Source organism: Hippopotamus amphibius, chromosome 17, assembly GCF_030028045.1.
Source record: "Hippopotamus amphibius kiboko isolate mHipAmp2 chromosome 17, mHipAmp2.hap2, whole genome shotgun sequence".
NCBI classification, from domain to species: domain Eukaryota; kingdom Metazoa; phylum Chordata; class Mammalia; order Artiodactyla; family Hippopotamidae; genus Hippopotamus; species Hippopotamus amphibius.
This window is the reverse complement of record NC_080202.1, coordinates 59,596,083-59,667,794: the sequence shown is the minus strand read 5'-3', so window position 1 is coordinate 59,667,794 and position 71,712 is coordinate 59,596,083. Positions and strand designations below refer to the sequence as shown.

General features: G+C 49.2%; 1 protein-coding gene and 1 long non-coding RNA gene across 2 annotated transcripts; one reads left to right on the top strand and one right to left on the bottom strand.

Annotated features, from left to right (window-relative positions):
* The first annotated feature begins 37,184 nt into the window (after window positions 1-37,184).
* LOC130840470 (ADP-ribosylation factor-like protein 5A) lies at window positions 37,185-38,154 on the top strand. Its single transcript, XM_057716038.1, has one exon. The coding sequence runs from the start codon at window positions 37,448-37,450 to the stop codon at window positions 37,985-37,987; it is 540 nt and encodes a 179-aa protein (XP_057572021.1). The 5' UTR covers window positions 37,185-37,447; the 3' UTR covers window positions 37,988-38,154.
* A 6,727-nt stretch (window positions 38,155-44,881) lies between these two features.
* LOC130840471 (uncharacterized) lies at window positions 44,882-47,415 on the bottom strand. Its single transcript, XR_009050014.1, has 3 exons — window positions 47,286-47,415; window positions 46,142-46,257; window positions 44,882-45,077 (listed from the first exon to the last, which is right to left on the bottom strand). It is a non-coding gene; the product is annotated as an uncharacterized LOC130840471 (long non-coding RNA).
* Between the last annotated feature and the right edge of the window lie 24,297 nt (window positions 47,416-71,712).

Here is a 71,712-nt window from a genome sequence, read left to right as displayed (position 1 = left end):
GCCTCCCTTTTCTCCCAGTTTGTCACCTCCCTCCTGGTGTCATTTTTCTTCCCAATGAAGCCCATTTGGCCATGGCCACTCTCAGCCAACAACTAAAGCAATGCTGCTGTCATTCCACGTCCAACCCCACTGCGAGACCAAGCCAAGCAAAGGCCTGCTTTGGTGCCACTTCCTGATGGCCGGGCACTGCTGGAGAATTTCTCATAGACCCCACACACAGGCAGGACTACAAATGCCAAGAGCCTATCTCAGCTGAATCCTTCTCAGTGCTCAGCGATCCTCCTAGAATCTTCAGATCAATTCCATCCTTCGTTTTCCTAGTAGCAATGTCAACATTTCAGCCCTCTGCCATCTTTCCCAACAGAGATGATCTTGCTGCTTATTTCATTAAAAATAAAAAAAAAAGAGGCAATCAGGTTTAAACTTCCTCCCTTGGTACCCAGCCCTACCTGCATCCCTACCTGCATCCCTACCTCCTTCCCTGTATCTCTAGTACAAGTTAGACCTGGCCTTCCATCCCAGAGGGATCCATAAACTCACGCTCATTTCTTCCACAGCCTCCCTCAAACAGTTGGCCCCAACATTTCCCGCATTCTTTATTTCTCTCTCTCTCTATTGATTCTGTCCTCTTAGCCTATTAACCTACTTAAGTGTTTTCCATCTTAAGAAAGAGTCTATAAACGTTCCATCCTCTCTAAATATTTGATCTGTTTATTTATCAATCATCGATCTACATTTCTACATTCACACTACCAAGTCTCACTTAAGTGTAGCTTACCTGTAGAGCATCTACTTTCTCACCCCTCAGTGTTCTTTACTCGTTAGATTTCTTCCCCTCCCTCTCTGTACTAAACCAGATCCCTCCAAGATCACATGTGGCCTCCTGATTCCCAAGCACAGGAGTGTTTTTCCTTGGCCTTATTTTCCCTTTCTGCGATGTTTATCATATGACCTTCTTTAAATGTTCTTCCGTTTTCATTTCAGACACTCTCCACTCTCCCGATTCTCTCCCTTCTCCTCTGATTCTCAGTTTTAACTCTTACACGAACTCTTCCTCTACCCACCTCTCGAATATAGGTGTTTCCCAAGACGCAGTTCTTTTATCACTTGACATCCCTTCCCGTGGGTAACTTAACCATACCAAGGCTACCACCACCCACACGCATGACTACTAAAGACAGTCGCAACCCAGACTCCTGTGCTGGGTTCCACATTCGTAAAGCCAGCTGCCTGCTGGCCATCTATACCCATTCCTTCCACGAACATCTTAGACTCAGCATGTCACCTCTAACCAGCTAACCCCTTCCAATTGCTCTCTTTCCTGACCTTCCTATTTCTGAGAATAGAGCCACAAACCACTCTTTGTCCAAGGGAAGAAACCTATAACTCTGCTGAATGCTCCCCTTTCTCTCACTGTCGCAGGTAAATAAAAATTGAGCCTAGTTGATCCCACCTCCCCCAAATCTCTCAAATCAACTCCCCACTTTCCATCACCGTTTGCATAGCACTGCTCTCAGCTTCCCTTGCCTGGAATTTTGTATAGTGTCCTTATCTAGTCTTCCTGCCCCCAGCCTAATTCTGCTACAATATATCCCCAACATGATACCTAAGTCATCCTTGTAACATGCGAAAATGATCCTCTCATCACCGTGTGGTTCAAATCTTCACTGGCTCCTTACTGCTGGTAGGATAAAATGTACCCTTCTTTTCATAGAACGTAAGACCTTTTGTGATCTTGGCCCCTTCATCTCCATGTAGCCTAAGGTTTCATCATGCCTCCCCTAGTACATGCTACTTCAGATAGTCATAATGACTCACCATCCCAGAGTAGCCTGCCAGATCCAAATAGGAGAGATTTTTTTTTTAATCGAGACGTTATCTTGCAAATTGCATCATATAACTAACATGGGATGTCTGTGAGAAGACCCTTTGCTATGTGTGAGTTCATATATTTGGAGTACAGGATGGCTGATATCAAATCATCCTCCAAATCTCTGGAGCGTTCACTGTGGGCTAAGCCTCTTTGGACCCTACCCCACGTTCCCACCCCGCAGGAATGAAGGCCTTGCCTTGACGCCTCTGGCCACTGGCCTGGCTCCTGGAGCGGCTGGGTCTGCACCGCAGAGAGCAGCCGGCCCCACTACGCGTCGCACTGCTGTTCTCCCAGGCCCTCTCCACCATGACTTTAAACTTCCTGAAACTGAGTCTCCCTGCTGGTCTTGGCCGGAAGGAGCAGCTTCTCAGCAGTGTGGGAGGTGGCCAGTTCCATCCCCCCGCTGCCCATGGCTTCTTGGGAACATGACTTAGCAACAAGCTGGCCCTGAGCTGGGGAACCAGAGGGTAATGGGGGAGCCGGCCAGGAAGGGGAGCTCCCCGATTCCGGTCTGGCTTTCTGGCTGTTGGGATATTCTGCTCTCTTTAGGCCTCCAGACAAGCAAATCTTTGGAGAACAAAGCCAGGTTGAAGAGGGTAGCAAGAGAGAAAGGATGTCAAGGAAAAAAAAAAAAATTCTACGATGCTACCACTTACTATAGAGCAAGGATTCCCAAAATGTTTTAGGCCATTTATTAGAATTTGGGATGGGTTTGCAATCAGGGAACACTGAGCTGGATGGCCTCGTAGAAGGACCTCCCACTGTTATACCTCCCAACTCCTCCCTCCCCTCCTGCCCCCACCCCACCCCCCCATACACACCAAAGAATCCCAGAGTTCACAGATTTATGAATCAAGTTTCTTCCATTCCCTTCCCAAGCCATCGTCAAACCACTGGCTGAAAATGGCCAAAGACAAGTGCTACCTTCTTGGTGCATTGTCTTGCAAATCACCAAACCTGAAACTAGATTTTTCCCAGTTTCCCAGACTCCACCGTTTATGCTTTGGGGCCATGTCAGCTAGCACGGGCCCACTGATCCAGGACTCCAAAAGTTCAGGCCAGGACGGAGACAGTGTATCTGGCTATTTCCTGCCATCTCCAGAGAGTATCACCAGGTGTGGCTAGATTTTGTTAGGACCTCTGGAGACTTTGTTTAACAAAACATAATCCTAAAAGTTCATGTATGGATTATTGATAACATATCAGGCACTGTATCAGGCACTTCACGTGACTCATGTTATTTAACCCTTTTGCCTCCCTTTAGAAGGGAGACAAACTAAGGGGGGAAAGGAAACTTGCCCACCTTCCCTCTGACCCCCTCAACCGTCCCCAAATACAACAAAGAAGGAAGCCCAGACCTCTCAGAGCCTTTTCCCGCAGCTGTCTTGGGCACTCTTGGCTTCATCCTAAATGAGGCACCGTCTCAGTCATTACGGACCTCTGAACCTTTCCTAAGTGTCCCGCCTCTGGCTCTCTGGACATTGCCTCCCAGCATTTGACCTCTGACCCTTCTCAGTAGGCTCCTTCTGATTTGCCTTCACCCTGGGTCCTTTCCACCCTGCCCGGGGCCCCTTGACACCCACCCCTCACTCAGGCAGAAGGATCGCTTTGGCCACTGCAACAAAGGGTTTCTGGGAAGAATCTCAACATCTCAGGACCATCACCACCACCTCCCTGCAGTCAGCACCACAAACATGTGAATGGTGCCACGTGGGGAAGGAAAGACAGAGAGGACGCTTCAAGATGGACAGAGACACGGCACAGGGTCCGAGCAAAGCCAGCGTGTCGCCTGGTTACGTTGCATCCATCCTGACTCTAGTCCTTCTTCAAAACCAGTCCTTCAAAGAGCAGGACATTGCCCCGGCAAGAAAGGTAACCTCCTCCAGAGTTCCTGGGAGCATTAGCTCATCAGAGCCTCCTTGCTCCCCGCTGGGAGGTGAACCCGCTCAGGATGAGCTAAGGGGGAGGAGCCCCTGAATCAGAAACTCGCGGCCATCTCACCAGTTGGAACACATCTCCCCCTTGCCGCTCAGATGGTACATCTTAGGGAAAACAGTCTCAACTGGTTTGGCCGCAGCTTCCCTCTGAGCTTGTTTTCAGCTCCTGGTTCTTTCTCCATCCTTCCTACATCCCCTTCCCCATCCTCCTGGCTTCCTCCCTCTCCCATTCCTGTGCGCCAGCTCTTGTCCTGTCGAGCAGACCAAGGGTTAAACATTCCCAGGGCTGGAGAGGCCAGGCAGAGATGCCGTGCTAACAGGGAACGTGTGGGCTGGACTCTAGAATGAGCTGTCCCCATTCCAAGAACTCCTTTGGCTGAGGCGTGATCCTGGATTTCACTAGAAGTGTCTCTGGATGAAAATTCCATAAATCTAGAAATGACAGAACGCGATGGAAATCTAATTAAATGAGCTAATACGTGTAGAGTGCTTGGGACAGTGACCAGCACACACTGAGCTGTGTAAACACTTGGAAATGAGTCAGAGTTTGGGGACATACACATTGCAACATCGCAGCAGTCTATATAATCCAGAATCCTGGAAAACGGGTACTTGGTCCCGGATGTGTGCAAGCCAAGTCACTGCTCTCTCTGCCACCAGCCCTGAGGTTTTCTCTCTCCTCCATTTCAAGTCCTAAGAGTCTGTGCGTTGTGTCCATGGCTAAAGATCTCTATCTTTTGTTCTTGCATCCCGCCTTCCTTTCAAATCCAGTAAAAACCCTGATTTCCCTAAACCTTGTGTTGGTGTGGCTTATACGGTGTCTTTCCTATTGCCTCGGCAGCAAACACACTGGCTTCACAATAATAACAATTTAGTGCTTTAGAATCGACCTATAATTACAGGAATGCACAGCAAAGCTGATGTCAAGTAAGTTTTCCTCTCCCAAACACATTGGCAAGGGTTCTGGTTGGGTTTTCAGCAAAGACCCTCTCCAGAAGTCTCATGAGAGAAGGGTGAACACTGTGGAGGGAGGCAAGACCCCGGTGGTCTTCGCTTCAGCACTGGCTCTGAGCCTGGCCGTCAGTGCTGCATGCGGTCCGTGAAAAACGCAGACTTCTTCCCTCCAAAGCAAACAATCCTCAGCGTCCTTCAGAATCATGACTCCAAGAGGATAGAGGGAAAAGAAGCAAGAATGCCTTCCTTCCTCTTTTGAATGCTTCAAGCAGGGAGGACCACAGCTAAGAGAGCAGGAAACTTCTTTCACCCAAATGTGCGCAGGACCCACGCTAGAAGCAGACCTCCCAGCTCTGCTAATTGCGCAACGATTATGCCCAGTCCTGGTGTGCTGAGTTACAGCTCAGATTCTGCCCAAACCCTCTCGTTCTCCAGGAGAAGGAAGTGACAGACACCGCTCTCCGGGGACGTGATGAAAGGTGTGGGTCACGAGACGTGGGAGGGAAGCTGGCCGCACGGCCAGAGGCCCAGTGCACCAGCAGCTGGATGGAGATGAAGGGAAAGCAGGTGGATCCCTACGTGGGGTGAGGGGGGGGACCTATCTCCAGCTGCCTTCTTTCTAACCTACTCATATATTTCAGGAATATGCCCGATACAGACGGGTCACGTCTGAGGAGCAAAGAGCCACCTGCAGATCTGTACTGAGCGCTGACTCTGTACCTCATGCTGTTCTCCACACTGGGCTGACCAACGGCCGGGGCAGGTTGGATGCGGATGAGGAGGCCAGCGTGACAGCCTGGCTTTGATGTGGCCGCGCCATGTGATGTCAGAGTTAGAGGACATCCGAGAAACCACTGATGTGCAGATAAGTGAGCCAAGACTCAGAGAGGGCAAGGGGTTTTGTCTCAGACACACAGCTCCCTAGCTGGCGGGGAAGACGTTGGCCCCCCCGGACATTGTATGAGAACTGGGTAGAAGAGCTGGTGCATGAATCCTACAGAGACCAACTCCAGAGTGTCCCCAACCCCCTCATAGCAGGTCTCCACCACTTTGTTACCCATAGGTCATACGATGGACACTTAGGTGACCGCCACGACCATCTCACCCACCTACCTTGTGGGCTCGTACTAGGTTAGATTCAGCACCTGTGATTAACAAGCCCCCCCAATCCTAAGAAAGTCAAAAGAAATCCAAGTGTGATGGAAAGTTTCTCAATCAAATACCATGAGGTGTATGAATCTTTCGCTACCTCTTATTGAAAGGGACAGGGACCCACCACTGACGTAAACACCATACCATCTACCTCCGGGCCTTTAGAAGACAAACAACAGCATAAACAATCTGTGATCTATGCAGACAGTGGAATATTATCCAGCACTAAAAAGAAATGAGCTACCAAGCCATGAAAAGACATGCAGGAAACTTAAATACATGTTACTAAGTGAAAGAAGCCAGTCTGAAAAGGCTACGTGCTGTAGGATTCCAGCTACATGACATTCTGGGAAAGGCATAACTATGGAGACAGTAAAAGGATCAGTGGTTGCCTGGATTTCAGGTGAAGGGAGGTAAGAACAGGTAGAGCACAGAAGATTTTTAGGGCAGCGAAACCACTCTGTATGGGACGGTAATGGTGGACACATGTCGTTATATATTTGTCCAAAGTCACAGCACGTACACCACCAAGAGTGAACCCTGTTGTAAAGTATGACTTTAGGTGGTGGTCAGGTGTCAGTGTAGGTTCATCAGTTTTAACAAATGTCCCACTCTGGGGCGGGATGTTGGCAGTAGGGCAGGTCGTGCCTGTCGGGGGGCAAGGCGTCTACGGGAAATCTCTGGACCTTCCTCTCAGTTTAGCTGTGAACCTAAAATTACTTTAAAAAAAATAATAAAGTCTTAAAAAAAAAAAAAAACCTGTGGTCACCAGGAATCCAATGCAAATCAACCAACATTTAATTGAGCTGCTGCTAATTTTACCAAAATAAATTTTTTCTCCCCACCATTTGCCATTTACCATTTTCACGAGTTTCTGCTTCCTGTTTTATTTTGTGGAACTACCAAGGAAAGTAGCAAGAGGCCTCTGGTCCTAGGAGAGTATTTCAAATTGTGGTGCACACATCTCCACACTCACCAGGCACTCTCATTCAAAAGGCGGATTCTTGAACCCGACCGCTGGCGCTTTACTTCAGAACCTCCGAGGGCTGGGCCAGGGATTCTGCATTTTCACGACTTCCCCATGTGATCACTACAGATACTAACCTCTAGTAAAAACTGCCTCCTCTGTAGCAGAAAAAACCGCTGGGAAGAAGACTGCCAGTGCGACTGCTATGGCCTCAGTTATAATCTAAGATTGATGGGAAAAGACACATAAAGGACCACAGATAACAGGTTAACAGCAGGAGGCATGGAGCTGACACTTCTCCTTTTACGACCATCGTCAGACCCTACAGTACGGGTTCACGGTGGCTTTTCCCTCCTGGACCGTGAACTCCAGTGTCAGACTCATTCACGGCTGTCTCCTCAGCCCCTGGCCCAGGGTAGATACTCAATGAATTAGTGCCGAACAGATGAATTAGGCTTGCCCAGGAGAAGCCCCAAGTAAAGATGCAATCTGAGACTTTCCCAAGGGATTCAGTCATGCCCTCCATTTAAATGTGCAGGTTCCCTGGAGGTTGTACTGCAGGGGAAAATGAAGCTTGGACACGACACATTAGCTGCTAAGGAGAATGTGACCCCAGGGAACTTTTTCACCTTCTGGAAACCAGGAACATTCTGTATCCAGAAGTCACAGCTCTAGGGAGCCCTGCCGGCTCGGGGTGGTGGTTCGAGCATCACTCAGTTTCCAGGATACCAAAACTAAGCAGCTAAACACACGCCAAGGTCTCAGAGGGCAAGAATGTGGAGAAAAACGTGTCTGATGGTGGCTGAGCCCAGCTAGGCTGTGAGACTGGCCTCCCCCCATCCTCCCATCCCCACCACCATCACCTCCCTCCCCCTGGCGAGCGTGGCAGAAATAAAGTGATGCCTGGGACCTGCAGAGATCTACTGCCCCCCAACATCTGCTCCCCCCCATCAAATTGCAGAGTGCCTTGGATGCCATCCTCTAAGATACATTTCTTTGACTTTTATCCCACTCTTTGAAATCGAAAATGCACCTGGAATTATTGTAATCTGGTTCCTGCTAGGATGTATGCTACTTACGGCTTTAGTTTGTTATGGCTGTTGTAACAAAGTACTGCAAACTCAGTGGCTTCAACAGCAGGAGTGTATTGTCTCATAGTTCCGAAGGCTGGAAGTCCAAAATCAAGGTGTCAGCAGGGTGGGTTCCTTCTGAGGCTGAGACGGAAGGGTCTCTTCCAGGCCTCTGTCTTTGATGTGCAACATCCATCTTCTCCCTGTACCTCTTCACACCATCTTCCTCTGTGTGAGTCTCTGAGTCCAATTTCACCTTTTTACTAGGACACGCGTCGTCTTGGATTAGCACCCACCCTAATGACCTCAATAAAGACCCCAGCTCCAAACCAGCTCACGTTCTGAGGTTCTGGAGATTAGGTAGGGCTCTAACATATGAATTTGGGGGAACACCATTCAACCCCTATCCACCAATCTCCTCCCTCTGGGACAGAAGCAGGACAGAAGGATGCTTGAGGAGAAAGGGATCCCCGAGGTTGGAAGAGGCAGTGGACACAGGTCAGCAGCCCTGGGTGAGGCGAGGGGAGGGAGACACTGTCGATTCTGCCCAGCGTTGGTCTCAGCCCTTGCGGGTCCTTTAACCGTCATCATTTTGCTGTGGCATTTGGAGATGCCACGTTTTCCCGCTGAAGGTGACTCTCAGGGAAGATGGGCACACTGGTCCCCGGCCCCTGCAGAAAATGACTGTGCAGAATCTGGGGGTCAGTTCACTCACTCCGTCTCTCAAAGCCCTCAGTTGCCCCAGTAACTTGCTGCCAGTCTGAACTTGCTCCAAGCCTACCACGCAGTGCTGCCTTTGCTCTTGGGTTGCCTTGAAGATATTTTCCAGTGGTGACAAGGGCATGTATCCCGTCACCTTTAATACATTTTAAGTGCTCTGGGCATTAGGCCAACCTGGGATCTAATACCTGTTGCGTCACCTACCACCACCTGCATGGCCTTGAGCAGCTTATGTAACCTCTCTGTGCCTCAGTTTCCTCCTCTTCTGTGGAGACAGTGGTAACTCTCCATGTTATTGTAATGATTAGCCAAAACAGCAGAAGTCAAATGTGTGTGCATCATAAATGCTGGGCGCTACCTACCTCTGTGCACATGCATGCCTCCTGTACATGTGTTCTACGTGTACAACAGATAACAAATGCTCCCTCACACCCACTATTATGCCACATACACAGAGATACTGAAACGTGGGCCCTGACTGAGCTGCATATTAGTGGCTGTGATCTGGGTCATTCCTTGTGCTCTCTCCGTAGAAGCCAGGTACCCTCCCCACCTCTGTACCCCGTACTCTCCCTTCAAGCCCCAGACATCTTAATGTGGATATACCAGTTCCATGCACCACTTTAAGTAAAAATCCTCTAGTAAATGTTGGGAGGACACAGTCGACTGGCGGGGGGGGGGGGGGGGGAGGCAGGGGGGAGGCGGGGGCGGGGATCATGCCTCAAACTCGAGGACCCCAGGTCATTACAGCCCGATCTCCAGGGAATACTGATTGCCAGGCCGCAGATAATCCCTAGACCCATGTACTCAGCAAGCGCAACCCGGTCCTCTGCCCCTGACCCGTGGTTACTTTGGAAACCCAGCACCCAGGCTAAAGAGTTAACATAACCTCACTGCAGAGGGATGTCTCCATAATCTGCACACGTGTCCCGCGGATCAGGACCGTGGGAGGCGCTGCTCAGGCGCTTGGCCCACAGCCCGCCAAGCTCCCGAAGCCCTCTCGTTCAAGTCAGTTTCAAATTTAATTAAAAACAACCGAGTAGAAGCTCAGGCCTCGGCAGGGCCCTCACCCCAGAGCTTGGAGAGGGCCAAGGAGATAAGCTTCTCATCCTCGGACAGAAAGTTGGAAGAGGCTCCCATCACCCCCATCTGTGAAAACAAGCCAACAGTACCCGCCAGGCCACAGGGGCACAAAGAGTCTGGGCTTTGGGGGAGCCAGAGCCGTGCCTGTGGATGGCAGGGCAAGGGAAGCGATGCAAAGTGCTCTCCAAAACAGTCTCCAGGAGAGCCACGTTCCCTCTGTCCCCAGAGGCAGCAGAAGGGCCCTGCCTGCCCCTCCGCCTCCTTCCCAGCCTCCCTGGCCCAAAGGCCTGGCAGCAACTCCCCCCCTGAAACTGGTGTGGATTAATAACCAATGTCTCAGAAGGCTTTCAGGACACACCAAGAGAACAGAAAGGGAAGAGCGGCGGAAGGCAAAAGGGATGAGATGGTCTGCGACGTCTCTGGAGTTGGAGCCCCTGGCGGGGTAGAAGCGTGGAGAAAATTCAGGGTCCTGGTTGGCAAGCCGGGTGATTGCTGGGTATTTCTAAAAGTGTGGGTCACCGGCTGCCATCAGGATAGCCCCCGGTTCTGGGATGCTTCAGATCCACAGGTTCCTGGGCCTTCCCCTGGATTTAGGAAGGCACCGCACAAGGGAGCCAGGAAATTAGCATTTTAAAACATCCCACAAGTGATTTTTGAGCCCACATTTTAGGAGGCTAGGGTAATCTAGAACAGGGATGGTAAACTACACCCCCACGGGCCAAATCTGGCCCTCTGCCTGTTTTTATAATAAAGTTTTATGGGAACACAGCCATGCGCACAGGCTTATATATTGTCTGTGGCTGCTTTTGTAGTACAACGGTGGAGCTGAGTCATTGTGAAAGATCCTATGACCCTCAAAACGTGGCCCTTGGCAGAAAACAGACCCCCTGGTCCTCCCCCTGGTCTAGAAGAGAGACACTCCACCTTGGTGGTACATTAGAACGACCCGGGAGTTTTTAAAATTACTGATATGGGGCTTCCCTGGTGGCACAGTGGTTAAGAATCTGCCTGCCAATGCAGGGGACACGGGTTCAAGCCCTGGTCCAGGAAGATCCCACGTGCCACAGAGCAACTAAGCCCGTGCACCACAGCTACTGAAGCCCGCGTGCCTAGAGCCCGCGCTCCACAGCAAGAGAAGCCACTGCAGTGAGAAACCTGCACACCACAATGAAGACCCAATGCAGCCAAAAATAAAATAAATAATAAATCTTTTACCAAAATAAATAATTAATGATATAGACGTACCCCAAATCAACTAAGTCAGAATGGGGGTAGGGATAGCCTCAGGCACGGCTAGAACTTTACTCTCCTAAGATCTAGACAAAGTTTGGAGAAATCCGGTGCAAGTACAGAGCTGGCATTGGTTCAGAGTTTTCTGCCGCGCCCTTCTTTGATGGTCATCAAGTTCAATACGTATTTATGGGGGTCCTTCTAGTATGAAGAAGACACACGTGCTAAGAGATGATTCAGCCATACCTTCCTGCTGGGGGGGGCCGTGATTTTGCAACAAGTGAAACTCAGCACATTGTCCCCCTTGGATGCCGAAGTCTTGCTCAGGGTGGGGGGACCTTCTTCAGCTTGCTGTGGTGGCGTCCCGACGCTGGCCAGCCCAAGAGCTTGTTGCATCAGAATCACTTGGGGCAACCAAGTGGAAGCCCAGGCGTCGGGCCCCATCCCAGAACTGTGAAGCCAACTCTCCCCGGGGCCTGGGAATCAGTCTTGTTCATGAGCTTTCAGGGGGTCCTCAGGGCATCCAGACTTGGGGACCACGGGTAGAGGACTCTTTGAGACTCAGCTGGAGAAAGTTTGTTTCAATCAGATTGAAGATTTTCTCCTAAAGCCAGACAGGCCCAAAGGAATCCTTTTTCCCTGCTGATGATATAGATTTGGAAGAGAGCTGATCCTGCTCCGTTTCTTGGCTCCCAGTAGAGAGAAATCAGACCAGAACACCATGATCACTCTTAAAGTCAGTGTGTGTGTGTGTGTGTGTGTGTGTGTGTGTGTGTGTGTGTGTGTGGACATGCATGTGCCTGAGTGTGAGAGCATATTTGTGGGTGAGTGTAGGTGTATGTACATGTGGTGTATGCACGTGTGGACAAGTTAGTGTACGTGTGTGCATATATGTGAGTGTGAGCGCATGCGATATGTGAGAGAATATATGTGGGCCAGTGAATGTGTGTGCCTGTGTGAGTGTGAACATAGTGTGGGTGGGTGTGTGGACACACGTGAGCATGTGGATGTGAGCTTGCATGCGAGTCACCATTCTAAGAGGATGATTCTGGCCCATGATGAAGATAGCAGGGTCTGCGGGAGGCAGACGGGGCCCAGGCAGGGCAGGGCCAGGTGAGGCCAGCGAGGTACCAAAGATGCTCAGCTTCAGGTCAGGGGCCCCAGCTGAGTGCCGGTCCTGCTGCCAGCGCTCACATCCCTCTGCTTTTCACCTGCCCTGTGAGCTTAGGCCGCTGCTGTTGTTTTTTTAAGCCTCAGTTTCTGCATCCAAAAATGTGGGCACATAACCATGCCTACATGATAGAGTTTGGAGAGGAAACAAAAAAGGAAAAGTGAGGACTTCCTAGGTGGAGCAGTGGGTAAGAATCTGCCTGCCAATGCAGGGGATGCGGGTTTGAGCCCTGCCCCAGGAAGATACCACATGCCGCAGAGCAACTAAGCCCGTGTGCCACAACTATTGAGCCTGTGCTCTAGAGCCCATGAGCCACAACTACTGAGCCCATGTGCCACAACTACTGAAGCCCATGTGCCTTAGAGCCCATGCTCTGCAACCAGAAAGGCCACTGCAATGAGAAGCCCACGTACCACAATGAAGAGTAGCCCCTGCTCTCTCAACTAGAGAAAGCCCGTGTGCAGCAACGAAGACCCAACATAGCCAATAAAATAAATAAATAAATAAATACATTTATTTAAAAAAAAAAGGAAAAGTGAGATCTGCCTTTAGATGCTCAGTTCAGTGCCTATAAATTAGCAAAGGCCCACTTATTCCTCTTCTCGTGAAATATGTAACAAGAACTTGATCTGGACAGGTTCTGTGGTAGGTACTGGAAATAAAGCGTTGGAAAAAAATTTTTTAATCCCTCTCTTCATGGAATATATGTTCTACATAACAGAGATGAGGAGGGGAACCCTCCCCCAAAAAAAACCAACCAAATAAACATAATAGTTTCAGGTGACAATCCAAGCTATAAAAGAACAGCAAGCAGGGCCAGACATCACCCTAATATGGGGACACGAAGTTTGGGTATAATTCAACAAAGGATGCAGTCAACAGCAATGCCTCCACAAAGGAATGGTTTGGCTACTTCATTCCAAGGTTCTCTCACGTACTGGGACTCAGATATAGTTATTTGTGGTTAAAAATTGAGCATTCTATCAAGGAAGTTATGCAATGCAAAACAAAAATAAAATAAAAACAGAAAAAACAAACAAACAAAATCCCACACTTTTGCCAGAGGTCTGTTTTTGCTGGCTTCTCTGCTGAGAGTGAATATTTATCCACACGCTCAAGAAGAAGGCGGGGCTTGCAGAACCCGGCAGAAACAGGGCCCGGTTTCCAGAGGCAGCCAGCTGTCAGCTACAGGGACGGCTGGGACCCCGAGCCCGCCCTTCCAGAACCCACACCCTCATTTTTTGAATGTAACTCTAGATGCATGAAAGACAGAGAAACGGAGACTGTGGCAGCTACAGCCAACCACGCTCCCAGGGGGAGTTTTGTAACGGAGGAAGAAGATTTTGAAATAACTCTCTCTTCTAGCCAGTGAGAAATAAATCTCAGTTTCTGGTCAGAGGCTGAGACTAACTGGCTCTTGGAGTCACTCAGGAGAGACATCCACCATCTCTCCCCTGCGCATCCAATCTCCACCCTGTACCACCAGGGAAATGACCACCTCCACGCTCCATCCGCCCGGTGTTCAAACGGCCTTCGGGGAATCAAGAAGCGAAATGCTTTATGCTGACTGAGGTTTCTCAGCCATCACCGGGGGTTCATACGAACGAGAGCCTTTGTGCAAGTTTTGTTCCTATATTTCAATTCCGCTCACCCCCTTACACACGTACACACACACACACACACACACACACACACACACTAGCAGTCAGAATCCAACTAGTTGGTAAGAGTCCTTTAAAACCTATGGACCTATGCAAAGTCAGACTGTTATGATTCCCCTTCAAATCAACCAGAATCTCTGCCCCGAGGTCCCCAGAGCAACCCAGCACGTGGAGAACATTCAGGGGGCTGTTTGCATCTATTGTCAGAATTGTGAAGGAAGGACAGTGAAAAGGGGGCAGGGGTGATACGGGATTTTGCCACACAGACAGCACCTTTAAAGACATTTTGGATTCTTCTGTTGATGGCCACCACATCCCTCATCAGAGGTCATGGGCCAAGAGGGGACAGACCAGGGAGAGAAATTATTCCCACTTGGATCTTAGCAATGAAGCAGAAGGGATCACCCAATATATATTTCCCAGTACCCGCTCTGTCCTCGGATGATACTAGATACCCGAAACGCAAAAATAAAGAAGCCATGTTCTCTTCTTTCTAGGAATGCAGAGTCCATAAAGATAACAGAAAAACAGGTGCATTTTTATTTTATTTTTTTAATTCTTTACATGTTCTCTCTCTTTTATAACATAAGTAGGTGATATTTTTTTAATGAGGGAGTCATTTGTTTATTTATTTATTTATTTATTGGCTGCATTGGGTCTTTGTTGCTGCACGAAGGCTTTCCCTAGTTGCACCGAGCAGGGCCTACTTTTCGTTGTGGTGCAAGGGCTTCTCATTGAGGTGGCTTCTCTTGTTGCAGAGCACAGGCTCTAGGCACACAGGCTTCAGTAGCTGTGGCTCTCGGGCTCTCAGGCTCTCGAACGCAGGCTCAATAGTTGTGGTGCACAGGCTTAGTTGCTCTACAGCATATGGGATCTTCCCAGACCAGGGCTCAAACCTGTGTCCCCTGCATTGGTAGGAGGATTCTTAACCACTGCGCCACCAGGGAAGTCCCAGGTGTATTTTTAAATGACAACGACACCCAGCCTCCTTGTTTGGACCATTAAGGCCTTCTGTGATCTCACCTCCACCGATTTTTCTGAACACAGGTCATACTGCTTTTGCCTTATTTACTCTACTCCAGCTACACTGGCCTTCTTGATCTTTCTTGATCATGCCAAGAATGTTCCTGCTTGAAGGACTCGGTATTTTCCATTCCCTCCATCTGGAAGTTTCTTCCTGCAGACATGCCACTGGCTTGCTCCCACACTTCTTTCAGTCTGCTCTCCTGTGGCCCTCCAGGGAGGTTCCCCAGGCTTCTCCACCTGAAACAGCCCTGTGGTTTCTCCACCTACCCTCTAACCCTGCTTTACTTTTCCTCCAAGGCACGTATCATGTCTGACATGAATGGTACAAATCTATTTATTATCCGTCTCCCTCACTAGAACTGAACTCACTTGGGTTTCTTCTGTTCCCTGCTAAATGCTCAATGCCTAGCATACAATAAACACATGATAGGTATTTATTGTATAAATGAATAAATGCTATAATAACATCAGGTTGTAGCATCATCTACCCAAACCACTCCCAGGCTAGGATAGAGCTATTCAACTTGAAACATCTCCCTTTCCTGGAAAGTTTCCTAGGAGCAGTTTCAAGGATCAAACCTTATTTCCCTGAAGACATTTATTGTAAGAATCGGAGATGCACGTCTCTGGAAAAAGAAGTTTACAGCAATGTACAATGAACTCTTAGACAACTGTTCCAAATCATGTGAAAATTCCAAATCATGTAAAGATACACTATGGTGATTTTCTAAAACACTGTCTGCAGAGTTTCGGAAAACTCATATGTGAATGCCCTAGCAATAAGGCAAAGCAAAGTGGAGGCGGTGCGGTGGATGTGGGCGCAGGAACCAGAGCTTCATCTACCAGACCTGGGTGTTTATTTGTTTATGTTTAATCTGCATATTAGCTGCTGAGCACAGGGGCCAGAGAAGGGGGAAGTTTATTGAGATGCTGCCACCTGCCACCAGGTTATGCCCCCATCCTCCCCTGCTTATTTGCATGAGATAACAGCAGAGACCAGGACCTATCCTAGAGACCAGGCGTCCAAAAGCAGGAAGTGATAAGGGTTAGCGATAACACAGGGGAGCAGAAAGAGACTAATCACTCCTCGGGGCACAGCTGAGACTTAACCAAATGTGAGTGTCCACGTTGCTACAGAAGAACACCCAATGCAAAACTATTTGCATGCTTCTGCCACCCGTGGCTTCTGCTCCCGCAGCAGGGGCACGTATTTCAGAGGCAAAATGACTTGCAGAATCAGCATCAGACCACCAGCAAGAGCTCCCGGAGTGAGGTTCAAAGGTGGCAGAGACTAATTCTGCAGGGCTCTGGTTTCTGTGCTCAAGGTTTCTCTCCTACAAGGGTCTCCTTTCCACGACCACAGCCAGCACTGTTGTTTTGCTCGGGGCCTTGTGCTTGGCTACGGGGCATGGGGGCACAGGTTGGAGGCTGTGCAGTGCTGGCCTTACCGCTGGGCCTTCAGAGTGTGTCTCCGTCCAGAGGAACTGGGTGGGCTGAGAAGGACAGTGATTTCTGGCAGAAGGTTCTCAATCACCCTCTAGAGGGGCCAACCCTGCGGACACCCTGATTTCGGGTTTCCGGCCTCCAGAGCTGTGAGAGAGTACACCTGCCTTGTTTAAGCCACCCCGTTGGTGGTTTGCAATGGCAGCCCCTGGTACCATCAGCAATAACAGCTTCCACTCCACAGCCGGTGTCTGGCAATTGTTAAGTCTCCTCGGGCCCTCCCTGATGCCCTGCAGAGGGTGTTCATGGGGACGTCGCCTGGTTCTGAAGGATGCTGGGTTCAGCTGGCATTCTGCATTAAGGGCAGTGAACACGCCCTCCCCCGCCCCACCCTGGATTTTCACTGCTCACTCTGTCTTAGGCAACATACAAAGACTCAACATAGACTCCCACATTCCATCCTCATGGTAACAGGTGCTCATCCCCCCCCCCCCCATTTTATAGGTGAGGAAACAAGGGCATCTGTTCCTACATGATATTCGTGATAGATGGCTGAGGAATCTGGGCCACAGAAGAGTCCCCTTGAGAAGAGCTCTGCTCTTAGGTAGGGGAGGCCATGGAGCTGTGAGCTCTCCTAATCCAAGGACACACGTCCCAGAGAAGAAGAGGCACCCGGCCTTGGGCACGTGGATTCCAGGGCTTTCTCCATGAGAGGGCGATTGCAGGAGTGCCCACACATAGGACACTCAGCATCCCTGCAATGACCCCCCCCCCCCCACTCAGTGCAAGCAGCACCCCCACCCCCCTGCTCCCCAGACACCGGGACTTCCAAAATCACCACACCCACACGTTCCAAATACCCCGGAGGGGCCAGAGTCCTAACCAGTTGAGAACCACTGAATCTCGCTGCGTCCCATGAACTTCACCTCTAGAATGAGAAAGAGACTCCTTCTTCCCAAGTGGTGGGTGGGGAGAGATTTGAGATACACAGAGAGCACATTTTTCCCAACTGCAGCATCACTGACATTTGGGGTAAGATGATTCTTTATCATTGTGGGGGGGGGGGTCTGTCCTGTACAGTAACCCCTGGCCTCTCCCCACTAGATGCCCTCTCCCAAGCTGTGACAATCAACAGTGTGTTCCCTGGGGGGCAAAACTACCCACTGCTGAGAAGCACCGATACAGAATCTCCCAACACTAGGAGGTTTGTAGCAGGGACTGAAGGAGTTATTAGTATAATTATGAGTCCATTCTCATCTGTGTGGCTGAACTGGATTGGTTGTCCTTATTGAGTAGAACAAGAAGCCGGTCGTACTCATAATAATAGTTATAATCCCTTCATGGAAATATGTATATATATACTTTTAAATTAAAGTATCGTTGATTTAAAATGCTGTGTTAGTTTCAGGCGTACAGCAAAGTGATTCAGTTGTACACATATATGTATCTATTCTTTTCCAGATTCTTTTCCATAATAGGTTATTACAAGATACTAAGTATAGTTCTCTGTGCTATACAGGAGGTCCTTGTTGTTTATCTATTTTATACATAGTAGTGTGTATCCGCTAATCCCAAACTCCTAATTTATACCCCCTACTTTCCCCTTTGATAACCCTAACCATGAGGTGTTTTCTATGCCTGTGAGTCTATTTCTGTTTTGTACATCAGTTCATTTGTATCTTTTTTTTTCTAGATTCCACATATAAGTGATATCATATGGCATTTGTCTTTCTCTGTTTGGCTTACTTCACTTAGTATGATCCTCTCTAGGTCTATCCACGCTGCTGCAAATGGCAATATTTCCTGCTCTTTATGGGTGAGTACTACACGGACTCATATTTCAAATGGCAACTCCCCTGGGACGTCCCTGGTGGTCCAGTGGATAAAGACTTCACCTTCCACTGCGAGGGGTATGGGTTCCATCCCTGGTCTGGGAGCTAAGATCCCACATGCCTCATGGCCAAAAGAAAAACCCCAAACATAAAACAAAAGCAATATATTAACAAATTCAATAAAGATTTTTTAAATGGTCCACCTAAAAAAATCTTTAAAAAATAAAATAAAGTGGCCACTCCTCCACCACCCCCAGGATCCCCCTCCCCCTCACCTGCCGGGAACACCACAGCTAAACAGACTGAGGAGGTGATGGTCTCGGGGAGTTTACACTAGCTGACATATTTACTTGGACACAAAATATATGATATCCATTTCATTACTTATTTCACTCACAGACAGTTCAATATCACATCTGTTCTCGGTATTTTATTATGACTTCATATCAGTGTCCTTGATCTTGACTTTAATTTCAAGGGCAAGAATCTTCCCTGGTCTTTTTTAATGACTTTTCATTCTAAAAAAGTTGTGACATTGGTGGTTGGTGCCACGAGTTTCCATATACCCCACACCAGTTCCCCCTATTGGTAACTTTTTATACATTCCCGGGCTACGTTTGCCACAATTTATGAACCAACGTTGAGACATTGTTATTAAACAAAATTCCTACCTTTCTCAGCTTTCCTTAGCTCCTCCTAATGTTTCTTTTCTGTTGCAGGATCCCAGTCAGGACACCACATTACATTTGGTCCCCAAGCCTCCTTACCTACTTCTTAGCTGTGATGGTTTTCAGACTTCCCCTGTTTTTCACGACCTTGAGAGTTTTGAAGCGTGCTGGTCAGGTATGTTGGAGAATATTCCTCCATTTTCACTTGCCTTGTGTTTTTCTTATGAATGCACTGGGGTTATGAGTTTGGGGAAAGAAGACCACAGAGGTAAAGTGCCACTCCCATCGCGTCACACCAACGGTCCACGTCCTCCCTGTGCCTCATCATGGTTGATGCTGTACTTGACCACCTGGCTGAGGCCGTGCCCTTGCGTATTTCCACTCTTCCTTCCTTCTTTCCCCTCCTTTCCTTACTCTTCCTTTGCTCTTTGGAAAGAAGTCACTAAGTCCCATCTCCTTAAGGGCAGAATATCTACATAAATTATCTGGAATGCTTCCGCACAGAGAATTGTCATTCTCCCCCCATTTCATTATTTACGCATTCATTTATTTACATCAGTATAGATTCATGAATACTTATTTTACATGTATAATCCAATTCCACATTATTTACATTTTGCTCAAATTGTTTCAGCTTTGGTCTTGGAGAGCTCTTTCCTTGGGTTCCTGTGTTCCCTTCTCCTACCCCCATGGCTTGTGTGTGTCTTTATTTTGGTTTTGTTTTTATTAGTTTGAATTAGTTCCTTACTTTCTGGCACTACGGATGCTCCAGGATCATCCTGGATATTTCCTGCCTCAGTCCTAACGTCAGCCATTTCTCCAAGGAGCCCTCATTCTTTTTTCTGGAGGAAAACAGATACCTGAGCGTTAGATGGGCTCATTGCTACTGGGGCATTATTCCTTCTAAGCCTTCTCAACTGACGGGGGAAGAAAAATCTATATGTGTGACTAGTCCATGTTCACATATACACTTACGTACACACGTATATGTTTATCAATGTTTCTATATGTAATCATCTGTGTCCAGATTAAGCTAAACATGAGTTCATGCTATTTCCAACTGGAATCCACTACCCCATGGATGACTCTAGCCTCCTCCCATTGCATATCTATAAATTTCATCCCAACAGTGAGAACCCAGGCTCCCCTCTCCCCCATCCATTTACTTAACTCTTTGATTTCAGGGTACACGTATTGCAGTACCAGGACTGTTACCCCTACCCCCATGGGAACTAGAGCACAATTATGTAGACATCCTGCTGCCTTTAGTCTCAGAGACTCGTTTCCAAAGTTACTTAGGACCACACCTCTTCCTCGCAATCCCTTCAGGGAGGTTGTTTCATATATTTGTAATCCAGTTAGATTCTTTTGTCATATCCTGCATTCCATCCTGGGATCTCCCAACTTCCTAAATAACTTTTTAAAAATTGTGTACCTGGGGGGCTTCCTAGGTGGCGCAGTAGTTAAGAATCTGCCTGCTAATGCAGGGGACATGGGTTCGATCCCTGATCCAGTAAGATCCCACATGCCACGGAGCAACTAAGCCTGTGAGCCACAACTATTGAGCGCATGTGCCACAGCTACTGAAGCCCACACGCCTAGAGCCCGTGCTCCGCAACAAGAGAAGCCACGGCAATGGGGAGCCCACGCACCACAAAGAAGAGTAGCCCCCACTCACCACAACTAGAGAAAGCCGGCGTGCAGCAATGAAGACCCAACACAGCCAATAAATAAATAAATAAACTTATTTATTTAAAAAATTGAAAAATAAAATAAATAAAATAAAAATTGCGTACCTGAAGCTTTGCCTTTATGCTGTAAAGTCCTACGGTTTTGGCATCACTACAGTATCAAACACAATTGTTTCATTGCCCTAAAAAAAATCCTCTGGGCTTCATGTATTTATCTCTCCTTCCCTTCTGAAAAGAACCTCTAATTCTTTTGCGCTGTCTATATTTTTGCCTTTTCCAGAATATCATAAAAATGGAATCACACAGTGTTAGTTTTCCAGGATAGTTCTTCTTGCTCAGCAATCTGCCTTTAAGATTCACCCACATCTTTGTGTGTTTTGATAGTTCATTCCTTTTTTGTCACTGAATAGTATTCCATTGTGTGTGGCACCAAGTTTTCTTGATCCACTCACCAATGAAGGTCATCACTGTAGCTTCCTGTTTAGGGGTGCCATGAATAAAGCTGCTGCACACATTCGTGCACAGGGCATAAGCTTCCAAATCAGTTAGGTAAATATCCAGGTGCACGATTGCTGGATTGTAGGGTAAGAATATTTAGCTTTGTAAGACTTTCTCTGTTTGCCATTTTTGTTTGGTTTAGTTTGGTTTTTTGTTTGTTTTTTGTTTGGTTTTGTTGTGTTTTTAGCAATGCTCAGTACTAAGATGTCTACAAGCAAACACTGATAAATAACTTTTGATGTATTAAGGGTCAGTCTTTAATTGTGAATGAAGAAAGGGACGTCCCGGGCACAGCTTCGTTCCTTGCCATAAAGAGCAGTTGGGACACCTCAACATTGAACCTGACCTTGGGGTCATAGGCCATGCTTTCTTCTGCACCTAAATTTCTTTCAACTCAGCCATGCCTTGTGGTTTCTGAGATAACACACGGCAGAGGAATAATAATCACTATTAACTGCTAAGCTCTCCCTTCACGTTTAATTGTGTGGCTTAACTGAAAACCACATTTTCTCCATTTGGTAATTTACTTGCATTCTCACTCTTAGGCAACCATTTTCCCAAATCCAAATAATCTTGCTGCCACATCCCAGAACAAGGGAAAAGCCCATTTTTCCAGAAAAAAAAAATACTATTAAAGAGCCTGAGCTCTAGGCTCTCAGAGCTCTCCAGCAGGATCTGCCTACCCACCTCCCCCTTACCCCCGACAGGAGGACAAAGGATCCTGTCCCACTTCTTTTCCAGTACGTGACGAAACCAAAGAGGACTTTGAGTGTGTCTGTATTCTCCTGCTAACCTTTGCAGACTAAGACCAGAGCTGTGGGTTTGGGACTGGCACATGCATTCAAGTTACCTAGAGGGCGTGTTAAAGCTCAGACTGCTAGGACCCAGCCCCAAAGCCCCTTATACCATAGGTCTGGGGTGGGACCCACGAATGTGCATCTCTGACAAGTTCCCAGGCGATGGGATGCCGTTGGTCCTGGACCACTCTTGGAAGACCAACTCCCTAGAGGACGATCTCTCATGCATCCAAACCTGTGGCCATGTCTAGGATTGGCCTTCACCCCTCCTATGGGAGATGAATTTGAATGAAAGAGCTTGGAAAGGTTGAGCTAAGGGTTAGGGACGGAGAGCCAGGGAGTCTTGACACGTTGACTCTGGGTGCACCTGTCTCCTGCCATCCTGGAGGCATAGGCTTTTAGAGATGAAATGGTCTGTAGTGACCAAAGCCCTTTCATTGTAAAAGGGAAGGAAATGAACCCAGTGGGTGGAAGCAATCTCACGTGGCGACCAGGGCAGAGCCACGGTAACCTAAACCCTCTGGATCTTCCTGAATAGCAGAGCGACTCTTCCTCGTTCAAGGCGGCACAGGTGCCTTCTGCGCTCAGAGGTGACAAGGGCAGTATCAAACACATTACAGGAGACAGTATTTGAATTGTTACCTCAAAGGGAAATGAAGAAAGCATCAGTGCTGTCATCCACCCTCCCTGGACACACACACGTCCAGGGGTTCACAGCGACCAGGACTCCAAAGAGACAGAGAGTGGAAATGGGCAGGTAGGGAGGGCGAAATTTCATGGTTTTTAGCCAGAGTTGTCATTTGTGTTTGAGCATGCAGGCTAAAGGACGCCAAGCACCTGGACGATGAGACTGCTGAAATTCTTGACTGAAAAGCTGAGGGGACAGGAGAACCAGGGTTGGTGCCTTTAGTTCCTCCCCACAAATAAAAAAACTCCAGCCATCTTGTCCTCGTAACCCTGGAGATGCCTCACCTGAGCAATTTGCCGTCTTGTCTAAGAGGAGTACGTTCCCGCCACGGTGTTTGGAACCCGGATCCAAAAAGGGGAAGAGGTGTGAGACGAGCAAAGGAAGAGGGGTGGGGACAGAAGGCTTTGTCTGCTTTTCCTGAGCTTTTGAATATTATTCGATGATTTCCTTGAATTTCTAATAAGCAGGTTGAAGTTTAAATTACAAGATCTCTAACGGAGTCAGAATCCAAATGGTACAGGAGCCAGCAGACAACAATGGCCATGGCCGGATGGGTTTCAGGTTTGTTCTCTGCAAGGACAAAGCTCCCATTGATGAAGCGGTGGGGAGGAGATCTGGGTGAGAGGAGGGGAGCGCCCAGGGAGGGTTTTCGTTACCCTGATCATCGTCCCCACGGCCAGGGGAGGGCGGTGGAGCAAGAGAGCCTTACCTGGCCAGCGTGTTGCAGAGAATGACAGCGTGGACTGAAGCACACAACTGATATTTGCGGTCCCTCCGGAGCAGGGTGCAGACATAAGACCAAACTGCGGGAAGAAGGAAGCAAGCCCAGCTCACCAAGCTCATGCGTTCAGCAAAAATTTTAAAGCACAAACATCAGGGACTTCCCTGGCGGTCCAGTGGTTAAGACATCCCCTTCCAATGCAGGGAGTGGGGGTTCCATCCCCGGTCGGGAGCTAAGATCCGACAGGCCTCACGGCCGAAAAACCAAAACAGAAAACAGAAGCAATATTGTACCACATTCAATAAGGACTTTAAAAATGGTCCACGTCAAAAAAAAAAAAATCTTAAAAATAAAATAAAAGCACAAACATCGGAGGAGAGAATGGCTTCTTGGTAGCAAACAACTATGTCCTGATTTGTGCTAGGGAGAAGAGGTCTTGCTGAGAGATTACGGGAGCTGAGGACCACGCTTCCTTCATTTGGTTTAGGAAGAATTTGCAAAACTTTTAAGCCAGAAAAGTTCATCGAATCTGTTCTCTCAGAGGCAATGTAGCAGAGTGGTTACGAAACCAGGATTTTAGGGTGAGGATTTCAACCCTACTTGGGATAATTAATACCAAGTCACATCTAAGCCCCATGTTTCTCATAGGGCTTTTGTGAGCATGTAAACGCAAATATATAAGCAACATTATAAGCACCCAACAATTTGTAGCTATTTTCCTTCAACCCCCTTACACCTTGAGGAGAGGGGCTCTGAGTAGCCTTTGACCACTCTTAGGAGCATTTTCCATCCAAGGACCTTCAACCGATTGCTTTCTTGCTGAAGTTTCAACATTTCTCGTTTCTTCTCGAGAACAGCTGGTCCCAATCTACTAAATAACCCCTTTGCACACTTGAAGACCATCATTAAGATTCCCTTTGGCCATAAACATATGAAGAAGTGTTTAACATATGAAAAAAAATGTTTAACCTCACCAGTAATCAAAGAAATCCAAATCAAAACAACAAAATGCAATTCTTGCCTATCAATTTGGTAACTTTTTTAATGATAGTACTCAATGCTGGTGAGAGGAGGGTAAGGGGGCAATTTCGAACATTGCTGGTGGGAGCAGAAATTGGTACAGTCTTTCTGGAAAGCAATTTGGCAATATGTTATCAAGACCCTGAAAATTGTCCTTACCCTTTAACCCAGTAATTTCACTTCTGGGAATCTATCTCAAGGAAATCAGACTCAGACAAAGATTTCTGCTCAATGGAATTTGCTCTAGGGCACAATATTTTGATTTATGAATAACTAAAACCTACCTAGAAATTCAGTGATGCTGAGACACCTATTAAAAACGTATTCAAAGTCATGTTCACAAGGACTATTCAAGGCCGTGCAAAGTGGTCACCGTAAAATGGAAAACACAGGCACACACAACCGGATACAAAACTAAACACGGTAGGATTTTAATGACATAATTATATATACTTACATTTTTATATGTAAATAGAAAAAAATGACCAGATGCAAACACAGCAAAATATTAACCGTTCTTATTAGAGGGTGATAGAATCATGGGTGCCTTTTATTTTCTTCTTTATAATTTTACAATCAGAAAAATTTGTGCAAGAGCTCTCATGGCTTTGACATGTTTCCTAAGTAGTTCCGTGTGGTCCTCGCCTGCTGTCGTGTATCGTCCACAGTCTGAACAACGGAATATCAAGGGTTGCAGAATTTCTCCAAAGAGGGCCAGATAGTGAATACGTTAGCTTTTATGGGCCATACAGTCTCTGTCGCACCTACTCACCTCTGCTACCGCACAGCAAAAGCAGCCGCAGACAATGCGACAACGCGTGGGGCTGTGTCCCAATAAAACTTTATTTATAAATTACAAGGTGGGTCCATCTTCGCCCTTGGCCTTAGTGTGCTGACCCCTAGACCAGACGATCTGGACCTCTCCCAGCCCCCGCCCCCCCCCCCAAAAAAATCTATAGTTTCAGACAAATGTAGTTGGGGAGACTTCTAGAGGGGTAGGACAAGGTAAGTTCTCCCCCATCCGCCGCGCCCGCCATGAGTCCATCGGTCCTGAAACTTTTATTCAGAAACAGTCGTCTAGGGGGCGCTCTTCAAGGGCCTTTGTTCATCCACCTGGGACAGGTGACCCCTCTTCCGGATCCTTTGGTCCCCTCCCACAGTGGTCATTCTGCACCATCCACTTTAGCCCTTCATGCAGATGGGGGGGTGGGGGGGGTGCTTAAAGAAAGCCAGAAATTGTAGCCATGGCAGGAAAGCGGCTGGGGACTTGGCAGAGTGGGTAACGAGTTTGAGATGCCATCTCTCTACCACCCATGTGGCTGCAGAGGCTTCCACATTTCTGGGTCTGCTGTTGTGTTTTCCTTCTGGCCCCTGTGCTCCAGAGGGAGGCAAGGAGAGAGACAGAAGCTTCCGTGTGCGTTTGCTGTACCCCAGGCGATGCTCAAAGGGTGGCAAAAAGATGTTGTTACTGGGCTCAGTTTTACAGAGACAGATCCCACCCCGAGCGGGGCACATGATGCACATGTGTAAATGCACACGTATGACAGGAAGCTTTGACGATTCCCTTCTTGTGATTGGAATCCATTATCACTCACCTGTATATACACAGGTCCCCACCAGGTGTAGGAAGTCTTCCTCCCCACTCCCAGGTCTCTTATCTGCCCCAGCTCCTGTTGTATATTTCCAGTGGAGACACTTTGTCTAAACCATTTCAGATATTGGGCGCTTGTCCAGGAGGTAGGAATGGCATCTCAGAGCTGCCTGCATAGCAGACCTGGTGACCTGTTAGGAGGTTCTAAGATGAAAGTGACATTCTAGTGGCATAGCCTGGAAGTTTGGGGTTAGTAGATGCAAACCATTACATACAGGATGCATAAACAACAAGGTCCTACTGTAGAGCCCCACGAACTACCTTCAACATCCTGGGATAAATCATAATGGAAAAGAATATAAAAAAGAATGTATATATGTATACCTGAGTCACTTTGCTGTACAGCAGAAATTAACACATTATAAATTAACTATACTTCAATAAAAAAATAAATTAAAAAAAAAAAAGAAAAAAAGCGTTGAGAACCACCAAGTGAAAATGGCCCAAGTGGAAAGAAAAGCCAGTAATCCAACGGTTCTCCCAAAGTCCTCTTCTAGCTCTCGGTTTTGATTCCCCTGACGTGGCTCAAAACTTACCATCGCATTTTCTCTTAACTCTGAATCCAGGTAGTGAGTCCAGGAGACAGGCACTGGGGAAAGCCAACTTCCCATAGAGATTCACTCCACCATTTTAGGAGTTCAACAGTGATGAGGGAAGAGAGGAGAAGAAGGAAATTTTGTATTAAAAAAATGAAAAGCTTCAATGGCTTATTTTGCTTATAGAATCTCTCACACCATCACTAAGTCAGAAAGTATTTATATGCAGCCCTGACCTCCACCTACACTCTCCAGTAAGCTGCTTATGTTTGACTTGTTTTCCTGTTTAGGACTGATCTTAATGCATGTCTTACTCTGATTTCCCCTGGATGGAAGTGTTTGGTTATTGTTTTGTAGGAGGAAGGGTGTATTGAGGGCCCATTGTGAATTTCACTGTTGCAAACCACACACTACTTCTGTTAAATCTTAGTCAATACACAAAAATTAGAAATAGCCCAGTGTACAGAAAAATCACAAGATTAGAAGTCATTCATGCCTGCTTTGAAGGCGTGTTCTCTAGAGAAGACGGGTCTATGTTTGAAATGCAGTTCTATTACTTGCCCCCTATGTGAATTACTTAATCTCTCAGATTTATCTTTCTTCTCTTTAAAGAAGAAAAGAAAGTGTGGAGGTGGGAGGCATAACTGTATCCATCAAGCGGAGTCGTCAAATCAGAACAAGAGGCCACCTGGGAATGCCTGGTGCAGTGTCTGCGCTCAGAACATTTCATTCCGTCTTCACTCCTTAAACAGGCAATGGTGCTACCAGCTCGGAGAGATGCAGAGAAGCATGTGGTCTGGCCCTGACCCCCCCGCCAGGTGCCCAGTCTCCAGGCTGTGGACACAGATGAGTCCAACCTTGGGCATCGGTGAATGACCATGCAACATGCTGTCAGAACAGAGAAGAGGGGGACATTCATTCTAACCACTGGAATTAGTGATCGCTTCAGGGAAGGTGCACTTGGTGGACAGGGATAGCGGTGCAGGAGAGGCTTCCGGGGGCAGGGGAACTGCCAGAGCACAGGCTGCAGATGCGGAAGGACAAAACACTTGGGGCAACAATAAAATATTCAGGACGGCTCAACACTCAGGTGCCTAAGAGCCCAGAGTGAAGGTGAGACTAAAATAATGAGGCCAGATCATGATGGGCTGCAGAGCACTGTACTGAGAAGATTACACGTTATTGTGGCTGCCGCGAGATCCTGAAACCGGAAAATGACATCATCAGAATGCCATTTTCACAGGGTGAACATGCACTTCTGTTCGTCCAGGACAGACCCATCCTGTAATTATTAATACAACTCCTCTCCACTCCTCAAAGTGTTTCCGTTTGGACACTAAATTACATGGCCGCCCTAAGTTTACATCACCTTGCTGTCAGTGGGAAACAGAACCTGGGACAAAAAGAGGCTAGACCCAGACAGACCCGTTCCAAAGCCGCTACTCCAAGTATCCGAGTAGGAAATAAGAGTCTCCGAAGGGGGAGAGATCATGAGAATGGAAAGAAAGTAACAGATCAGAGACCCACTTTGAAGGCAGGTTCAATAAGATCTATGGACTGATAGGAGAGAAGGAGTGAGAAATAAGAAGATATACGGGATGACTGATGACCTAAGATGAGAAATGCTGAATGGATGGGGTAGAAGAACACGGAACCGGAAGTGAGAATCTGGAGCCGAGAAGAGGTCAGAGATGGAGACGTGGGTTTGGCAGACTGCTGGGTAAAATCCTGGCTTAAAGAGGGAGTGCGGGAGACCACCCAGGGGGAGGGCAAACCAGATGACCCTGGGGCCACAGGAACAGAAGACGGTGAGTCATGTGCAAAAGATTCGAAGAACTGGGAGGAGCAGCGTCAGGGATGCCGGGGGAAAATGTTGGTGGGGATGACCATCGACAGAGCCAGATGCTCCCAAAGGACTGAGTAGGATGGAGGAGGGCCGTTAGGAAGTCCTTTGAAAGTTCCATTTCAGCAGAGCGGTGGGGTCAGAAGACAGATTGCAGTGGGCTGGGAGTGAGTGGGAGGTCAGGAAGTGGTGTCAGGAAGCGTCGATGATTCTCAGACTTGTTCCGTTTGTGAGAAGACTGTGGTTTGAGAGGATGGTTCAGAGAAGGGAAGCACTTGGGGGAGTCAAGTGGGACCTGAGCTCATGTGAACACCAAGAGGAAGATGCTGGAAAAGAGAGGGAGATTCTAGAGATCATCATTTAGAATAAGATGGGAGCGGATGGTTTCTGCTGGAGTGGAGAGGCCAGTCATCGACAAGAGGCAGGACTCCCCCTTCTCTGTGGAGGCTGGAATGAAGTGGGGCTGGACCACAAGACGCTCTCGATATGGGTGGATGATAAGAAGACAGAGTGAATGGCGGTGATGGTGTTGCCCGCCGTGGTAGAAATAGCAGTGGTGCTGGTGTGAGGCCCAACACTTAATAATTATTACTTTTCCTCTACATGCAAGCGCCCTGCCTTGTTTCAGCTGATGCTCAGGACAATCCCTTTTTACGTGGGAGGTAACAGAGCCTGAGAGAGGTTCAGCCACCGTGCACCATAAAAGCAGCAGAGCACAGATTTAAAGCCAGGTTTTCCCGATGGCACAGCCAGACTCCTGGGCCACCTGGAGTCAGGATAGACCAGTGGCTTAGTCCTCGCAGCAGAGCAGGAGGTGAAGTCATCTTCTGCGAATGATGGGTGGATTTGGAGGCCTGAGGAGGGAGGAGAGTTGAAACAGCTGCTGTGAAGAATGCAGCGGGGATGGGCCAGGGAAGAGAGAGGGCACAGCAGCCTCCCAGGGTGCTGAGAGCTTCCAGGAGATTCCATCTTGCTCTTATCGCCCGCCCTGACTCCCAGCCCCATTTCCTGCCGAGGACCCGCACCCCTCGCCCTAATCATTTCTTTTGTGGGTCTCTCTCCTCTTATTCCTCCCTCAAGAGATATGTGTCACGCGGCTCAAGGAGAACGGGTCAAAGATGCTCCCAACTGCTGGAAGGTTGTGGGTGACGGCCTGGGAATGGAGCTGGGGAGGGAACCCTCAAAGGCTCTGTGCTAACGAACACTCACAGTTTGAAAGGTCTAAGGAAGCAGTGCATTCAGTGGGCAATAATGATTGCACATGGAATGTCTGGGAGCCACGGTCCAGTTGCTTAGATCCAGCCAGTGGGGAAAGAGAGCTGGAGCCACAGACCTCCCCCAAGGCCAGCTGGCCACGCTGGCCATCCCATGACAGCTCTTTCTACCCGACAGCTAATAATTTCAGGTAGCAATCAGTAACGTGAACTCCTCCATTGGAGCCCAGAGCTTAAATCTTCACCTCTGATTCACAGATTCGACTGCCTTGAAAATAGCAGCAGACTGAAACACATTGGCCCTGCCTCTTTGGGAGATCACGGCTGAATTATTAACCAAAGGTGCTGGCCTTAGGCACAGGCTTCAAGACACAGGATTACTCCCTGTTGGACGTGGCCCACCAGCTCCAACAGAGCTATTAAACCATTGGTCAAATTAATAAAATCCATATGGGACCAGAGTCTAGAAGAAACTGGATTCCATTCAAATGTCCATAAAAGCAGCTAACAAAACCAGAGAACTGGCATTCAGTTCTAGAAGTCGGCTGGCTTCCTGCCTCCAAATGTCATTTTCAACACATCGGGAGTCAGGATAGAGAAACCGTGGGCTGGGATATTTCAGAAGCTTTTGTGAGAATCTTCTCAGGGCTCTCTTTTCCACAGGGCTAGAAGCTCACGTGTAAGAGATTCATCACATTTGATGCTTAAAAACAGAGAAAAAGCACAGGGAAAATGACCATGTCTTCCATTCCGGTGAAAAGGAAAGCATTTGAGAGGCTACGAGCCAGGGATGCTCTAATTTCTACACGCGTGGGACCAGCTGTGAGACGGGGGGCAAGGGAGAGAGAGGGGAGATGAAATGCTTCATAGAGAACTCTGCTCAATTTGTGTGTATTCGAATCCGTGGGCAAATGTTTGAGAAGCAGTGATGTGTGTGTGGGTGCGTGTGTGTGTGATGTGCGTACTCACACACACAGGCTCCCGGCTTCTGAGGAGGTGTGTACCGTTCTCCAGCCCAAGTTAAAATCAAGCCCGTGCCTCTCTGTAACCCCTGGCTCAAATCGGTTTCTCCTCCCACAGGCAACAAAGTCTCCCGAAAGCCCTGGCCACGGCCAACTCTCCAACAGATTAGCATCTTTCCCTTCAGTCGCCCTGAAAAGAAGCCCAGGGGCACAAGTCCCTCCCTCTTCCAGCCGTTCCAACACTTCTCTAATTAATGCAGGAGAAAATTAATTACAGAGGGATTTTCAAGACCTCGGCATCTAATGACCAGCCCAGCTTCCCCGCCTCCCCCCACCCCCCGCCCCGGCTCCCTGCAGGTCCCCATTGGTCCTGCCCTCCTCCCCCTGCCTCGCCCCCTCCCCTCCCTTCCCAGAACCCCGAACAATACCACAGGCTAATTAGGCAGGGAAAGAGTTTCTTGGCAAAGAGGGCTGAGTGCTAGGTCAGTACCTTGAACAACCCAGAAGAGAAACAAAACAGCATTAAAAGAAAAAAAAAAAAAAAAAGAAGAAGAAGAAGAAAGAAAGAAAGAAAAAGAAAGAAAGGGAAAAAAACCCTGCTAATCCCAAGCGCATTTCCGCCAAATATTCTCCTTTTCAAGTGTTTTCTTCCTGGTAAACAAAGTTCTGTCGCTGGCTCTGGAGATTTTAGGACACGGTTGCTTAGTAATATTGGGGAAAACACGACGTCCTCACCTCGGCTGTATTTTGTTTGTCTTCTCTCCTGCTCACTTCACCGAGAGGCCCTGACATTCCCACATCGCAAGGGACCGCCTGTTTGTAAAGAAGAGCTGGGTTTTCTTTTTTCTTTCTTTTTCCCCTTTCTTTTTGGTCTAACTGCTTTCCCAAGCCAAGCTAGGAACAGAGATCATGTCCTCTGGGTCCGTCTTGCCCAGTAGGACCTTCTGCAACAATGAGAAAATTCCACATCTGTGCTGTCCAACATGGTAGTTCCCCGCCTCGCGTGGCCGTGAACGCTTGAGATGGGGCTCATGAGACCGGGCAACTGAAAGTTAGCTGGTACTGGATGTTAGTTCATTGACATTTGAAACAGCCCCGTGTGGCTCACGGCTTGGAGCATCAACCCAGCAGAACCCCTGAAGGCACGGCCATAGGGTCTGGGTGGCCCCGTGTCATTCATGGGGAACAGAGGGTGGTTTACTGTGAGGAACACACCAGCCTCCATTTGAACGAAGCCCCATCTTCTCTCTCTGTGGCCTGGGGCATCACTTAACTCTTCTGTAACATTCAAGATACTCACACAAGTACATCTCAGGGTTGTGTTCGGTCATGGACCCCCCAAGTCCCCAGCACACGGGTTGGTCCCCTGGTGACCCCTTCCACCAGGAGTACTGAGTACAGCTGGTGTGGCCCACTCTGCAACGGCTCTTCTTGGCTTGCATTCTTTTTTCCTTTAAGAATTTTTATTGAGATATAATTGACATACAATAAATTTCATGTATTTAAAGTGTACAATGTGATATTTTTTTTCTTATTAGTAATGTATGTATGGCCATCCCAATCTCCCAATTCATCCCACCCCACCCCCACCCCACTTTCCCCCCTTGGTGTCCAGGTGGTTTTTCTCTACATCTGTGTCTCTATTTCTGCCTTGCAAACTGGTTGATCTGTACCACTTTTCTTTATTTCGCCTATATGTGTTAATATACAATATTTGTTTTTCTCTTTCTGACTTACTTCACTCTGTATGACAGTCTCTAGGGCCATCCATGTCTCTACAAATTTCCCAATTTCCTTCCTTTTTATGGCTGAGTAGTATCCCATTCTATATATAAACCACATCTTTATCTGTTCATCTGTTGATGGGCATTTGGGTTGATTCCATGACCTGGCTATCGTAAGTAGTGCTGCAGTGAACACTGGGACACATATGTCTTTTTGAATGATGGTGTTCTCTGGGTATATGCCCAGCAATGGGATTGCTGGGTCATATGGTAGTTCCATTTTTAGTTTTTCAAGGAACCCAGCTTGCATTCTTGCTCCTGGAACCCATGCTCTCTCCCACGTCCACGTCTTTGCCCCCGCTTCCCCCTTGCCCTGTTCTCCCTGCTCCTTCACCTCGGCTTCAGTGATTCCTGTTCAGTCCACAAGGTCCTGCAGAGTCAGCTTGGGCATCCCCCAAGCTGGGAGGCCTTCTCTTCTCTTCTCTTGCCCCTCCTCCTCTTCTCTCTCTCTCTCTCTCCCCTCTCTCTTCAATACAGCAGCCACAGCTGCAAGCGGCCACTCATTGCCTTGGAATCGTGGCTGGTACAACTGAGCAAGGGAATTTTTGGTTTCAATTTTAATGATCAGCTAGTTGTATTATTTAATAGTAAGTAGTTTTAATTAGTTGAAAATGGAAATTAATTAACATTTCATCCATTGAAACTGAAATGGCCACGTGTGGCGCCCTCTCTCGCACACACACACCACGTATCCTACAGCTGGACTGGATGCCATCTTGCAACCCTGTCCCCGTGAACATCTGCTCCTCTGCGCTTACCCAGGATCCTGTCTTTTAATGATCTTTTGATAAATCTATCGTCCCCATTGGAAAGCGAACCCTTCAGGACACGGCCTGTGTTTGACGTTGCTTCTTTTTGCTTGACGATGGTGTCCCCAACACCCGGGGTGGTGTCAGACACACAGTCACCTCTCCATAAATATTTGTCAGCCACAGAACAGCAATTATTCATCACGGTTTACGCCCTACATCAGGGGTCAGCAAATGTAGCCCAGCGGCCAAATCCAACGCACCACCTACTTTAATATGGCCCTGAAGCTAAGAAGTGTTGTTTGTTTTCTAATGTTTAGTTAGATTTTGAATGGTTACCAACAGAATATCCTTGATTTTACTCTTGGCCTGCAAAACCAGAAAGAGTCACTTTCTGGCCCTTTAAGAAAAAGTTTGCCAACCTCTGGTCTAGATCCCAAGAAGACAGGCTGATGGGGCTTGGCACAACCTTCAGTCAGAGAAAAGGAGCAGGGCTGCTTGTGAAGCGGGGCTGAGGAGGGGGCCCAAGTCTCACATCTTGGGCATTTGCGACATAGCTGAACACGGGATGCTGGGTAAACCGGCAGGAGCTGGTCCCCAAGATGGAGAACAGCCAGCCCAGGCCTGTGCCTCCTCTAACCACCTGCCTCTCCCCACTGCAAACACGTCCTGAGTGGAGCTTGGAGGCTCACACGATGTGGACTTCTGAGAAAGCTCTGCCTTGCCCACCTTCAAGCCACAGCAAATGGAAGAGGGGCTTTTCTGGCTTCTGTGCTGTGGTTTGGCTGCAGTAAGTAGCAGTTTCCACTTAAGGTCACGCCCCTAAATGTGTTTTTCACAGCAACGGAAAGGTCCTCCAAAGCAACAGGTGTAGGGCTTGGAAGCAATCATCCAGTAGGCAGGAAGCAATCCGTTCTTCCCTTTCCTGCTAAGACGTGAACTGGGGTTTTTAAGAACCAAGGTAAAGATTGTTCCAGGCCCTGATCAAGGTGAGCCACAGGAGTCCCCAAAGTTACCCCACCTCTGTCTCACGTCCCTTCTTACCCCCCATCCACCCTCCATGTCTTCCGGACCCCCAGCTCCAAAACAATTTGCCAAACGTCAGGGCATCTGGGAGTGCCTGGAAGGCTCCCTCGTTTCCCTGTTCCTTTCACTCTTCCCAACGGGGAGGAGAGCCTGAGTGCACCCAACGTGCTACATATTTCCCTGCTGGAGAATCTATTTTCCGTTTGCTGCTGCTTGGCAGCAAAGAGACAGGAAGCTATTTAGATATATTATCTTCCTTTTCAGAAAGTTTAGAGGAACTTTTCTATTGCAGTTCACACAAACATCTCGCCTAATGGTCATTTAGTCATGCCTCTTCATTAGGTCACCAGTGAAGAATGCTCAGCCTGATTAACCGTCATTTGATTTTCTCCACACTTGCTGTCCCGGATCCAAGAGAGGAAAAGAGTTTCCCCGGCCTGGTGGTGACCAGCCTGAAGGCCACGAAGGTCCTGATTCTTACTTCCCAGGGTCCTTTATGGTTTTATAGAGTAATTTATGTGTCAGTGAGGAAGAAGGTGACCTCTATGAACAGTTTCTGGCCAGAGAATGCTGTCTTTTAAGGGGGGGATCAAAGAGAATTCTGGGCAGGAAGTAGTGAGAATGCTGTTACCAAAAATGTGATGTGGATTCATGGATTAAATCAGGCCGTGGAGATGAGTCGAGCTGGAAAATGAGACCAGTGTGGACCGTAATGGCTAACTGTGATTGAGCTGGTGTTGTGCCCTAGACAATCTTGGAAGTGCTTTACACGCATTAACTCATTCAAAGCTCAAGCAACTCAAGGAGGCAGGCATTCTGAAGAAACTGGCCCAGAAAGTCAAATACTTTGCGAAAGCTCACAGAAATGGTGAGTGTCGGAGCCAGGTTGTGGATCTGGCCTGAGTTGTCCAATAGGATTTTCTGCAACGACAGATGTGTCCTGTATCTGTGCTTTGCAATAGCCACTGGCTGCCTGTGGCTCTTCGAGCGCTTGAACCCCTGCGTATGGCTGAGGAATTGAACCTTCACTTTTTTGAACTATAATCTATTTAAATTTAAATAGTCATGTGTGGCCTGTAGTGACCATACTGCATTGCCAGATTTAGGCAGTCTACCTCCAGCATTCACAGACTTACGCCTTAGAGCATCCTGCCTTTTAAACCAAAGAAGAGAACTCGGAACTGTTTATTAGGACAATAATTAAAGTTTAGAGACCGAGTTTAATCTGTATCTTCAAAGACAGGAACATATGAGACATTATGCTACATGGAAATGCAAGAGAGAAAATTTTGCTTAAATTAAAAAGTAGGTATTCAGGTCAGATGTTTGGGAAAATACCTATAAAGGAAAGAGGGTGAAATACCAGCATGGTTTGTCAAGAGAGGAAGTGGTTTCCTTTTGTTTAATCAATAAATTATATTGAGCTCATACGATGTGACCTTATTAAGCCCCTGCTCTCTAGAGCCCTGCGGTCTAGGAGGAAAACTAAGTCTGAGCCCCCAAACAAATCAAGGCTGCGTGATCCAGGGTAGATGGTGCTACTCAAGTCTGTTCATCTTGTCAGAATCCAGGTTAGATGTGTATCAGTAACCACAGGAGTGATCAAGGCAGTCTTCCTGGAGGAGGTGGCATTTTAGATGGCACTTGAAGGAAATGGCTTATATTAGGACAGTGGGAAGTTGGGAAGAATGAATACAGTGGCAGACTTGGCAGGAAAAATGAACTGCTCTCGGTGACTCCTGGAGACTGACATACAGGGATTAATCAAAAATGACTGAATTTTCTAGCTTGGATAAAAATAGTGGTTCTGGGGGCAGTCACAGGAACTTCAAGGGGTGGTAGGAAACAGTTTGGGGAAATTATGACTTTGGTTTTGGGCATGTGGATTCTGAGGTGACAGCTTGTGTAAATCTTGGGTTAACACTCCCTTTTCAAGAGTCATTAAATGTCCAGTTTAGAAGGGAAGAGGGTGAATCAGAACACCGTCCAAGATCACCTCCGTCTAATACTTGGAGAGTCTGCTTTCCCCCTAAGCCTGAGAAATTAGGCCACAGCAGAAAGGAAGAGAAGCCACAGGACCCCAGAGGTATCTACATCACCCCCCCACACACACACGAATGGTGACAAACACAGCCACTGTTTTCTCTGCTACACTGAGTTGACAGACATCCGGTGACTTCATCTTGGAAGTTATATTCATTTGCCCTTTAGAACGTCCTGCCCAGTGACCGATTTTTTTAAATAGCTTTTTTTCCCCTGATTATATTTGTAAGACCTACTCACGGCAAAACATTTGGAAACTTCAAAAACAAAAATCAGGGAATGGAATCACACATAAACACACACAGAGAGAACCACATATACATATGCATGTAGCTGTGTGCTGTGTACAGTTATAGTTTTTACCCATTTCTAGATGGCATTTTAAAATCCATTTTTTAATTTAAAAAAAAATTTTATTGGAGTATAGTGATTTACAATGTTGTGTTCGTTTCAGGTGTACAACAAAGTGAATCGGTTATACGTGTATGTGTGTGTTCTTTTTCAGATTCTTTTCCCAAATAGGTTATTACGGAATATTTAAAATACGTATTTAGCTTAAAAAAATCTGTACAAATAAACAAGAAGACAGCATTAGCCAACTTTTATTGAGTTGTCAGTATGTTCCAGACTTACAGGGAAAAATGTCCATCAATCTCTGCACACAAACACGTCTAGAAGAATGTGTTCCTGAAATGAATCTCTAGACTTTCCCCTTATTGCCCAGCAAGTACATCTTTAACGCCTCTTTTCATCACTTGCTTATTTTCCTTGGAACCATAAGGCTATAGATTCAGACTACTTGTAATGGACTGAGAGGCAGCCTGTGAGAGGCGAGAAGAGCCAGCCATTGGGGGTTAGGAGTGAAACGTAGGGACCAAAAGAAGCAGGTGCCCCACCAATATTCCAAACTTCAAGTCTGGAATTCCTGACTCCAAAGGATGCCCCAGACAAGAAAACAAACACTGAACCAACCTAAGGGAAGACCGCAAATAGATGTGTGTTAACAGCCCATGGAAAGAGAAGAAATACTCTTTAGGTAAAACTGGAGTGGAAAAGGCAGAGGATGAGACAGCTTGGGACGGAGGGGAATCTGTATGTTGTCCTTAAACTGTCCCAGGGAGTCAGGGGTTGAAATATTCCCTAGTAAATATTATCAAGATAGACCCAAGACGGTGGCCCGCGAGGCTCGTCGCAGACAACGCGGCGGCGATGTCCGCGAGCCAAGCGGGAGCCGCGGCGGCAGCGGCGGGGCCTCGTGCACGGCAGGGCGGCCTGGGCTTCGGCCTCCCTCCGGTTCCTAGGAAGCGGGCCGACGGCCAGCGCGGGAGCATCAACGGCAGAGACGGAGGCTCGGGCGCGTCTCTCTCCTCCCCTTGAGCCTGAGCCGGGGGAGGCCAGGCGGCCCGAGTGGCTGGAGGCGGGGTCCGCTGCCCGAGAATGGGAATTCTCTTCACCAGGATATGGAGACTGTTCAATCCCCAGGAGCACAAAGTCATCATTGTCGGGCTGCATAATGCAGGAAAAACTACCATCCTTTACCAATTTTCTATGAATGAAGTCGTACATACGTCCCCAACAATAGGAAGTAATGTAGAAGAGATAGTGATTAATAATACACGTTTTCTAATGTGGGATATTGGTGGCCAAGAATCTCTTCGTTCTTCGTGGAACACTTACTATACTAACACAGAGTTTGTAATAGTTGTTGTGGACAGTACAGACAGAGAAAGGATTTCTGTAACTAGAGAAGAACTCTATAAAATGTTAGCCCATGAGGACCTAAGGAAAGCTGGATTACTGATTTTTGCTAATAAACAAGATGTTAAAGAATGCATGACTGTCGCAGAAATCTCCCAGTTTTTGCAACTAACTTCTATTAAAGATCACCAATGGCATATCCAGGCATGCTGTGCCCTTACTGGCGAGGGATTATGCCAAGGACTTGAATGGATGATGTCACGACTTAAGATTAGATGATCTCTACTGACCTCTCTCATAGACTTTGTATAAAGGAAGTGCTGGACTTTACGTGAAAGCTGCAGAAATGAATGGTTTAGATATATTTATAATAAACTGATTTAAACATTTAAACTTTTTCTATAAGAAGAAAAATTAAGACCACTTATTTGAAAACAAAGATTGTCTCACCCTTCAATCTGCTTTCTCATAGTTCCTTCCAAAGCAAGGTCTTAAAGCTGTGATTGACATTTTTCTCATAAAGAATCCTCTCAGGACGGTGTGTAGCCTGTGGTAAGTACAAGGGGAGAGGAGGACATTTTTAACTTTAAGAGCTTTATTATCAGCGTAACCCTCCCTAGTTGAATGTTGTTCTCTTCCTGTTCCATTATGTCAAAATACAAATCACAGATACTTAGTTTCCAATAAAAAAAAAAAAAAAAAGATAGATCCAAAATCTATGGATAATTGAAACACACACACAGACACACACACACAAGCACACAACCTCAACCAGAGATTCTTCCCTCCTGACTTGGGTTCCTGGCAATTCAAACTGAGGGACTGGGAGGCACCCACAAACACCAAGGCTGTGGGTGTATCCTTATCTGGTTCGTTTTCTTCAAGAAACTGCTGGGTCCAAGCAGAGCTTGTGGGAGGAGACGGTTGCCTCAGCGCGCACACCTCTGGGAGGGGGGATGGCAAGGGTGGGATGGCCTTTCCTCCAAAGAGAACACAGCAGTCCCACACCCGCCTGTGACTCTCTCTCCCAAATCTTCCTAATGAGCTGTCTGGGGGAGGGGGTGGTGATTTTCAACCGTATTTCGGCCGCTGCTTGCTTTTCAGGGCTGTCTCCGTTTTTTGATTTCATAAACGCCGTTTGCAATGACCTTTTCCTCGCTACCATCTTTGACAGCTCCTCATGCGTGAAACATATTTTTGTTCGTTATTTGGTTGTTCACAACCTCCCCTTGCGACCGTCCGGCCGGGGTCTCCGTCCCTGCACCCTTCACCCCCACGTCAGACATATAATGAATTACCATTCCTTCAGAGGAGGTTGAAAACTTGTGGTCTCCAAGGCAACGGGGTATCCTGGGGTGGGGTGCTGGGCGGGGGGGGGGGGGGGCTTGCCAGGCCAGGAAAGGACTGGAAGGAAAAGGGGGTGGGGAGGCAGAAGCAGAGATGATATCATTCCCGAAGGCAGAAATCGGCCAATCGGCTCACGGGGAGGTGATGTCATCCCCCACCCTCGCCCCCTTTTAGCCTAGGTAGCCCCACTGAGAATTCTAGACAAGTATTGAACTGAAGTTGCATTGCTGCGAGAGCAAGGGGGGTGGGGATGGCAGTGGGGGAGAGAGAGCTCTAGTCACCCTCTGGATGGCCCTAGCAGACACCAGTCTTCACTAGAGGCAGCCCCATAAAAATGTCATCGGCTTGGGCTCCCCCTGCATTACAACACAATGATTTCTTTGGGGAGAAGAAAGAAAAAAAACAACCAAAGATTTATTTTGCAGCCACACCCCCGCCTCCCTTGGAAGCGAAAAACCAACCAAAAACAAGTTTGTGAATGAAGTGTCTGCAGCCCGGCTCCCACCAACCCAGCCTGAGAACTTTCTGAACAGAAGGACAAGAGGCAGCGCGCACGGGGGACCCGGCGGGGAGCAGCGCAGAGCCCTCTGCAGACACAGGGATGGGACAACGGTCTGGGTGCTGCAGGGTGGGAGCCTGGCCTGGGGCAAAGCTGCCCAGCCAGGTGGTACTGGCCGCTAAAGGCGCTGGTGGGGAGGAGAGGTGTCTGCCCCAGACAATGACAGCATCCGGGGCTCAGGGCCAGGTTCCTAGGAGAAGCGACGTGCTGTAGCTGTAGGGAGGGGGCGGCTCATTAGAGAGCCCACCAGCGTGTCAGCCTCATCCAGGGTGGGGGTAGAGGTGTGGGGCGCGGGCATGCCCCGCTTCCTCCTGCCAGATTTTTCCCTGGGGACTGGGAAGCAGCTCTGTTTCACAAAAGTGTCCCCAGGAGTCCAGGCTACCGGGACGGTGTGCCCAAGGGCTCAGCTCAGGTCAGGGCCGCTCTCTCCTTACCCTTGAACGATGCAAAATGTGCAGGTTCCCCAACATGGTCTTTCTGGACTTGTCTCAGGTGGACCCACCTATATCAGCTTTGAGGGAGCAGAGGCAAAGACCTCATGGTCCCTCCCCACTGTACAGACATGGACATCAAAGTCCAGAGAAGGGACGGGACCAGCCCAACGGCCAACAGAGTCACCAGTAGATCCAACCCACTGTCTGCTATTCTTAGTCACAAGCCTGTGATACACGCGTAGTATTTGCAGAGAGAAAGCCTGCAATTTCAGCATCACCAGGTCACCATTTTCTTTATTTTTTTATCAAAGTATAGCTGATTTGCAATGTTGTGTTAGTCTCTGGTGTACAGCAAAGTGATCAGATATGTGTATATATATTCTTTTTCAGATTCTTTTCCATTATAGGTTATGACAAGATATTGAATATAGTTCCCTGTGCTATACAGTAGGACCTTGTTGTTTATCTATTTTATGTATAGTAGTGTGTATCTGCTAATCCCAAACTCCTCGTTTATTCCTACCACCCCCTCTTTCCCCTTTGGTAACGGTAAGTTTGTTTTCTATACCTTGTCTGTTTCTGTTTTGTTTGTAAGTTCATTTGTATCATTTTTTTTAGATTCCATATATACGTGGTATCACATGGTACTTGTCTTTCTCTGTCTGACTTCCTTCACTTAGTGTGATAATCTTTAAGTCCATCCATGTTGCTGCAAATGGCATTATTTCATTCTTTCTTATGGCTGAGTAATATTCCATAGTGTGTGTGTCTGTGTGTGTGTGTGTGTGTGTGTGTGTGTATGTATATATATATATATATATATATACACATCACATCTTCTTTATCCATTCATCTGTCGGTGGACATTTAGGTTGCTTCTACGTCTTGGCTGTTGTAAATAGTGCTGCTGTGAACACTGGGGTGCGTGTATCTTTTTGAATTAGAGTTTTCTCCAGATATATGCCCGGAACTGGGGTTGCAAGGTCATATGGTAGCCCTATTTTTAGTTTTTAAGGAACCTCCACACTGCTCTCCACAGTGGCTGCACCAATTTACACTCCCACCAGCGGGGTAGGAGGGGTCCCTTTTCTCCACACCTTCTCCGGGGTCTGTTATTTTGCTTCACCATCTTCTGCACAAGTAATTACGTGGTTGGTACGAGTTCACGATGATCTCCATCCCCGTTTCTATGAGCTAAGCAAGAATCTCTCTGCAAACACCTGCCGTGCAGAGCATCCAACCTGCGCCCAGCTTCCCTTGCCCACCCGTCCTGACACACGCAGAACCCTAAGGCACAGCCATGCTCCCAAGGGACCCACGTCCAGGAGGGGGACAAAACAGGGGTCACGAAAATGTGCAAGTCATCCCCAGAAGCGTTATGAATCAGGCCTGGGGGTGCTCCAGCGAAGGGGTGACACCCACCCCTTCTAGCAAATGCGTATTGATTTCCTACTCTGTGGCTGGTGTTGAGACTAGAAATATGGCTAAGTCTGAGTTCCGCCCTCATGGCACTTATATCAAGAAAAAGAGGCTGAAGCAGGAAACACACAAGATCTCCCCATGAAAACTCCAGACGGCAGGGGCGTGGCTGTTATAGATGGTGTTTAACCCCTAGTACCAAGCATGGGGCCTGGGATACTGCTTAGCAGATACTCAATGACCAAGTAGAAGCAGCACCTCGAAAGATGTCTCTAACTCTGCAGACATTAGCAAGGAAGTGACACCTGAACAGGGCTTTGGGACATGAGTAACAATTTTGCCCGGTGGAAGGAGGGGGGCGATTCTAGGTAGAGGGGACGACATTTGTAAAGACATAGTGTATAAGAATAGAACAGGACAGGGACTTTCCTGGTTGGCACAGTGGTTAAGAATCTGCCTGCCATTGCAAGGGACACGGGTTCGAGCCCTGGCCCGGGAAGATCCCACATGCCACGGAGCAACAAAGCCCGTGCGCCACAACTGCTGAGCCTGCACTCTAGAGCCCGCGAGCCACAAACACCGAGCCTGTGTGCCTGCACGCCTAGAGCCCATGCTCCGCAACAGGAGAAGCCATGGCAACGAGGAGCCCGTGCACCACAAGGAAGAGTAACCCCTGCTCTCTGCAACTAGAGAAAGCCCGTGCGCAGCAACAAAGACCCAACGCGGCCAAGAAATTAATTAATCAATTAATCAATTAAAAAAAGAATAGAACAGCATAGGTTATGCTAAGATAACAAATAACCCCAAGGTCTCCGTGGCTGCAGAGAATGAAGGTCAACCTTTTGTTTTTACTACATGTCTATCACAAGTCAGCTGGTGGCTCTCCTCCATGCCATGGCCCGTCCTCTGCCCAGGCTTGTGGAGTAGCCACTGCTGGAATACACTGATCACCACGGAGGTTGAAGAAGAAGGCTTAGCTCTGAAGTGACAAGTCTCTTCTGCTCATAGCTCATTGGCCAGAACTGGTCACATGATCCCGCCCAGCACTACACACCAGGAAGTACAGTCTTGCCAGGTGCCTGGTGGGCAAAAAGCTGGAAATATCTGATGAGCAGTGTTAAAGACTATCCTACATGGACACGTGTGTGGCATAGTTGGGGAATATGAGCTGGAGCAGTCCAGGAAGGCTTCATGGAGGAGGTGGGCTTATACTTGGCTCTGAAGACTAAGGCAAGAGCCAGGTAGACAGAAAGAAAAAGGAAAGACAGCAAAAATGCCTTAAGCCAAAGTCAGACACTGGGAATGAAGCTGGTAGCCGGCAGCTGGGTAGGGGTGGGGGTAGATGGACGAAAGCTGCAGGATTTGGTCACGCCGATCGTTTCACAAGGTCAAACAAAATTGATCGGGCGTGCCAAAACGGCAGGTGGGTCTCCAGCAACCCAGGCCTCCTCTGCCACGCCTGTCTCGCTGTACAGACACCACCAAACCCCACTTCATAGCACCCGGCATCCAGAGCTGTGGGGGCAGAGCAGCAGCGAATTCAAATCTCTGTTTATGGGTCTCTGGCTTCTGACAGACCTGGTTCTCGACAGCCCACCCACCCACTGAGCCCACAGGCGAGGCCACGCAGAGAAGACTCTGGCCCTGTGTGAGTCACCAGCTCGACCTAGGACGCGGCTGCTTGGGCAGGGCAAGGCCAGAACACAGCTCCCACTGGACTAGGGCAGATTTCAAAAGGGTTTTTTTTTTTATGGTTTTTTGTTTGGTTTGGTTTGGTTTTTTTGGGGGGTTCACCAAGTTCAATCATCTGTTTTTATACACATATCCCCATATTCCCTCCCTCCTTCAACTCCCCCCCCACGCTCCCCCGAGTCCCCCCCACCCTCCCCGTCCCAGTCCTCTAAGGCATCTTCCATCCTCGAGTTGGACTCCCTTTGTTATACAACAACTTCCCACTGACTATCTATTTTACAGTTGGTAGTATATATATGTCTGTGCTACTCTCTCGCTTCGTCTCAGTTTCCCCTTCACCCCCCGCCCCCTCCCATACCTTGAGTTCTCCAGTCCATTCTCTGTATCTGCATCTGTACTCCTGTGTTATGTATGAATTTGATTCATCGGCTAAAATAGTGTCTCTGGACTTTACTTACTGAATTTCAGTATGCTGAAGGCTTTTGTGCTATTGTGATCAAAGCAAAAAGAAAATGCTGTATAAAGATACCCAGCGTCTGCAATGGTTACTGCTTAGCTCATACACCTCTTAACACAGAGCATCTTATGCTAATTAGCCCCGCAGAACGGAGTACAGAGGAGCTTGTTCAAGTATTGGATTTGAGAATATGGCTTATGTTTGACAGAACAAATGATGTATTTAAACAATGTATTATGAAAGGCTAAATTATACACTATGTAGAAAATGTAGACATATAAAATCAAAACACTAAGAATTTTTGTACTTTTTAATTAATTTTTATCAGAGCGTAGTTGATTTACAATGCTCTGTTAGTTTCAGGTGTACAGCAAAGTGAATCAGTTATACATATACATGTATCCACTCTTTTTAGCTTCTTTTCCCATATAGGTCATTACACAGTATTGAGTAGAGTTCCCTGTGCTGTACAGTCGGTCCTTACTGGTTACCTGTTTAATGTATAGTAGTGTGTATGTGTCAATGCCAATCTCCCAATTTATCCCTCCCCCGCTTCCTTCTCGGTAAAACCATACGTTTGTTTTCTACATCTGTGACTCCATTTCCGTTTTGTAAATAGGTTCATTTGTCCCATTTCTTAATTTAGATTCCACACAGAAGTGATATCATATGATATTTTTCTCTCTCTGTCTGACTTGCTTCTCTCAGTATGACAGTCTCTAGGTCCATCCATGTTGCTGCAAACGGCATTACTGTATTTTGTTCTTTTTTATGGCTGAGTAATATTTTTATATGGTTTTATATGAAGGGAGTTCGAATGCCATTCAATGTTTTCCACTTAAAAAAAGAAAACGTCGGACCCGGGTCCACAGCACCCACAGCGGGACTGACCCACAGGCCTGGGAAGAATCTCCTTCCTCCCGCATTCTCACAAGGCCACCCTCCTGTTTTTACGTCACGTGGTTGCAGTCGCAGGCTCCCAATCAGGAAGCTTTGGGAGAGTGTCCGGGAGGAGGAGGCGAGGGGGAGGACACGGGCTGGTCCCAAAGGAGCAGCGGGGCCACCGAGGGGGACCCTTCCTAACAGTTCAGTTTGGCCGCATTCACGGGGCAGGCGGCCGGCACTCGGGCTCCATCTGTGGCCTGTTCCCATGCAGCCTTGGCCTTCTCCCTGCGGGCAAATCAGGGCATTTCCGGAAATGATTACAATCAGAGGCACTAGCCTGAGAGCGGCCCGGGGCCCTGCCAGGGCCCCAAACACACTGCTCTTCCATTTTATGAATGCGCAAACCTGCACGCTTTCTCTAAACATCAGCGTCAGTCACCGGTGGGCATTCCCATCTTGACGCCAGGAAAAGCATCCCAGGCTGCAAAGGTGGCTTCTTCCCTGAGGGGGAGCCCCAGGGGCTGCTGCCTCCACGTCTCTGGGCCCTGGAACAGCCTGCCGGGCTGTGCCCTGGTTCTGTAAAAAGAAGACTCTTGCTCAGACGATGACTCGGTCCCAAAGAGGCAGCAGCTCACCTTTGCAGGGGACCCCTGGGAAGAGGTCCAGGCGAGGCCCAGCCACACCTGCTGGGGTTCAGGGCATCCTTCTAAGCTGTGCTCCTGGGAGCTCCAGGTCTCTTGGATCCACGGCCGTGCCTTGCCTAGCACGGCACACGCAGGGGAGCGCCTGCCCCAGTTGGCCTTTGGAAAGGGGTGTGTGCCGCTGGCCTTTTGTGTAAAAGCTCCATGTCCACTTAACTAACAAGTAATCATTAATGTTACCCCTGGCCCACGTATCCAACTGTTAAACCGACACTAATGAAATGGATCTCGGGCGCCATGACCAGTATTAAAAGCAAGTCTGAACTGTTAAGTTAAATGGCCCAGGCTGATTTATACATCGTGCCTTGCATTAAACCAGAATGGAGGGTATTTCATATCAAAATGCACGGACATTTCTTCCACTCTGACTCTGTTCTTTCTTGCTACCTCTCAGCCCCAGCTGGATCCGACCAGGCCACACTGAATGGTCCCAGCCTCAGTTGTTGGGATCATAGTTTTGCCTTCTTGTTGACAAGGGATTCCCAACAGAGGGGAAATTTCATGGAAAATCTAGTGTTGAAAATAATGCAGTACATGCGACTTTGGAATCAGCTGTGATGAGCAGGATATGGAATCAGAAGGGATAAATTATGAGTTTGGGATTAACATACACACGCTGCTATGTATAAAATAGATCATCAACAGGGACCTACTGTATAGCACAGGGAACTCTACTCTATACTCTGTAATAACCTATATGGGAAGAGAATCTGAAAAAGATTGGATATATGTATTTGAATAACTGAATCACTTTGCTGTTCCCCTGAAACTATCACAATACTGTAAATCAACTATACTCCAATATGAAATAAAAATTAAATTAAAACAGTTTGAGTCTTCGTTATGATTAAAAATAGATGTGTGGGGTGGGGCCCCATTTGGGGAGGGGTCTCCCTGAGAGGAGGATCTAACTGAGCGGGTGTTGCCTCTCCATCTTACCTCTTTGGGGCTGGCCTCAGGAGACAGGAGAAAGGCAGAATCCAGAACTGGGTTAGGGAAACACCGCCAAGGACGCCCTCACTTCTTCCCAAGATCGGCTGGGATCGGAGGTCTCCCTTCATGTAGAGGCAAGTGACACATTCACCCCGCAGAACACGACACTCAGGCCAGCCAGCCTGCCTCTCTCCCGGCCCCACCCCTGGCTTCAGGGACACAGCCCATTTTGCACACCCAAGACAGCCACTCAGCCTCCACCAGCTCCCCGTGAATCACAGGCCCGATGTGGGTGGGCAGCAGCCAGGAGAATCGCAGCTACAGGCAGCCATGGTTCTCAGGCAGCCCTTGGCAGGGCACACGCGGGCCAGACCCAGAGACCAGGTGGCCGTGGGACCCCGGGGCTCCTCCATGACAGGGGGCATGGGCGTTTGGGGTTAGGCAGCTGTTGAGACATTTCCCTCCAAAGACCTTAGAAGCTGGTGCTTCCATAGCCAGCACTGAGGATGAGGGAGTGTTCTGGGTGAGTAGATAGCATCTTCTCCCTGTAAGCACCTGCAGAAGACCAGGGGGACCAATGCGGAGGGACAGGTAAGGAGCCACCCCGCCAAGGAATGAGTCAAGGCAGCCCAGGGTAAAAGATGGAGCTCACCTCCCCCCCAGTCTTGGCAGACACACCTGCCCCTACCCCGCCGTGTAGTCGGCTTGGAGCAGACTCATTTAGAATGAAGGCTCCAGACTCTCATTGCTTAATTTAAAAAAAAAGAAAAGAATCACAACTTGGTTTTGATTCCTAGATTTATCAAGTATTATCTGTGTGACCTTGGGCAGGTTACCTACCCTCTCTGAGCTTCACTTACTACATCAGTGCAATGGGCACAAGAACAACTAAATCACACACGTAAAAGGATAAAGTGAGATGCTGCTGCATATATAATGCCCTCTACGCCACGCCTGGCACATGGTAAATGCTCGATAAACATTTTCACCTTCCTTATTCTTCCCATCAGGCCATCTAAATGTCACCTCTGGGGTGACGTGCTGTTTCCTAGGCTCCCACCCTTTCCTCACTCAGTGGCTCCGTGTCCTCGCTTTATTCTGCCCACACCAGCTCTCTCCGCAAACAGGGGACCCAGGTGGCAGGACCTACCGGCTGCCGGGTGGCATGGGGCGAGCTGAAAATCTCCCCACAGAGCCAGCTTTCAGCAGGCCCATTTCCACCTGGACTGCCAAGTCCGGAGGCCACGCCCGCAGGGTGTCACGTTCAAGTTCAGTGCTCCCCCTTCCTCCCGGCCTTGCCTGCTCCTTCCGAAGCTTTCAGACAACCCTGCTGCCTCCGTCAGGCCCTAACTCGTCTGGCTGGCTCGCCTGGGTCCCGAGGCTTATCCAAACATCTTCATCGCTTTTCATGAATTCAATCCCTCCTTATCAGCCGCACCATCAGGAGGAAGGGCAGGAGGGGCTTGCGACTGAAGTAGGGGAAAGAGAAGCTCTAATTAGCCTCCTTGCTCTGCGGGGTCACCCACAGTTCAATCACCCTGCCTTCACGTGGCCCCGATCACGTAGTGGGAGCCAAGGAACGCACACATCATTTGCATCCGTCCTCTGCCCCCTGCGTCCGGGGCTGGGGTCCTGGCCCTGTGTCTCCTCTGGGCAGGAAGGCCTGCACGTTGTAAAAGGAAATCAGCTGGCTTGATCCTCTCCGAACGCCTGCTCTATGAAAACAGCTTTGTCACCATTTCCCAACTCATGGGAGCTTCTCTGATCCGCCTGGTCCCTGTATAAACAGCTATCACAGAACCCCAACTTCAAAACACCTATTATTGGAATGCAAAGTGCTTTGGCCAGTCTTCCAATACTATCTCCAGAATAATGACCTGGAAAGGACGATGGGCTCGGGAGGCCTTCCCGTGAGACCCTGGAGTCTGCCAGCCTTTAGCTGTGCAACTTTAGAAAGGTTTCCTTGTCTTAAAAAAAAAAAGTGGGGATGATAATACCTTTCCTCTCTACCTCCCCTTGCTGGGAGCCCTGAGTCAGAACATATGCAAATATGCTTCCTCGTGTGCCAAATTCTAAACAAATGACACATGTTCCGAGCTATCCAACCCACTGGACGTGTGGTGACATTTGACCACAAGTAAGCTCAGAGCTGCTCCCTGTATTTTTAGTCAGCTCTGCCATCACTGAAGCCCAGTTTCTTCCATGAAGACCTGGACTTGAATCAAGCATCTCGCTGATAGGATTTAAAAGCTGGGGCTAAGTTTTCACGGCATAACCCTGTCACACAAATGCCACCCCCACGCACCTCTGGACACTGACTCTTCCCGCACATTCCCTCGCTGGAGGGTTGTCTGGGAGATACACACCTGTTCCCAGATCCCTGCCTCAAGTCTCCAAGACAAGCAAATAAACTGGTTAAATAACCAGCATGTTGAAGACCCTCCTCTGTGCCAAACGGCGTCCTAGCTCCTTGTAAAGGTCCGTGACTTTTTCATGGTTGCCCAGAAGGATTGTAGAGAAATGAGACCAGAGAACTTATTGTCCAAACCGGAGCTCTCTTGAGAACGGACACCTGCCATTAGTAACTATGCTGGGGAAACCAGTGTAAACTGGGACCGTCTTGGGCAAACGGGGAGGTATGGTTATGGATTTTCTAGCTCTTGGGGGAGAGAGGAGAGAAGGTGGGAGCAGCTTCTCAAGCAGAAGTTGAAAAGCGGGTGCCAAAGGGGCTAAGTGAATGCATCCTTTGGTCACCGTGCTCTCTGGGCAAAATGGAAACGCTCATTCTCTAACTGGGTTCACTCGGGGTCCCGCTGGGGAGTGAGTGTCCACACCCCCCATGCTCAGCGCAGTAACTGGCATATTTACATGCAGTACGTGGTGGCCGGCCTGGGCTCAGAGAGCAGACAGATCTCAGGGAAAGAGACACAAGCCTAGACTCCCCGAGTGGTCCCAGCCCGAGCATTTATGACTCTGATCGTGAGTGGCATGTGTGCGGTCACCAAGCCTTCGGAGCACATTCTTATGCATTTTCTCTTTTGATCTGAAGCAGATAACGCAGACGGGAGCATGCGTCTGAAAGGCCACCCTGTGGAACAGCACACTGGCTGAGCAAGAACAAAGCCCGTAAATGAAGAAGGATGTTTGCACTGTGCTTCCCGCTCCCCTGAAAACAGGAAGCTTCGGAGGCCTGCTCTGGCGAGGTCTCCCCCTCTTCCTTACCCCAAAGCTACATGCCTCAGAGCCTTTCTTTTTATGACATTTTTTTTAATGTGGCAAATCTCTTCCAAGATACTTTTTTTCCCCCATCTTGCTTTGTGGCAAAGAGAAGCAGCAATGTCTGCTCTGAGGGGTCCATGGGGGAAGGAGGATGGCCAAAGGCTGACCCCTTTCCTCTCGTGTAACCCACATACAACCTCTGCAGATCTCACCTTCCACAAGCACCTCTGAGGAGAAGCTGTCACCCGTGGGGAATGCCAGCAGCTGACCCAATCGAAATAGCTGGGCAGACTTCCGGGACTAATGACTTGGAAGAAGTCAGAGGTGGCGGGCCATTGAGGTGTGCTTTGCTGCAGATGTCAAGGATTGCAAAACGGTGAAACTGACTTGTCATGAGGATGGTATTCCATTGACACCAGAAAAGAGCAGAGGAGAGCTCTTCTGCTGATGGAAGAGGACCAGGGACCAGCCAGCTAGCAGCCCTGGGGGCTGGGTATGGTGGAGGGTAGGAATGAGAGCCAGTGATGTCTCCGGAAGCAGCAGGCAGAACATGGTCCAGACTGGCCTCTCGGGTCTCTACTCTGCAGCCTCAGCCGCCTCTGGGACTTCCAGTCTCCTGTTCTTAAAATTTAAACGTGGGCAAGAGAGTCAATTTCTGAATCAGTTAGGGTTCCCCAGAGAAACAGAAACAATAGGAGAGCTATAGATAGATAGATGTTGAATAGATAGATAATAGATGATCAATAGGTAGATAGAGAGATAGATACATACAGACAGACAGACAGATATAGATACATACATAGGTACACAGATAGATATTTAGGGATTTGTCTTAAGGAACTGGGTTGTGCAATTACAAGGCTGGCAAGTCTAAAATCCGTAGGGGAGACAAACAGACTGGAAGTTGGGTAGGAGTTGATGCTACAGTCTTCAGACAGAATTTCTTCTCTGAGAAACCTCAGTTTTTGCTCTGAAGGCCTTCAACGGGCTGGATTAGGGGCCACCCACATGGTCAAGAGTGATCTCCTTTCCTTGAGGTCAAATGATGGCCAATGTCAGGCACATCTATAAAATACATTCACAGCAACATCCAGGTTACTGTTTGATTAACTACGAAGTCCTAGAGCCTGGCCCGGGTGACTCAGAAAACTTGCCACCACAATGTCCCTCATGAGACATTCTCAAGCCATTTTGCAGGCTCTCCATCCTCCCAGATGAGAACACAAAGGTCTGCCTTCAAGTGACAGCTTGTTGGTGGCAGGGGGGTGGGGAACTACAGTCACCTCTAAATCACCAGCCCACTTCATAGGCTGCCAGAGTGAGTAGGTGCCTAGTAATGCCTCTTGAGTTGGACTGAATTAGATTGAGGAAATTAACTCAACATCATGAAAAGGTCATGGACCCAAGAGTCCGAAGACCTGGGTTCAAGTTCTAGTTTTACCATCAGTTGGTGGTGGTCCTGCAGACAGGTCATGTTGACTCGCTGCGCCTCAGTAAGATGTATAGAGGTTGAACAGAATGTTCTTCAACCCTCATCCATGACTGCCTGTCTCAGGTCCTTGAGGACACGTGCCTTCGGGGCAGTTGTACTCCAAGAACATGGCAGAGACATCAGAGCAAATTCAAGAAGGAAACAGATGACAGATAGACAGGTAGAGGTAATCTGTAGCTAAATATATCACGTAGAATATAAAATTATACAAGAGATATGAGGGGATCTGCCATCCACATGTTTTAAGATTTGGATCTTCCTCTTTCATTTTTTTTTTTTCCTAATAAATTTATTTATTATTTATTTATTTATTTATTAGCTGAGTTGGGCCTTTGTTGCTGCACACAGGCTTTCTCTAGTTGCAGTGAGCAGGGGCTTCTCTTGTTGCGGAGCATGGTCTCTAGGCACATGGGCTCGGTAGTTGTGGCTCGTAGGCTCTAAAGCACAGGATCAGTAGTTTTGGTTCACAGGCTTAGTTGCTCCAAGGCATGTGGGACCTTCCCAGACCAGGGCTTGAACCTCTGCATTGGCAGGCGGATTCTTAACCACTGCACCACCAGGGAAGTCCCCTCTTAGGTTTCTTAATCTTGATTCTCTTTGGCCAGTCACTGAAAACCTCTGACAAAATCATATGCTTTGAATTTAGAAATAACAGCATAGAACAGCCCAATGACTACAGACTATGTTTACTTGTCTCTGTAACTGAAGATAATAGGATCAAAAACAGTCACCCTGGAGAAAGACAATAACTGCAGAAAAGGGAACGGAAAATTTGCAGAAGAAACCCAAATGGCAAAAAGCAGTAAAGATGCCCAGCCTTGTGACAATCACAGAAACCAACATTTTAAAAAGCATTGCTTTATTTTTCTATCCGATTGGCAAAATTTAAGGGGATTGATACTACACAGAGTTGGGGAGAGTGTGAGGAAAATGTACTTTCACACACTATTGATGCAGCCTTCATGGAGGTTAATTGGGCAGATCTACCAGATTTAAATTATATTATTTAACCTAATTCAATGTTTAGGTATCTATCCCAAGGAAATACTCACTTCGGGGTGCATGTGTGTGTGAGAGAGTAGGTATGAGAATGCTTATCGCATTTGTGTGTGTGTGTAACAGTGAAAAACTACAAAAACCTGTACATCCACAAAATGGTTAAATGGCTTTCTTATATGCAGGGTATGGAATATCATACAGCAGTGAAAAAAGAGTGAGGTATCCATAAATAGTGATGGGGGAATGGCAAAACAATACATATACTATGGGCCAAATTTGTTTTATAAGATCTATATTTGTATGCATATATATACACAGATGTATACGAAAATATCTGGAAAGAAAGACTAGAAGAAAATGCACCAGGCAGGAGGAAGAGGAGTGAGGTTGGTCAGGGCACAAGCAGAGACTGAATTACTCAACCTATACATGCTTGTATTGTTTTATTTGTTTACAATCACAGTGTCACCTGTCAACGTCACCTGCCAATTGTCACCTATATAATTATAATAACAATAGATATAACAATGACAATAATACTACAAGGACAAACAAAAGAAAGTAGATAGATTTTACTGGTGCCTGTAATTATCTCAGTGTCATCCATCTCCTCTACTACCCCAAATTCTCCAAAGCTTAGCTTACTCTTAAGGAATGTGAAAGCAGAGTTCAGTAAATGCCACTGCAATATTTAATTTCTTCCTGTTAACCTTCAGTTATTGTGTCAGTCAGGGTCTTGGCAGGAAATGCACAGCACACTCAAATCAGGTAATTTGAGGTGAGTTAGTAAAGGGATCGTTTTACAAGGTGTGGGCAGGTGCAGAAAGTGGTGAGTGTAGTGCCATCCACAGGGGCTCAGCTGCTGCCCTTGAAAGAACAGATGCCAGTGAACACACAGGGGGATAGAGTGGGGAGGCGGCTGTGAACAGTCAGCTCCACTCTCCTCCCTCCCTTCCATCTTCCACCAGAACTCACCATTGTCCAGAGCCACCTGGAAGCCAGAGAGGCAGAGAGACTTCTGATGCAGTTTGTACAGGTTAGTTTCCTGGGGCACAGGTGGGGCAGGATGGGAGGGGGCAAACAGGAGAAATCCACATGCATGGTCATCTGGTCTAATGAGGGAAGACATGCAAACTCACAACCAGACTTTTAGCTCAAGCATCACACATCTTTTTGGATGTACAATTATCTATTAGTCTGCCCTTTACTTTTCCTCTCTACCACTAACTGGCTCTGTGCCTTTGGGCACCTTCCTACCTCAGTCCCGGGCCCCTAATTTCTTGATCTGTAAGACGAGAATGATGAGTGGACCTAATTATTTCTGAGGTGCCTCTAGCTCTAACTTCCTTCACCGTGAGTCCAGATCTCTGCCTGAGCCTTGAGTCCTTCCCATGGCTTGTAACCATTGGTGACAGCTATCAGCTCATTGGCAGTATGGAAACAGCCGACGTTGAAGGACTGGGGCAGGCCGTGCATCTGCGGGGATTTTCATGCAGCTACTGCCTCTTCCTCTTGGCACAAAGAAGGTAAAGCAGCTTTGCAAGAGGGGGCCAGTCCTTAACACTTCCTCTCCCTGTGTGCCCCACAGGAGTGGCCCAGTGACAGTAAGTGAAGTCCACACTGTTGAACCCACAGGTCGAATTACGGATTCATCATTTCCAGATAAGAAGCAGGTATCAGGTACAGGCAAAAATAGATGACAGAGATTTTCACCTAGTCCAATGCCCCCTTTCCCTTTTATGCCCTGCTCAACCTCCAACCCTTTGAGTCAGAACAAAGACAGTGCAATTCCTAAGGAATGTTGCCAAGAACCCTCATTTCTCAACCAAAGACTCACACCTGAGGAATGTGATGTGTAATACCCATTTATCTAGGCCCCCAGATACCATCGAAAGAGGAGGATGGTCTTATATACAAGTGACCCCATTGTGGTTTGGCCCTGCCCCTCCAAGGCCTTAGGCTCTGAGCTCTCCTCTCTCCCAAAGACAGCCATTCCTTTGAAATCCCAGCATCTCCTTTGTCTCCAGAACATAAGGGCTCTTGACAGTGACCTTGAACCAAGAGTGCAGAAAAGCTGAGACATCATCTAACTTCAGAAGGGTGCAGAACCCAGCTTTAAGCCCAGAAGAAGCTGTAGTCATGATCACAGTGGCTTAAAAAAATCACTCCCCACCATCTTTCCCGCAGACTTTCAGTTTCAGTATATGGTGAGTTCACTTAAAGGCAAGAATTTTATCATGCATTTCCTTATAAAGTGTCATAGCTGTACTTCTACTGGGCAGGCACCCATAACAATGACACATGGAATGGTGCCAATCAGCTGAAGAAATTGATACTGAAAAAGGAAACACATCTTACCAGTGAGAGACTCTCAGTTATGAAATAAGTCCCCCAGCAATGCAGGACATTGCTGGAGACTGAGTCACACCATGTTAGGGTCTGGGCCAAGATGCGATACTCAGTTACCCATCTTCCCAGGTAGCAGAGCTAAAAAAGAAAGGGTGAAAAGGTCTGAGTGATTCTGCCTCTGCCTTTACTTAATTTTTGTGTTCAGGGGTTGAGGGTCCTGAGTATTCTCAGCATTAAATACTCAGGGCCACAGAGATGAGAACTGCCCTCTCATCTATGGACTTCCTAGAAGGAAAAGAAGGGAACAAAGAGTAATTGATCATGAATAGGCAAGCCAAACACTGTTCTAAGGCCCTTATAAACATCATTGTATTTTATCTTCACAATGATGACTCCCATTTAAAAATGTGGAAATGGAGAAAAAAGGGAAATGAAATACATTTCCCAGGATCACTGCTAACTTGCAGGGCTAATATTTAAACCCGGGTCACTCCTACTGGGAGTCCTTGCCCTGTCCACATCAGTGCACTACCTAGATGTGGTTTCAGGGAAGTTGAATCTGGATTTAATAGCTTTTGAGATTCCCAAAAGGCGTTACTTGTATGTTTCTGCTCTGTGGGCTGTGCCACTCCTACCCGCTCTGGGTGTGTTTCCCCACCCTCCTGATTCAATGCAAGGGGATCTGGCCATTGCAAAGGAAGGGCTTGCTAATGAAAAGGAATGGAAAGACTCACCAACATCCCCCCATCCATACCTGATTGCATTTTTGTCACCACTGAGGATGGAAGGTGGCACCAACTACCTCTCGATGAGGCAGAAGAGGGGCCAGGCTCGAAGTAGGACAAGCTACCCAAAGCAAGTGTGGGGGGATAAGGTTTTTGAAATATTAACCAATGTTCACACTCCTGCCTGCACCTTACAATATTTCCTTGCCCCCTTTGGCCTTTTCTCGTGCAGTTAGTAAGCCTCTATTGGATCTACTGCATTAGAGAATGGGCAATATAGAAAAAACCCAGGAAATAATATATTCTTGTTTTTGAGTTTCAAAGAAGGCTTTGGAAGTGTCTAGCAAATACAACAAGCATGGGAGAACATACGATGAGGGAGGGCAAAGCAGCTCTTAGACAAAGACTAAGAGAGATTCCCTGTTTTTGGGGGGGGTGGGGGGGGGCGGCAAAAGAAACCAGAGGCCAAGCAGAGAGAGTTGATATTCTGGGAACAAGGTAAGGGGTGAAGGGGTGCCAGCAGGAGCCTTGGAGCAGTAGCTGGAAGTGTGTGGCCCTGAAGGGCCTCCGGTTGGGAACAAGAGAAAACCTAGCAGTGACCAGTGTGGACGAATGACCAGTGACCTCTTGATATACAGTTGGAGGTCTCAGAGGAGTCTGGTGTAGACCGATGATGCAGAAGGAGCATGTTTCCCAGCCCCCAATGCTTCTGTGTCCAGTGAGCCTGCCCTACCCCCTGAAATTTGATGCAACTCCAATGAAAAGGGCAAGGGGAGCGGGGGACCTTGAAATGCCCTGGTGGAATGGAGTTCTAAGAAAATCAAGCTGTAGTTCTTACATTTCTGAGTTTGTAAACGGAGGTTCACACCTGCTCTCTGGGCCAGGCATCTCTCCAGGACCGACCCCCGCTCCCCTGTCCTCTCTCCACAGTGCACAGAGTTCACACCCTCCCCTCCTTACCCCCCAAACCCCTGGGCACCTGCCCCAAGGGTGTCTCTGTCACCCAGAAAGATTCCCCTGCATCCCTGTGTGCTACGTACGTACGTACAGGGGGCTGCACCGTGGGGGCAGCTCCCTCGGAATCGTGGGCTTAAGTACGCCCCATAAAGGGGCAGCAGTTCCGGTGACAAGCCCATCCCAGCCCGACGCATTGGCAGAGGAAAATGCTGGGGCAGGAGAAAGGCTAAACAAGGAAAGGACACTCCCCGCCACCACCCGGCCTCTGGGAACACCATATCGGAGGTTTATGTGGCCACCCAAGGTGCTGGGCTCTGCCAGACCAGATAACCATTCCGGTCTAACAGGCACCCACGGCCGCCTGGAATGTGCCTTTGGCCCACCTGGCAGTTCTGTTTTCCTTTTCCTCCGAGATCCCCTGAGCTGCTGTTTTCCCTTCATCACCCTGCCTCCTCGCCGACTTACACAGCAGGCTCAAGAGAGGTCACCTAGCCAACCTGCAAGAGACAGGCCACAGGACACCCCACCACGGTGACGTTTTCAACTTTCAAAACCCTGGACGCGCTACCGGGTGAAAAATAGCTGGAGCCGTAGTTCTTTGCCTTCCCTCCCCCGAAACACGTCCGTCTTCCCACAACATGGCCTGAGTGTCTGTGATGCTCTGTTCTAAGCCATGGGGACCAACCCCGAGAAGGATCTATGTGATTCCTGCTCCCAGAGAATGTGCATGGTACCCCAGGAGGGCAGACCCAGAGGTGAGCCGCCCGGAACCCCCTTCTGAGGACTGCCTCAGCCACTAGCATCTCCCGGGTCCTCTTCAGCTTTCGAGCTGAGGTCACGCTCTTCCAGGGCCGCCTCGGTCAATGGCTGAGCAAGGTGATGGTCAAGGACCAAACCATGACCACCCCCAGGGGTTCCTCCAATGGGCCGTCGCTGGTCTGGAGCCCCTCATGGGCTGCAGAGACGGTTTAGACCTTCACATACTGATGGCTCCTCCTGCCCAAGCCTGCCCCCTCCCCTTCCTGGTACAGGGGTTACTTCCGTTGCAGCATCTGCTTCCTGCGGAAGCCATCCCGCACTTGGGGGCGATTGCAGGTAACAACCTGTGCTATGGAGAGAGAACAGAGCCATATGGTAGGGGGTGACTTGGCAGGGGAGGACAAGGTCTGCATGATGTCAAGTGTGCCCACCTTCTCTGAGAAGGTGACATCGGAGCTGTGACATGACAGAAGAGGAGTCAGCCACGCTCGGGGGTCAGGGGACGGAGGCCAGGCGGTGTGGGGAGGAAGACGTGTGTTAGAGGTAGAGAACGGGGTGACTGTGGCTGGAGCACGCCCATGAGTTGGGGGTGGGGGGTTACAGGAGATGGCCAAAAGGGGCCGACAGCGCCTTGTGCATCACACCAGTGAGTCCAGTTTCCCTCGTAAGAGGAGCCAGAGGATGGCAGCCCTGAGTGTGCCCCGGTCCCCTGGGCAAAACCCAGATGTGATGAAACAATAAAATACGGCAATAAGTTGTGATTGAAACTCGACTCGGGGCATATTAGTAAAAGCTGCCTACCCGATCTGGGCTGTGCCTGAAACGAGACAGGCGGGGGTACTGGCCAGTTCCGGCCACTCAGAAAACCACACTGGAAGGCAAAGGAGTGAAAGCCATGCTGCTATGTGAGTACCCACTCGAATTTGTTTTAAAAAGTGAATCACTTGCAAACCTCAGGATGTTATTCATAGCAAGTCACTTGCTCCCCTCCTCAGAACTGATGGTGACACACTGGCCTGTCACTCCTCCTCGGATTACAGCGGCTTCCCTGGAGCCAAGGGGGGGGGGGGGGAGGAGGAGCAGGATTTCTTGAAAATTGGAAGAGCCCCTACCTCCCACCCACCCGGATACCTGGTACGCGGCAGGAATTCCAGAGAGACTTTCCCTAAATCAGTGGCTCTCAGCTAGAGGCAATTGTGTCCCTGGAGAGGTCTAGGGACATTTTTGGTGTCTACAATTTGGGGGGAGTGCTGCTGGCATCGAGGGGGTAGAAGCCGTCCAGTGCACAGGGCAGCACACCCCACGTAGAGTGATCTGACCCCAAACACCCAGAGCGTGGAGGGTGAGGACGCCTGCCTCAGAGCAGGGTTCTCTGGGGTGGTTCCCAGACCACCAGCTTCCGCTTTAATTGGGAACCTTCGGAATGCAGATCCCCAGGCCCCGCCCCAGATTTTCTGAATTTTCTGCCCCAGGTATTTCCTTCTTTCAGAGATGGCAGAATGAACCCCGGGCAAGGCCCACAACGGAATTCTTAACGTCAGTCTGAAAGTCTGAAAGTCACCTTGCCCCTTTCCCCATCCGAATCCCGAAGTTAGAGCAGATAAAACCAGGAGCGATTCTGCCTTCCTTCCAGGGGACATTGGACAATGTCCGGGCACATTTTTGGTTGTCACGTGGTGGTGGTGGGTGCTGCTAGCAGCTGCATGGTAGAAGCCAGAGATGTGCTAAACCTCTTACAATGTGCAGGACAGCTCCCCCCCCCCCCCCCCCCCCACCGAGTAGGATGGTTCAGCCCCAAATGTCAACAGTGCCAAGTGCAGTTGCAAAAACCCTGCCCTAAATCAAGGGACCGATCAGGCATCCCTGAACCAAGGGATGCTTTCCGGCAGGTGCCTTCAGCTGAGAGCTTACAGCAGGTTGATAAACGTGACCCATGCGAGCTTTCTAGGTGTAATCATGAAATTGCAAGCACAACCTCTGAATGTTTGCACGGTCCTCCTTACTGTAGTTCAAGTACCAAGAAAGAGTTGCACTGCAGACCCTCCCTTGCTGCAATCTCCTAAGGCTGGCTGTTAGGGCCAAGCGGGCACAGACCCCGGCCAGAGGCGTCGGGGGGACGGGCAAGATGACCCTCCCAAGGGAGGTCCTTTCCAGGCAAGCATTCCTATGATAATAACGTGAAATGTGGCAGAGTGCTGCATTTTAATTAACTTTAGTCCCTTTCAAGACCACAGTTATTATTATAAAAACACCGATAATACCAAACACATGTTGAACGTACACAGCCGGCTGCAGCCCTGGAGACCCGGGGACGTGCGAAGTCGTATGTCATCCGGGCTGGTGAGAAATCAGCAGGGCCCCTCCCCTGTGCCCTCGGAGACCCCAACACCCTCCTAGGTAGGCCTGCTCTCTCTCTGTCACCAGCCAAGCCCCTTCCCAGCTCGGCTTCTCCCCTCCCACCAAAGCTCCGCAGCTCCCACCTCCCCTCTCCCCGCAGAATCTGCTGGGGAAGTGAGGTGTCGGGCCCTCCAGAAATCCCAGTTTAATTATTTTATTGGAAAAAGGGGGGGAGGAAAGTCAAGAAAAGGCGCATTCTCTCATTTTGGAAGAATGCTCCATTATCTGCCTCTGCAGCGTGTGAAACACCTCTCGGGCTGTAGGCAGTCCTGAATTATTACGTGAGACGCTCAGCGCTTTCCTCTTCTCTGCATCCCCCCCACCCCACCGGCCCGCCCCCCCTGCCGTCTGAAGGGTGCCGGCAACACAGCCCCATTTTCAGGTGAAGCCTGGGAAAGGCCAAGAGCTACAGGACAGTGCGCCGTTGTCGAAACAGTCTGGGACCTGGCCCGGTCCCTGCAGCCCCTCTGAGAACCCGTGCCCGGAAACGACTCCCCAAGAACACTCAGGCTAGCAAGGACCCTGGAGTATGTCTGGGTCCATCTCTGCTCTTGCAAAAACCATTTCTCCTGCATCCTTGGCCTCTTGTTCATCACTTCCGGTTCCCAGGGGCCCCTTGCCTCCTAAAACAGCTCAGGTCCAAGTTAGGAGGTCAGGAGGGTCCTTCATAGCTGAACCAGAACTAGAGACACCCGCAAAGGGGTAGCACTTTGTGACCGATGCATGAGTTTGTCAAAGTCTTCCGTAGCCACAGTCTCACTGAGCATCCTCTCCTCCTGGAGATGACAGAGCAGGTATTGTGAGACTCATTTGACAGGTGAGAAGAGTGGTACCCAAACAAGTGAAGTGGCTTTTCCAGGGGCACACAGCAGTTACGAGGCAGGGTCCCTGCGGGTGACCTGAGGCTCTTGTCCTCAGCAGTACATCATCACCTTGTATCTGCTCACTGAACTGCCCCAGGGATGGATAACCCCCACCCTCTTCTCAGATATTCTTTCCAGCCCCAGGCTTCTGCAGCTCCTGGAAAACAGGGAGGATCTGGTCCCTGTGCTCTGAAATGGCAGCCTCCATCACCAGAAGGCATCCATTCTCAGGTTCATAACACTTGGGTTCAGGATTATGAGCCAGACGCTGCTTCTCACGCTGGGTCCTCCCCAGGGAATGGGGGCTCCACCACTGACCTTGAACCCCCTTCCTCCCCACCACCATCCCTCTGCTGCAGGATTCCCTGCAGGACCACCCTCCCCCATCGAAGGCACTGAAGGGCAGGCCAAGCCTTGAGTTACCATCTATGGAGGAACCAAAACCTCTTTCTCATTTGTGGAGAACTTAATCCACTCAACCTTCTAAAGACCGGAGTGAGCTCTATTCAATATCCTGAGATAAACCATAATGGAAAAGAACATGAAAAAGAATGTGTGTGTGTATAGATATATATATATATATATATGTATAACTGAGTCACTTTGCTATACAGCAGAAATTAAACACAACATTGTAAATCAATCTACTTCAATAAAATTAAAAAAAAAAAAGGACCCAAGTGGGGAGTTCTTTGAGAACAGCCCCTTAAAAAAAAAAAAAAAAAACCAACAACACAGATTGGCATTATTGTATATTCTATGATTAATTCATTTAACCCTCACAACAACTCCATGAGGTGGGTGCTATTTTTGTGCCCACTTTATGGATTAAGTAACTGAAGCACAGAGTTGTCAAATATCTTGCTGGAGGTCACATCACTAGCAAGAGGGATGAGTATGATTAGACCATGAAAAAAAAAAACCTATTACTAGAGAGGGCATTCAGAGAGAGGGAGAGAGAATTGTTCACACAGGAGCCATTTTTCTAGGAATATTTCCAGGAGGATAAACATCACCTTCTCCTTCTCTGAAGTGTCCTGTCGTTGTGAGAATAAGACAGCATCTCAGTGGAAGGTTCTGCTCTCATATTGAGTGCACGACCATCACTTTCTCCCTTGGATGTTCTCCCACAGCTGTATTAGAGTCATCAGCATAGTGAATGCTGGCTGCTGTAACAAAACACTCCCCAAATCTCAGTGGTTTCACACAAGAAAGGTTTCTTTCTCATTCTTGTCATAGTCCAGATGGATGTTGGGTAGGGAGCCTTCCAAGTGGGATTTCCAATAATTCCGGGTGCTCAGCTCCCTTGATCTTGTTCGGTCGTGCTCTTGGGGACAGTGAAGGGGAAAAGCTAGCACATGGACAACATCATGAGGACGTTTTACAGAACACAGGAAATGGAGTGTACCCATCTACCCATATTCCATCACCCAGAAGCTAGTCAGAGGAAGGCCCAAACTACCTACAGGGGAGGCTGATTGCCGAAGTGCCTAGGAAGAGACTGTGGGCTGGAGAGCACCTAGTGGGTGTCTACCATACCGCTTATTCCAGGTCAGTGTCTTCAACTATACCTCCACTTCACGCCCCCACTGGTCACTTGGCTTCTCTTCAGATGTGATGCCCAGGATTAAGCATGCTCCTCTAGACGTGGCCTGCCCAGGCCAGGAGACCCTATAGCGTCACCTTCGTGGATCTGGACACCACATGTCCATTAAGGCAGCCTACCAGGATTTTTAACATTTTTAGCAACAAACTGTTGGATCAAATTAGGCTTGTGGTCAACTAAAACCCCCAGATCTCTTTCATGTGAACTGCTGCCAACGGAGGGCTCTCTAATCTAGTTCTTGTGCTTCTGAATTTTGAAACCACATGAAATTGAACAGCAATAGTTGCAAGTCTTCCATCCTGTTGGGTTTGGCCGAGCACCTGGGACTGCAGAGAGTATCAGGGACCCTAACGCAGGCGTCCGTCATACCGGCTTCACTCCTAGTGACATCGTAGGACTTTCTGGATCTTTTGTCAGGTCACTGATAGAAATGTAGGTGAGAATGGAAACCGATGGCACGACTACAATTCGAAATGAGCCTTTTTTATCATGTTAATTTCTTAAGAACTTTTATTGAGATATAATTGACATACAATAAACTGCATATATTTAAAGTGTACAATGTGATATTTTTTTCTTCTTAGTAATGTATATACTTGATTGGTACTTTGGGTATGTTTGTTTAACCGTCTAGGAACCTGCCGAATAAGACTATTATCCAGCTCACGTTTACTCTTTTAACCAGCCAGTAAAGTCAAATGAAACCTCATTCATTTAAAGCTTGCTCTGGGAAAGTATCTAATTTCCCCCAATATATCATTCTTATTGAATTCAATATGCTATAAACCCTAGCTTATCCATAGTCGTGGTGATTTACTATTAACAGAATTCAAGCTGAAACTTCGGTGTCCTGAATCCCAGGGCTTCCTACACCGTCAGGAACAACGTGTGCGCCCAGAGGTATATACCAAGAGAAAAGCAAGGCACGTGGCCTTGACACAGAAACCAACCCCGCTGAAGCGGTGCCACGTGGCTGTTAGTCCCTCCCCTGAAATGCCCACATGCTTTCCAGCTCGCGGCTCCCCATCCGTCAACCCACCTCTTTGCCCTTCTAATTAGAAAGACAAAACTATGACTGCCAAATACCCTGTTGGGTAAACCACCTGGAGTCATTCAGGTGTGACTCATGTCCTGGGAGAGCTCATCAAGTGCTTGGAGGTGGCCTCCGGGGGGTCTCCCGCAACACCGCCCACCAAGGTCAGCCTCCACACAGCTCCCAGGGTCAAACTCAGGGAGGAAGCCTGGTCTGAATGAGAGAAAACCCTCAGTGCCAGAAAGCCGCCGAAAACAGGGATGCTGATGTTATTTCCGGCTAGAGGACATGGTCTAGAAAGGCACGGCCGAGAAGAGCTTCTGCAGGATCTGATAAGAGTCCTGCCTAATTAACACACTAATTGTTTCCAAGTAGCTGTTTCTAAGGGCTTGGACGTCTTCTTGCCTCAAGCAGACCCAAACCCTCCCCCTCTCCATCAGCTTCCTATGGAAGAGTCAGGCACTGGGCTATGTGCTGTCATTTATTATCTTAGTTCCTCTTGTTGAAACAATCATATGAAACATTGAGAGCAACTTAGCCACATTGACAGATGGAGTTGGGGAGGCTTGGACTGGTCACACAGTGAGTGACGCTTAGCCAGGAATCGAACTTAAACTCTGACTCCAGCAAGACTTTCTTTTTTTTAAGGCAATATAGGCACAGTGACAAAAGCCTACAGGCTTTTCATGGACCCATGAAAATACTTGAAAGAAAAGAGAAAAAAAAACCCACTGGCTTCAGAATACAGAGAACTACAAAACCTGTCTTTACCAAAGTAACATTGTTAACTGGCCGATGGTTATTTAACCCAATTCTCAAATACTTATTAATGAATATAATAAAGCTTAAATCACAAGAGTAGTTCTTTTCTCTGAAATCTCCAAGCTAGAAAAAAATCATAAAGTTCTCCTCGTTTTTTCCCCCACAAAATTGTATGTAATGTGGGCATTTTAATTCTTTTGGTAAGATGTAGCATGGAGGCTTCAAAAATAAGAAAGCTCGGGAACTGCTAAGATCTGAAATTGTCTGTGGATTTGAGAGTCTGGCCTTATAATCCCTCTGCCACACTACATTTCATGTCCAAGTTCATACTTCTCGGTCCCTGAAATGAAACATAAGCCAGTTGTTCCCGGTAATTTTTGCATTCATTCACTCATCAACTTCTTCAACATCTTGGCTTACAGGGTACCATCAAGTTGAATGTATAAAGTGATATTTCTTCCTAAATAGTTTAAATTAAGGATTGAAAGTAGCGTAAAATTAAGGACTGGGGCTAAGTCGGAGGGCCCTGGGGAGACAGTGCCGTTGGCTTAAGTGGTACTTCACAACGATCGGGTCGCGGGCAGAACAATGTAGGAAATGGGCTTTGTCACAAGTTCAACAATAACCTGGCCCTGTGTAAAGGGACCATTTCGCACCTAGGGACACAGACCAGGCTTTTTCCAGGAGGAGCTGGAAGGGCTGAAGGCACAGAAAGCTTGCCAAGCTCCACATCCACGCACTTTCCGCAGAGAAATCACATGCAGTGTCACCGGTCACAAGAGCCGCAGCTTCCTGGAGGCAGCGTCCGGGCCAGGTGTCCTGGGCATCGGCCCGGCTGCCAGGAGACTCTCTGCCCCTCATGAGGCTTTTGTCTTTTGTCTCTACCAGAAGCCAAGACAAACAGGCAAGACCAACATCTTGATGTAGAGAAGTTTCCAGAGAACCCAGCTAGAGGTGATGGTTGGGGGCAGGGTGGAGTGGTGTCAGAGCTGAGGTCACATGAGGCCGGCTAACAACCGCTTGAAACAAACACCAACAGCACCTGACACTTTCTAGGGTATTTTTTTTGGAAGATACTTCCAAACATCTCTCCTCTGATATAACTGCCATGCCAACTCTGGGAGCTACATGAGGCAGAATACTCCCATCGCAGTAAAGAGGTGAGGCTCAGAAGAGTTAAGCCACTCCCCCGAAGCCACCCGGTGGTGCGGGGCCAAAGCCTTCATCAGCCCAGGGCCCCTGGACCCAGGGATCGTGTTTGTTGGGCTACTGTCAATGGCTATCACCCATGGTCTGAGCCTCCTAAAAGAGTAGCCCAAATCCTCCAGTTCAGGATACAAAAAAACAAAAGCAAAAACGAAACCTGGAGCCTCAGGCCTGCTGGCCAAGGGCCTCACATTACCCAAGCTCTTCATTCCAAAATAGTGTGTGCGCGTCTAAGACCTGGGAACGGACACGAGGCTTCTCGTTTTTGCCATTCAGGGGAGGCCAGCTGTCCTGGGAGGTGTGGCCTCCCCAGGCCGCCCCCGTCCGCTCCTCCCACCCACCTGGCTCCTGCCCTCCCGAGCCTGCGGGCAGAGCTGCCTTCTGGCCGGACCAAACCCCATTCTCTCCACACTTTAGAACCTGGGCATTGGTCCTACCGTGTGACTTCTGCCTCCACGCCAGCTGCTCACGTGGGAGCTGCAGCAGCATCTCTCAGAGCAAGACTGCCGCGTGCTCTGCCCACCTGATGCTTCCCGGCACAGGTAAGTATCCCTGACACCTAAGACCCAGGCAGCCCCACACAGGACTCTGCCCACTCGGAGGTGAGCTTCTGGAGGACATTCTGGGTACCTGGTTCATCTCTAAAACCCCTGTCGTGTCCACCATGGTGACCTCTCCCCCCGACCCCTCCCGTATATCATTTGACAGGCATTTGTTGAGCTCCCCTGGAGAGCCAAGGCCTGTGTTACGCACCTGGGATACAGTCTGTACCTTTGCAGAGTTCATGGCTTAGGGGACCAAGCAGATGCAGAAACAATGACTCTTCAGACCGAGTCATAGGACGCGGGAAGCATAGGGCAAACAGTAAACCCAGGCAAAAAATTTGTTGAAACGTATGTAAGTCAAGGAAAGCTCCCTGGAGGAGGTGATGCTGGAGGAAATTCTGTTTCCAGTCAGGGCTCTGTGGGGTCGTTTGGGGCCAGCCCAGCCAGGCAGAAACTCTTATCCACATTCACGCCAGCAGGTGAAATCTCCTGGGAATGTTACCAGATCTCCAGGGACTCCACCCCCTAGTCAGTAGCTGGTCTGTCCTTTTTCCCGGGTTGGTGGCAAGGTTTCTTTAGAACCTGGAATCTGAGGCAGCAGGGGCTGCTCTGATGAGAGCCTCCCCACGCAGGCAGGGGTGGGAGGGGTGGCTGGAAGGATGAACCCCAGAAGCAGGCTACTCAGAACCAGTGGCCTTCGTGGGAAGGAGGTAGCGGGGAGATGAGAACCCACAGACAAGCCACCAATCTTGGGCTCTCCATTCCAGCCCCTGGAGGGTGCGATGCCCATTGGGTTTGGCGACCTTCCCAGGTGATGAGAGGGGGCACAAACCTCAGTGGCAGCCGTGTTATTCCAGACCCCGGGCTTCTCTCCACAGTCGCATTAAGCTCAGCTGTGTCTGCACGCACGGACGGGGGCCACCTCCCAGCTGGCCGCCAGGAACGTGTGACCAGCAGCTCCCACCTGGGTTTCTAGCCCAACCTGTGACTAACTGCAGGCTGGGGGCATGCCGGCCCAGCCTGGCTCCTCCCGAGCGAGGGGCAGACACAGCCTGGTCTCTGGGCTCCAGCAGGGTCCTGTGGGACGGGGTCTGACACAGGAGGGTCTGGGATAACCGCAGGGGGGAGGTAGGTGCAAACCAGAGAATCACTCTAGGGGAGGAGGAAGGACGTGACAGGACAGTATCTTCCTTGCTTGTTACAGGTGCCAGGCGCTGTGCTAGCGGAACGGAGGCTCAGAGAGGCTGAGTAACCTGTCTATGGTCAACCAGCGCAAGTGACGGCACCCAGGTCAGAGCCTGGTTCATCTGACCCCACACCGCTGCTCTCCTCCCACATGTTCATACCTGAATCAAAGTACCTCTTCCACCCCACCCGACCTCTGTTGCATAGAAAAGCTTTTCAGATTGTCCTGAGGTCAGGGGAGAGGGGCAGGACAGGAAGTGGGGGGTCCTAGAGCCGGGTTCCATGGTGCAGTCATTTCAGCTCCAGCAGGGAAGCTCATGCAGTGCTGGCCGGGGCACGGTGGGGAGGAGGATGGGGAGGCCAGGCCAGGACTGAAGCAGTACCTGCCGAGCGGGCTTCCCAAGCACGTCCAGCCTGTGTTCACCGGGCAGTTTTCCCCACTGGCCACTGAGACCCTCCTGCCCGTGACCCAGAGGGGACCTCCCAGGGGACCTGTGTGCATCCAACTGGAGCCTCTGGCCCCCGGCTCCATCTTCCACATCCTGCCAGCTCCGCGGAGCCAGGCGGCAACCTCTCCACCACCCTCGGAGGTGGGTGGGAAGGCTGGTGCCTGGCTCGGGAGGCTCCTGGAAGCCCTGGTCACGGATCACTGCACTCAGCCATCGGATTAAAGGGGCTCCGAGCAGTGCCGCCTGCGTGGCCGGGCCTGCCGGGCGGCTCTGGAGCCCAGCCAGCCGCCCTTCCCTGCTCGGCCGGACCGCTGGGGCGCCAGGAGGCCCCAAGGAGCCATGGACAGAGAACAGGACTGGAGCTGGCCTCGGCCTTTCCTTCCGGCCGCCGCCAAGGGCAGGGCCCCTCGGGGACCGGTGGTGGCCTTTCCCGGAGGGAGGAAGGCTCCGCGTGGCTGGAGTCCCTGGACGGGCACCCCGGCCCGGCCTGCAGGGGGGTTGGCCTGCTCTGCGGACAGCGTCCCCACCCGGGTCTTGTTTAGAGTGAATCACTTGGAAAGAGACCTGAAACTGTATCCTGCAGGAAATCACAGGCCAAGAGCCAGGAAGAAACCAGGTCAAGCTTCATGGACTCAGGCCACCAGGAAGGAAGGCAGGGCCCGAGGTTTATGGCATGTCTTCTCCACGCCGGGCACACTCAGCACATGTGAAACGTCACCCTTCCGGAGAGGTCGGGCTTTACTCCTTCTGCAGATGGGCCAAGACAATAAGGGACTGGCTGGTCGTTACCTAAGCGGCAGGTGGCACAGCTGGGATGTGTAGTGTAGAGTCAAAAGCATGCAGCCCGAGTTCAAACCCGGGTTCTGCACTCACAAGCTGTGTGACTTCAGATAAATGTCTTAACTTCTCTGTGGCTTCCTTTCTTCATATGCAAAATAGAGCTACAGGTGGTCCACCCTCGGAGCTTCACTGTAAGGATGAAAGGAGGGACTCTGGGTAAAATGTTTAGGCCGGTGCTTGCATGTTGTAAGTGTTCAATACATTGTAGCTATTATTATTGTTGTTAATGTCAATGTCAACCCAAATCTCCAAGACCTACCTCCTGACACCAGATCTGCCTTCACCATATCCCCTTGTCTAAGCCCCAGCCAAGGAGCAGGCTTTTGGGCAGGTTGCGGACTGCTCAGGGCAGTCCCGCAGAGGGAGCTGGAGCAGGAGGGGAGGGCCGGGTGATTGAGAATAAACACTCATCAGCAGACCACACCCTTCACCTCTCGCCCCTCCCACTGGGAATGGGGCAGGAGAGCATGCGGATTCTTCATCCCAGTTGAGGCAAGACAAACATGTTTTCCTTCGTCAAGGGAGAGGAGGCCACATGAAACCAAAGGCAGGCTTCCCCGGACGACCACCTTGAATGTCACCTAACCTCCCGGGAGCAGCCTCCCCTGATACAAACGTGGGGAGGAGCCAGGTGCTGAGAAGTTAGGGGACCATCACCGGTTAGGAGGCCAGGGGTGGGCACATGGGCCCACGGAGGGGTCCCACGCGCAAAGATGCACAAGAGGTCCTTAACTCAAGGGACCTGGCCTCTGGGGGAGCCACAGCCCTACTTACCCTTCCCCCCCAGGACACCAGACACAGAGGCCACAGGGCCTGGGGGACTCGAAAAGGAACAGAGTCAGACACAGATTTCCGAATGAGGTCCCTAGAGACCGGACCCTCCCTGGCTGCTGCCAGGACCACGCCCAGACTCTCAGGGGGGTGTGAGTCCATTTTCTTTTGAAAGACGAAAGCATCTTCCCCTCCCTCCTTTCTTGTGGGCCTCTGCCAGAATGTGTTTCTGCAGGTCACCAGTTCTAGTATTGAACCCACCATCCCCGCAAGGAAACCTCCGTCTGGGTACCCCAAGGGCCTTGGGTTGCACCCATTTTTTCCTGCTCCTCCGTGGATGCCCAGGACACTGTGCTCCCAGGGCTCTCCAGCCCCGAGCTGTCCAAGCACCCCACTCACCTCCAGTCTGCTTGGCCCTGGCTCTGGGGCTCGTGAGAATTAATTTATTTCCAATTCTCCAGGTTCACCTCCTCAACTCCATTTCCACCCTTCGCTACCCACCACAGCACTGCAAATAATACCCCATTTTATATGGAAAACACTAAAATAGGATCACACCTTTTAAAAGATATTTCCACCTCACAGCCTGAAATCAGACATCACCTTTCTCCCATACTCCACAACCACCACACTGGCCCTCTCCACACACACACACACACACACACACACACACACACACACACCCACACACCCACACACCCACACACACACACACACACCCATTTTGCTACCAGACTTCCCTAAGCCAGTTTAATTGAAAAGGCATGATTTAGGCTAATTGACAGCAGATGGGTTCGGCTGCAAAATGCAGAGAAGCATTTGCTGAACATGATTTACAGCAACGAGGCAAAACTTTCTCCTTTTTATATCCTTCTTCGAGCTCCACGGCCAAAACAGCTCAGCAGAAATGAGAGGAGAAAAAAAAGTAATTAGTGTTTAATTTTTTAACAATTTTTAACTCCCTTTTTAATTGCTTTACATAAACCTGTCCTAGAATTTTACAGCCTTCAAATCTCTGTCTAAGTCTGGTCCTTGTTTCTGGTTTTAATTACAGGGAGGCTTGTCTGGCACATTAAATTAGAAGAAGGAAAAAAAAAAGAAAGAAAGAAACACACACGCGTGCAATTTCAGAAATATTTTGCTGTTGGACTCCCAGCTGAACATCTAATATTTCAGCGCAAGGACGGGAAAGCTCGGCCCGGGAGGGCTTTGGTAGAAGGAAAGTAGACGAAGGGCTTCTGCAGCGGTATTGCATCACCTCTTAAACTGTTTCTTACTGTTATTAGGATTGAGAGACCAGTCATCAGACAGTGTCTGATAGCCCACAGTGGCCCCGGGCACCTCAGCTTTGCTTGGAAGTTAACTGGCTTCCCAGAAAAGCTGGGCATGTGCAGATGTGTTAGGCTTTGGGCAGACCTCAGGTTCTTATTTCCAAGCCAGGCCATCCGATCTTCTGCTCACATCTCAGCAGTTCGTTTTAAGCAGGACAGGAACCAACGAGGAGCACAGCGTGTACAGGACGGAGGAGATGGGCCTCCGTGATGCAGGGTTGACGGGCGCAGGTTCTGGCTGCGGGATGACCAGGAGGCTGCCCCTTTGCAGAGAGAGCTGAAGCCGGGACTGGACCTGCAGTGACCGGTGAAACTTCCTGCGGTCTCCAATATGACAGCCGCCAGCCTCCATGTGGTAGTTTCAAATGGAATGAAGGAACATTTAATAAAATCTAAAATCCCATACCTCGGTTGCACTCGCCGCGTTTCAACGGCTCCTGTGGATAACGGCATGTTCCTATATCGTACAGTGTACGTACAGGGTGTTTCCATCTCCAAAGAAGGTTCTGTTGGACAGGGGTGCTCCAGACTCCTGCTACTGAAAGTATGGGGGGCGTGGACGGCCCCTGGGGAGGGGGCTGGGAACGCAAGATCTTGGGCTTCCCCAGGAGGTGGACACGGCCTCGTAACAAGACCCCAGGTGATTTGAACACACATTCAGGGTCACATCCCTGACACAGTGTGGCTGGCAGGGCCTGGAACGGGGTAATGGCCCGTGGATTCCCTTCGAGGTGTGATGGGAGTGTACCGATGGGGGGTAAGGGGAGGTGTGCTATAAAACGGCCTCGGGACACAGCCCCGCAGGGCTGAGGCTCCCTGGCTCGTGTTCATCAGTGCCGAGGCCCCAGACCCCCTTGGCAGCCGCTGCCCGAGCCTGCCTGGGCTCCTCCAGGACTCCTGCTGGGAGGCAGAGGGCTGCCTGGCGCCGCTGGGCGGGCAGCTCTGGGGATGGAGCCCGGCCAGCGCGGGCTCCCCACACACGGTCATTACCTCCCGAAAACCCAGGAGTTATTACAATTAAAACACGTTGCAGGGGGGAGTGGGGGCTGGGGGAGGTCCCCTTAGGAAGGAGCACTGGGATTAAAAGAAATTAGAGCAGTTGCCATGGGGACGCAGCCAGGCCGGGCCTACCCTGTGATTATTTCAGTGGGACCGAGGTGGGGGCAGATGGGGCTGGGACAGGGGGTGCTGGGGAACCATACCCGGCTGCATGGTCCAGAGCTGAGCTTTTCCCTTCAGAATGGGACACAGCAGCTCCGGAAATTCCCCTGAGGCTGATGCCTGCTGGCTTCCCTGTGACTGCTTATCCCGCGGACCCCAGTCCTCCAGGAAGTCCACGTCCCAGGCCTCAATCTGGTTTCTTTTGAAACCAGGAAACTCCCAAGAGGGCCCCTGCTCTCACGGCCTCGAGGGTGGCATGACCTGGCCTGGTTTCCTATCAGCTCAACTCCGGCGATTAGGAGACCCGTGGAAACCCAGCCACCCCTTTCTCTAACCCGAAACAGGAAGCACAGGTGCGTGGCGGGAGGCGTCGGAGGAACGAGGGGTGGGACTGTCTTGGAAGGGGGCCCATGAAAATGAGGAAGACTGAGATCCCTGCCTGGGCCACCTCCAGGTACCAGCAGAGAATCAGGGTCCTTACACAAGGGAAGCCTAGTTTGGCAGAGCTACAGGGCCTGCGAAAGGGAAAACAATCATTAGCCCTCCGTCTCTCTGCTGGGCTCCTGGGGAGGCCCAGCAGCCCGGAGCAGGAAGGAGAAGCTGTTTGGACAGCTCTCGGTGGGCAGAAGAGGATGGGCTGGGACAGGGTGATGGGGTGATGGGGTGAGAGGAACCCAGTCTGCTCCTATGGGGAAAGTAAACAGCAAACGCTCATCTTCTCTGGCCTCATTTCCTCTGATGCCACCTTAGCGGGCTCAGCCCGCAGGGAAAGGGCTAAAAACACTAGCCCAGGTGGAGGGGTTTCACGCTTAGGGAGGATGACTTCCATCTTGACGTTTAACCTGATCCCAGGCAAGTCCTTGGTCCTCCTCAGGCACCCAGGCTGGAGACCTTTGAGCTGCTGAAGCCACGGGTAGGAGACCCCACC

Excerpts from the sequence above, each read along its gene's own strand:
- LOC130840470 (XM_057716038.1), top strand. The coding sequence starts at position 37,448 with ATGGGAATTCTCTTCACCAGGATATGGAGACTGTTCAATCCCCAGGAG.